Raw genomic sequence first — 72,089 nt, 5'->3', positions numbered from 1 at the left:
TGGGCGTGATATATCATTTGAATCTCACCCATTATGTTGACATTAATAATGTTGACACAGCTGTAATATTGACATGCTCGACATTGACTATGTCGAAATTCATCATGAAATCACTTATGAAATGTCTACATGATTAGAATGTTGACAAAACTTCCCTGGTGGTCAATGTGGTATGTTAGGTCCGGTGGCTCCAGCGCAGTCTTCCAGGTCCAGTGGTCAGGTGATGACTTCTGGCTGATGCAGAGGCACTTCAGGGCCAGAGGGTGAGCATATCCTTAAACCCTAACCCTACACCTAACCATAACTCTATCCCTAGTGCCTAACCCTAACCCTAGTGCCTAACCCTGCCCCTAGTGCCTAACTCTACCCCTAGTGCTTAACCATAACCCTACCCCTAGTGCCTAACCCTAACCCTCCACTACTGTAGCCTAACCCTACCCCTAGTGCCCAACCATAACCCTACACCTAGTGAATAACCTTAACCCCACTCCTAGTGCCTAACCCTACTCCTAGTGCTTAACCCTACCACTAGTGCCTAACCATACCCCTAGTGCCTAACACTAACCCTAGTGCTTAACCATAACCCTGCCTCTAGTGCCTAACCCTAACCTTACCCTTAGTGTCCAACTCTAACCCTCCGCTACTGTAGCCTAACTCAAACCCTACCTGTAGTGAACTTGAAAAATGACAGCTAGAAGCTGATTGGTTTATTTTGGGTAACTTCTCCTCTTGTACCCTTTAGAAGGTGTGATACATGTCCCCCTATGCCCCTTCTTCATTTCAAAGAGTCTGACAGTGATCTCTCCACCGGTTATGTACATCAGTCTGGCTCTCTCCTACCTCTTTCAGATGTTACCTCAGATCAACTGTCACTCTGCTAGCCTTCTGGGTAGCCATGGCAACCTCCCTTCACATCACTCCATAACTGGCACTCCTATACTAACTCTCTCACTGCCAGGTGTGGGTGTCAGTATGCCTGACTGTAGATTGAAAGTACAAGTGAAGATTGGTAATAGCCATTGGAAGAGTGCATTTTGAATTGAACATTTTCATTTTCTTAATATCAACTTTTCAACACTGTTTTACAGTTGAGTATTACATTTAGCATATACCATGTTTCCGTATAAAAGTTGGGTGGAATTAACCAGCTTTGAAATAGTGGCCTTTAATCAATATTTATAATTTTGTGCCTGTTTTGGCATAAACAAATTGGATTTTCCCAACTATGAAGTGACATTTCCTGTCATTTTACTTACCATATGGCAGTGAATGTTAGGTTAGTATATCATAAAACAGGATTAAACATAAGTAAGAATGCTACATGAGTGAGACAGCATTAATATAGCAAGTTGTTAGTGGTCCACATTCCTGACCATTGGTTTTCATTCCAATGGCTTCTGTCAAACAACCAAGTGCAGATTATAGAGCTATTGCTCCTAAGCCATGTGCTCACAGCCAGCTGCAAGGACGTTTGCTGTGGGGTAAATACAAGAACGTAGCCATGGTTTTTCTACTAGTATGCTGCAAACAAAAATTGGGCGTGACAAAAAAATGTAAGACATATTTAGCTTATATAAAAAAAAACTGTTAAAGAGCAATATACAAATACAATATATACTAGCCCCATCTAACAAGTATTCAATGCAGGGACTAATATAAGCACCACTATTATTATTATTACCAGTTATTTATATAGCGCACACATATTCCGCAGCGCTTTACAGAGAATATTTGGCCATTCTCATCAGTCCCTGCCCCAGTGGAGCTTACAATCTATATTCCCTATCACATGTACACGCACACACATTCATGCTAGGGTTAATTTTGTTGGGAGCCAATTAACCTACCAGTATATTTTTGGATTGTGGGAGGAAACCGGAGTACCCGGAGGAAACCCACGCAAGTACGGGGAGAATATACAAACTCCACACAGTTAGGGCCATGGTGGGAATTGAACCCATGACCTCAGTGCTGTGAGGCAGTAATGCTAACCATTACACCATCCGTACTGCCAATGAATTATGGAAAGAACTCTAGGGACTGCTATATGATACAGAAAGCATATTAAGGACCACTAAGAAATACAGGGAGCATCCTTTTGGTTTATATACAATACAGAGGACATCTTTTGACCCCAACCATCCACTTGTTATATGTTATGTACCATATAATTCACTTGTCACACATCAGGCCATTCCTTTATCACACACTGTACCCCCCAGCCCTCCACTTGTCACACATTGTGCCCTCCAACCCTCATATTCTCACACACTGTGCCAACCAGCCCTCACCTTGTTGCACATTGTGCCTCCCAGCCTTCTCCTTGTCACACATTGTGCCCCCAGTCTGCTCCTTGCCACACATTGTGCCGCCACAGCCTTCTCAATGTCGCACATTGTGCCTCCCCAGCCCTTCAACATGTCACATACAGTAACCCCCAACCCTCTCCTTGTCGCACATAGTGGCCCCCAACCAACCCCCTGTTACACATTGTGACCCCTCCCCCAACTCTCCCTTTGTCGCATATGGGTGTGGTACAGATGATAAACTTTAAAAAGATAGACAGTCATTTGGTCTACACCATAAGGTCGACAGGAAAATGTTAGACAAGGTCAAAAGGTTGACAGTCAAAAGTTCAACAGTCAAAAGGTCAACAGTCTAAAGTTATATAGGGTCAAAAGTTTGACAGTCAAAAGGTCAACAGTCAAAAGTTCGACAGGGTCAAAAGGCCGACATGGTCAAAAGGTCAACACAAGAAAATATTTTTTTTGTGGGGTGTTATTTTGTGTTGTAAAACATTTGTTTACCTGAATTTGTTAAAATGCATCCTCTCACGGACTCGCTTCGCTCACCGTGTTTTGGGCTCGGTGGCTCCCTCCGCTTCCCTCGCTGCAAGGTAATAGTTTGTGACATAGATAGTAAAATGGCGCAAAATTTGTAAAAACATAAAAAAACAAAAACAAAAAACACGTGTCACCTATGTGTCGACCTTATTAATGTCGACCTTTTGACCCTGTCAACCCAGTCTAACTTTTGACTGTCGATCTTTTGACCCTGTCTAACGTTTGACTGTCGACCATATGGTGTCGACCTAATGACTGTCTATCTAGACCATATCTATGCATTGGAACCCATCACTTATTGTGCTCTCCCAACCCTTCCCTTGTGCCACACAATTGTCCTCTTGTGTCACATATGATGTCCTCACAGCCATACCTTTGTCACTCATTTTAGTCTCAGTCCTCTCTTTTCCTCCACCATCTCCTTGGTATCCATTGAAGGTGGTGATCAGGTGTCTGCTTTTACCACCCGCAGGGTGCTAAAATGTTTAAAATGACCTTTCTGTCCCACACTATGAATGCATGCCATTATACACTAATTAATGTTTCCTCACAGATTGAGTTTGGATCTTGTTTGTCTATACACTAAAATGTAATGTTATAAACAAGTGTAGGCATGTTCTGTTTTCTCAGGATTCATCATACACACAGAAGTCAAAGAATGCTTTAATAATTCAGTAATAGTGTTTAACATATGTATTTAGTGTTAGTAACAAGTTTAATATTTATTCCTGGCACTACAGTGCCATCTAGTGTATTTTGGAATGCATTTTATTAGACCAAGTGGTTTATTTACATAAGGTCGATTTTCATAGGGTTTGTAATTTTTCTGTATTTCAAGGGGCTGAAACACATTTACTTTAATTTTTAAATGCTAATAAATGTGTGTTTTAGCCCTGGATGTAAAACATTGAGTTAGTTTGATTAGTTATTGATAAAAATTCAATTAAAATTGACCTTAAGTAAATATACTAAATATAGAGTGAGAGGACATCCAAGAGGTCATCTTATGTAGAATTAGCTTACCTGAATTGATCATATGATAACTAATTGCAGCGCCAGGATGCAACTGTATGTAACCACTATGATCCTCTGTGCTCTAGGATGCCCTTCTGTGTCGATATTATAATAATGCTGTTGCTTTGTGAATGTGACATATGACAATGTTTTGCATAATCGTTGCCTGTATAAACGGTTTGTGTAAGGTTAAATCCCAACAGTTCCGTCTCATGAATTGAGACAGGTGGATATCTCATTGTGGCCAAGGCTGTCCCAGGGGACAGGGCTAGCGCACAGTCGCGGCAAAGTACTAGGCTACCCCTCAATCACCTCCTGTCCAAATACCCATATATTGCCACACATACCAGAGCAGTGGTTAATGGGACATACATCTAGGCAACTTTACCAGCGCTGTCAGGTTCCAGCATCTGGCTCAATTTTCCTCGCCAGTGCCATCATTCTCCGGATCCAAGGGGCCCTGGTACACCTTTACACTGATATTGCCATTTTAAGATAGAGAAGTCAGATTTAAAAAAAAAAAAAAAGGATTTATTATCATTCGACGGTCAGTGTAAACAATTTTCTAATTTTGTTTCCACATTTTCATTTATTTTTGATGTGCAATGCCTTCCAGGACATTCAGCATTTTCGATATCCTCATGACCATCACTAAATCTTTTGTGCCACTCAAACACACGTGCACGTGACATACAATTTGCCCTGTAAGCCTCGGTTAGCATACGGAAAGATTTGGTAGACATTTTGTTCAATTAATTAAATATTTTAAGTTAACACGTTGCTCTACTTTTCAACTTAGCATATTTACGATGCACAGGAAAACTCAACTTTTTCTAATGCTGTGTTACAGCAAACTATCCGTGCGAGAGAGGTAATGCTTGCAAATCCGTTTTGGGATAATCCAAGGTCAAAGTTATGGGCCCTACACACTTTGCGATCCGCCGCCGAGATGCCCGACGGCGGATACGGCCGGCGGGCGACTCGGTGGTGGGGGGCAGTGAAGGGGGGAGTGAAGTTTCTTCACTTCCCCCCATCACCCGGCTCCGTTGCAGTGCAGGCAAATATAGACGAGATCGTCCATATTGGCCTGCAAGCACAAGCGACGGGGCACCAGCGATGAACGAGCTCGGGGCCGTGCATCGTTCATCACTGGTGCCTCCGCACTGAAAGATATGAACGGTATCTCGTTCATTAATGAACGAGATCGATCATATCTTTCAGTATTATCGCCCAGTGTGTAGGGCCCATTAGAGCCAGTCGCTTTTAACTCACACAATGTGGTTTATTTTTTACAAGTACATTCAGGGCCGGCTCTACCATAAGGCAGCTTTAGGCAGCTGCCCAGGACGCGAGGATCTGAGAGGGCAGCCCTGAGTCTGCTTATCACAAACTGAAGGATTACTCTGAAAGATGCATTGCTAAACTTAATGCAGACTGTGGCTTATTTATGAACTTCTGAGATGTTACTTCCACACTTCCACCTGACGGGCTGGAAAGTGGGCACTGGTGTGTGGTTTGGGGGGAAAAGGGGAGGGATGGGGGGGGGGCAGCAGGCTGAAGTTTTGCCTAGGGTGTCAAGAAACGTTGTACCTTTCCTGAATACAGTCTCGTTATTTAATAGCCATACCTATATCTGTGGTAATAAACAGGGACGGATTGGGAACAAAAAGCTGCCCTGGAAAAATTTGTACTACTGGCCCCACATGGGCAGCACCAGAGGTGTAAGGTCTAGCCATGGGCCATGGCAGCAGCACCCTCCCCCCAAGACTTTCCAGATAGTGGGCATGTCTAGCATCAAGGGGGAAGTTAAAAGGAAATAAAATTAAATATTATGAGCACATTATATGATACACGTTTAGAATTTAGGAAACTATATAAAATAATTTAGAAAGATATATTTTCTTGCTTATTACACCAACCGTATCCCAATCACTATTCACTCAATCTTATATGTCAGCCAAGCAGGCACACAGAGCATACACTAGATCATCTCTAATCACAGGCTAAGTGGCAAAGTCATTTTCATATATGCAAATTATTTTGCATCTTATTCATTATGTCTATAAATAGGACCCCATGTCCTCAAACAAAACAGGCCCACGGGTACGTCGGCCCACCGGGGATCTTCCCTGTGAGCCCTATGGCCAATCCGCCTCTGATAATAAACCACCTACAACACATACCATAAAACTAGTGATGAGCGGGTTCGGTTTCTCGGAAACCGAACCCCCCCAAACTTCACCCATTTTACACGGGTCCGAGGCAGGTTCGAACCTTCCCGCCTTGCTCGGCTAACCCGAGCGCGCCCGAACGTCATCATCCCGCTGTCGGATTCTCGCGAGATTCGGATTCTGTATAAGCAGCCGCGCGTCGCCGCCATTTTCACTCGTGCATTGGAGATGATAGGGAGAGGACGTGGCTGGCGTCCTCTCCGTTTATTGTTGAACTTGATTGCTTTATTGCTTAATTGTGGGGAGGACTGGGGAGCAGCTGTTAGGAGGAGTACAGTGCAGAGTTTTGCTGATAAGTGACCACCAGTTTTATCCGTTCTCTGCCTGAAAAAAACGCTCCATACCATATCTGTGCTCAGTGTGCTGCATAATATATCTGTGCTCACACTGCTTAATTGTGGGGACTGGGGAGCAGCTGTATTATATAGCAGGAGTACAGTGTAGAGTTTTGCTGACAGTGACCACCAGTATACGTTGTCTGCCTGAAAAACACTCCATATCTGTGCTCAGTGTGCTGCTTTATTGTGGGGACTGGGGACCACCAGTATAATTAATATTATATAGGAGGAGTACAGTGCAGAGTTTTGCTGACCAGTGACCACCAGTATACTATATATAGCAGTACGATACGGAAGGCCACTGCTGTGCCTACCTCTGTGTCGTCATTAAGTATACTATCCATCTACATTCTATACCTGTGGTGCATTTTAGTTTTGCAGTTTGCTGACACAGTGACCACCAGTATACTATATATAGCAGTACGATACGGAAGGCCACTGCTGTGCCTACCTCTGTGTCGTCATTAAGTATACTATCCATCTACATTCTATACCTGTGGTGCATTTTAGTTTTGCAGTTTGCTGACACAGTGACCACCAGTATACTATATATAGCAGTACGATACGGAAGGCCACTGCTGTGCCTACCTCTGTGTCGTCATTAAGTATACTATCCATCTACATTCTATACCTGTGGTGCATTTTAGTTTTGCAGTTTGCTGACACAGTGACCACCAGTATACTATATATAGCAGTACGATACGGAAGGCCACTGCTGTGCCTACCTCTGTGTCGTCATTAAGTATACTATCCATCTACATTCTATACCTGTGGTGCATTTTAGTTTTGCAGTTTGCTGACACAGTGACCACCAGTATACTATATATAGCAGTACGATACGGAAGGCCACTGCTGTGCCTACCTCTGTGTCGTCATTAAGTATACTATCCATCTACATTCTATACCTGTGGTGCATTTTAGTTTTGCAGTTTGCTGACACAGTGACCACCAGTATACTATATATAGCAGTACGATACGGAAGGCCACTGCTGTGCCTACCTCTGTGTCGCCATTAAGTATACTATCCATCTACATTCTATACCTGTGGTGCATTTTAGTTTTGCAGTTTGCTGACACAGTGACCACCAGTATACTATATATAGCAGTACGATATGGAAGGCCACTGCTGTGCCTACCTCTGTGTCGTCATTAAGTATACTATCCATCTACATTCTATACCTGTGGTGCATTTTAGTTTTGCAGTTTGCTGACACAGTGACCACCAGTATACTATATATAGCAGTACTATACGGAAGGCCACTGCTGTGCCTACCTCTGTGTCGTCATTAAGTATACTATCCATCTACATTCTATACCTGTGGTGCATTTTATTTGTGCGCAGTATATATAGTAGTAGGCCATTGCTATTGATACTGGCATATAATTCCACACATTAAAAAATGGAGAACAAAAATGTGGAGGGTAAAATAGGGAAAGATCAAGATCCACTTCCACCTCGTGCTGAAACTGCTGCCACTAGTCATGGTCGAGACGATGAAATGCCATCAACGTCGTCTGCCAAGGCCGATGCCCAATGTCATAGTAGAGAGCATGTAAAATCCAAAAAACAGAAGTTCAGTAAAATGACCCAAAAATCTAAATTGAAAGCATCTGAGGAGAAGCGTAAACTTGCCAATATGCCATTTATGACACGGAGTGGCAAGGAACGGCTGAGGCCCTGGCATATGCTCATGGCTAGTGGTTCAGCTTCATATGAGGATGGAAGCACTCATCCTCTCGCTATAAAAATGAAAAGACTTAAGCTGGCAAAAGCACAGCAAAGAACTGTGCGTTCTTCTAAATCACAAATCCCCAAGGAGAGTCCAATTGTGTCGGTTGCGATGCCTGACCTTCCCAACACTGGACGGGAAGAGCTTGCGCCTTCCACCATTTGCACGCCCCCTGCAAGTGCTGGAAGGAGCACCCGCAGTCCAGTTCCTGATAGTCAAATTGAAGATGTCAGTGTTGAAGTACACCAGGATGAGGATATGGGTGTTGCTGGCGCTGGGGAGGAAATTGACAAGGAGGATTCTGATGGTGAGGTGGTTTGTTTAAGTCAGGCACCCGGGGAGACACCTGTTGTCTGTGGGACGAATATGGCCATTGACATGCCTGGTCAAAATACAAAAAAAATCACCTCTTCGGTGTGGAATTATTTCAACACAAATGCGGACAACAGGTGTCAAGCCGTGTGTTGCCTTTGTCAAGCTGTAATAAGTAGGGGTAAGGACGTTAACCACCTCGGAACATCCTCCCTTATACGTCACCTGCAGCGCATTCATCATAAGTCAGTGACAAGTTAAAAAAACTTTGGATGACAGCGGAAGCAGTCCACTGACCACTAAATCCCTTCCTCTTGTAACCAAGCTCCTGCAAACCACACCACCAACTCCCTCAGTGTCAATTTCCTCCTTACCCAGGAAAGCCAATAGTCCTGCAGGCCATGTCACTGTCAAGTCTGACGAGTCCTCTCCTGCCTGGGATTCCTCCGATGCATCCTTGAGTGTAACGCCTACTGCTGCTGGCGCTGCTGTTGTTGCTGCTGGGAGTCGATCGTCATCCCAGAGGGGAAGTCGGAAGACCACTTGTACTACTTCCAGTAAGCAATTGACTGTTCAACAGTCCTTTGCGAGGAAGATGAAATATAACAGCAGTCATCCTGCTGCAAAGCAGATAACTCAGGCCTTGGCAGCCTGGGCGGTCAGAAACGTGGTTCCGGTATCCATCGTTAATTCAGAGGCAACTATAGACTTGATTGAGGTACTGTGTCCCCGGTACCAAATACCATCTAGGTTCCATTTCTCTAGGCAGGCGATACCGAAAATGTACACAGACCTCAGAAAAAGACTCACCAGTGTCATAAAAAATGCAGTTGTACCCAATGTCCACTTAACCACGGACATGTGGACAAGTGGAGCAGGGCAGACTCAGGACTATATGACTGTGACAGCCCACTGGGTAGATGTATTGCCTCCCGCAGCAAGAACAGCAGCGGCGGCACCAGTAGCAGCATCTCGCAAACGCCAACTCGTTCCTAGGCAGGCTACGCTTTGTATCACCGCTTTCCATAAGAGGCACACAGCTGACAACCTCTTACGGGAACTGAGGAAGATCATCGCAGAATGGCTTACCCCAATTGGACTCTCCTGGGGATTTGTGACATCGGACAATGCCACCAATATTGTGCGTGCATTACATCTGGGCAAATTCCAGCACGTCCCATGTTTTGCACATACATTGAATTTGGTGGTGCAGAATTATTTAAAAAACGACACGGGCGTGCAAGAGATGCTGTCGGTGGCCCGAAGAATTGTGGGCCACTTTCGGCATTCAGGCACCGCGTACAGAAGACTGGAGCACCACCAAACATTCTTGAACCTGCCCTGCCATCATCTGAAGCAAGAGGTGGTAACGAGGTGGAATTCAACCCTCTATATGCTTCAGAGGATGGAGGAGCAGCAAAAGGCCATTCAAGCCTATACATCTGCCCACGATATAGGCAAAGGAGGGGGAATGCACCTGACTCAAGCGCAGTGGAGAATGATTTCAACGTTGTGCAAGGTTCTGCAACCCTTTGAACTTGCCACAGTGAACAAGTCAGTTCAGACACTGCCAGCCTGAGTCAGGTCATTCCCCTCATCAGGCTTTTGCAGAAGAAGCTGGAGACATTGAAGGAGGAGCTAAAACAGAGCAATTCCGCTAGGCATGTGGGACTTGTGGATGGAGCCCTTAATTCGCTTAACCAGGATTCACGGGTGGTCAATCTGTTGAAATCAGAGCACTACATTTTGGCCACCGTGCTCGATCCTAGATTTAAAACCTACGTTGTATCTCTCTTTCTGGCAGACACAAGTCTGCAGAGGTTCAAAGGCCTGCTGGTGAGAAAATTGTCAAGTCAAGCGGAACGTGACCCGTCAACATCTCCTCCTTCACATTCTCCCGCAACTGGGGGTGCAAGGAAAAGGCTAAGAATTCCGAGCCCACCCGCTGGCGGTGATGCAGGGCAGTCTGGAGCGAGTGCTGACATCTGGTCCGGACTGAAGGACCTGCCAACGATTACTGACATGTCGTCTACTGTCACTGCATATGATTCTGTCACCATTGAAAGAATGGTGGAGGATTATATGAGTGACCGCATCCAAGTAGGCACGTCAGACAGTCCGTACGTATACTGGCAGGAAAAAGAGGCAATTTGGAGGCCCTTGCACAAACTGGCTTTATTCTACCTAAGTTGCCCTCCCTCCAGTGTGTACTCCGAAAGAGTGTTTAGTGCAGCCGCTCACCTTGTCAGCAATCAGCGTACGAGGTTACGTCCAGAAAATGTGGAGAAGATGATGTTCATCAAAATGAATTATAATCAATTCCTCCGTGGAGACATTCACCAGCAGCAATTGCCTCCAGAAAGTACACGGGGACCTGAGATGGTGGATTCCAGTGGGGACGAATTAATAATCTGTGAGGAGGGGGATGTACACAGTGAAAGGGGTGAGGAATCGGAGGATGATGATGAGGTGGACATCTTGCCTCTGTAGAGCCAGTTTGTGCAAGGAGAGATTGATTGCTTCTTTTTTGGTGGGGGCCCAAACCAACCAGTCATTTCAGTCACAGTCGTGTGGCAGACCCTGTCACTGAAATTATGGGTTCGTTAAAGTGTGCATGTCCTGTTTATACAACATAAGGGTGGGTGGGAGGGCCCAAGGACAATTCCATCTTGCACCTCTTTTTTCTTTCATTTTTCTTTGCATCATGTGCTGTTTGGGGACAATTTTTTTGAAGTGCCATCCTGCCTGACACTGCAGTGCCACTCCTAGATGGGCCAGGTGTTTGTGTCGGCCACTTGTGTCGCTTAGCTTAGTCACACAGCGACCTTGGTGCGCCTCTTTTTTTCTTTGCATCATGTGCTGTTTGGGGACAATTTTTTTGAAGTGCCATCCTGCCTGACACTGCAGTGCCATTCCTAGATGGGCCAGGTGTTTGTGTCGGCCACTTGTGTCGCTTAGCTTAGTCACACAGCGACCTTAGTGCGCCTCTTTTTTTCTTTGCATCATGTGCTGTTTGGGGACAATTTTTTTGAAGTGCCATCCTGCCTGACACTGCAGTGCCACTCCTAGATGGGCCAGGTGTTTGTGTCGGCCACTTGTGTCGCTTAGCTTAGCCATCCAGCGACCTTGGTGCGCCTCTTTTTTTCTTTGCATCATGTGCTGTTTGGGGACAATTTTTTTGAAGTGCCATCCTGCCTGACACTGCAGTGCCACTCCTAGATGGGCCAGGTGTTTGTGTCGGCCACTTGTGTCGCTTAGCTTAGTCACACAGCGACCTTGGTGCGCCTCTTTTTTTCTTTGCATCATGTGCTGTTTGGGGACAATTTTTTTGAAGTGCCATCCTGCCTGACACTGCAGTGCCACTCCTAGATGGGCCAGGTGTTTGTGTAGGCCACTTGTGTCGCTTAGCTTAGTCACACAGCGACCTTGGTGCGCCTCTTTTTTTCTTTGCATCATGTGCTGTTTGGGGACAATTTTTTTGAAGTGCCATCCTGCCTGATACTGCAGTGCCACTCCTAGATGGGCCAGGTGTTTGTGTCGGCCACTTGTGTCGCTTAGCTTAGCCATCCAGCGACCTCGGTGCAAATTGTAGGACTAAAAATAATATTGTGAGGTGTTCAGAATAGACTGGAAATGAGTGGAAATTATGGTAATTGAGGTTAATAATACTATGGGATCAAAATGACCCCCAAATTCTATGATTTAAGCTGTTTTTTAGGGTTTTTTGAAAAAAAACACCCTAATCCAAAACACACCCGAATCCGACAAAAAATTTTCGGTGAGGTTTTGCCAAAACGCGTCCGAATCCAAAACACGGCCGCGGAACCGAATCCAAAACCAAAACACAAAACCCAAAAAATGTCCGGTGCACATCACTACATAAAACGTGAGCAAAACATATGAAGAAAAGCATGTACATCCTGCTGTACCCTGTGACTGACTTATGATGAGTTTACAACATTTCTGAACGTCAATACACGGTTTAGCATTTTTGCAAACTTGGGGGTAAATTTACTAAGATTCGTGTTTTCCCGTTTGAGGTCAAAGTTCAATCACGAATGACATCGAAAGTGTAAATATGCAACTTTTTGAATTGATTACGACTAATTTACTAAGCTGCCGTATTCTGCATTTTCGGGTTTTCCGATGTCGATGTCATTCGTTTTTTTTGGCAGTGTTTTACGTGAGTGACTTGTAAAACACTGCCGACTTTAATACAATGAATCTCGGCCGGATCTGAGAGATCCGTGCTGGGCTTCATTGTGCACTTTGTTTAACAAAAAAATAAAGTTTAAATGTAAAAAAAAAATTGCGTGGGGTCCCCCCTCCTAAGGCAAACCAGCCTCGGGCTCTTTGAGCCGATCCTGGTTGCAGAAATATGGGAAAAAAATGGACAGGGGTTCCCCCATATTTAAGCAACCAGCATCGGGCTCTGCGCCTGGTCCTGGTTCCAAAAATACGGGGGACAAAAAGAGTAGGGGTCCCCCGTATTTTTGAAACCAGCACCGGGCTCCACTAGCTGGACAGATAATGCCACAGCCGGGGGTCACTTTTATACAGTGCCTTGCGGCCGTGGCATCAAATATCCAACTAGTCACCCCTGGCCGGGGTACCCTGGGGGAGTGGGGACCCCTTCAATCAAGGGGTCCCCCCCCCAGCCACCCAAGGGCCAGGGGTGAAGCCCGAGGCTGTCCCCCCCATCCAATAGGCTGCGGATGGGGGGCTGATAGCCTTTGTGAAAAGTGATTGATATTGTTTTTAGTAGCAGTACTACAAGGCCCAGCAAGCCTCCCCCGCAAGCTGGTACTTGGAGAACCACAAGTACCAGCATGCGGCGGAAAAACGGGCCCGCTGGTACCTGTAGTACTACTACTAAAAAAATACCCCAATAAAGACAACACACACACACCTTGAAAGTATAACTTTAATACATCCATCCACACCTCCATATACACATACTTACCTTATGTTCCCACGCAGGTCGTCCTCTTCTCCAGTAGAATCCATGGTGTACCTGTAGAAAAAATTATACTCACATAATCCAGTGTTTTCGGCTCCTCGGTAAATCCTTTTGTAATCCACGTACTTGAAAAAATAAAAAAACGGATACCCGACCACGAACTGAAAGGGGACCCATGTTTTCACATGGGTCCCCTTTCCCCGAATGCCAGAAACCCACTCTGACTGATGTCTAAGTGGGTTTCTTCAGCCAATCAGGGAGCGCTACGTTGTGGCACCCTCCTGATCGGCTGTGTGCTCCTGTACTGTCTGACAGGCGGCACACGGCAGTGTTACAATGTAGCGCCTATGCGCTCCATTGTAACCAATGGTGGGAACTTTCAGGTCAGCGGTTGACCGAAAGTGACCTCACCGCTGACCTGAAAGTTCCCACCAAAAGTTCTTTATTGGGGTATTTTTTTAGTAGTAGTACTACAGGTACCAGCGGGCCCGTTTTTCCGCCGCATGCTGGTACTTGTGGTTCTCCAAGTACCAGCTTGCGGGGGAGGCTTGCTGGGCCTTGTAGTACTGCTACTAAAAACAATATCAATCACTTTTCACAAAGGCTATCAGCCCCCCATCCGCAGCCTATTGGATGGGGGGGACAGCCTCGGGCTTCACCCCTGGCCCTTGGGTGGCTGGGGGGGGGGACCCCTTGATTGAAGGGGTCCCCACTCCCCCAGGGTACCCCGGCCAGGGGTGACTAGTTGGATATTTGATGCCACGGCCGCAAGGCACTGTATAAAAGTGACCCCCGGCTGTGGCATTATCTGTCCAGCTAGTGGAGCCCGGTGCTGGTTTCAAAAATACGGGGGACCCCTACTCTTTTTGTCCCCCGTATTTTTGGAACCAGGACCAGGCGCAGAGCCCGATGCTGGTTGCTTAAATATGGGGGAACCCCTGTCCATTTTTTTCCCATATTTCTGCAACCAGGATCGGCTCAAAGAGCCTGAGGCTGGTTTGCCTTAGGAGGGGGGACCCCACGCAATTTTTTTCCAGAAAATTTATAACATTTCCCCCCGTTCCCACTGAAAAACATGCACGGATCTCATGGATCCGTGCATGCCTATACAAACACGGGATAAAAAAGCAGGTCTGTTTTTTTTTAGCACTTTTTCACGATTTGTATTTTATCACGGCAGTGTTTGGCTATTGTCGGCAGTGTTTGTGTTTTGCACTTTTTAGTAAATTCCCGATTTCTAGCAAATTGCAGGCGTATTTGACCGATGGTGTATTGATTCGTGATTTTTTCCTAGGACTTCCAAAATATTACGAATGCCCTCATCACTGCCGTGATTTTTGCTTAGTAAATTACCGAGATGACACTTTGATGAAAAAACGGCATCTCGGTCAAAATCGGGACCTTAGTAAATATACCCCATGCTGTTCAGAGTGTCTGCACTCATAATATTAGCAGCAGCAATAAGTTGCTCCATTCAAGACTACACGGTCCAGTAACATCCATAATAGTAATGAAACAGGCACTCAGCAATGTGCATATAATTGGTCAGTGTCTGTTTTATAACTAATATATATATATGTATATATATATATATATATGTAGGTATATATATATATATATATATATATATATATATACATACACACACACACACACACACACACACACACACACACACACACACACACACACAGATTCCATGGAATGGAACTCACACAAGCTGTATGTTGGGGGCCCTGCTAGGGAGCAAATAATACAAAACTGATGACTGGTGTTGTCTCTCCTAGGGGCCCATGTGCCCGTCCTACACCCATTATACATACACCACTCAGCATTCTGACAGAGAAAATAATATGTACTATCAGGCTTGGACTGGCCCACAGGGGTACAGGGGAAACCATCGGTAGGCCCAGAGGCGGATTGGCCATAGGGTTCACAGGGAAGATCCCCGGTGGGCCGAAGTACCCATGGGGCCTGTTTTGTTTGAGGACATGTGGTCCTTTTTATAGACATAATGAATAAGATGCACTATAATTTGCATATATGAAAATTACTTTGCCACTTAGCCTGTGATTGCAGATGATCTAGTGTATGCTCTGTCTGCCTGCTTGGCTGACATATAAGATTGAGTGAATAGTGATTGGGATACGGTTGGTGTAATAAGCAAGAAAATATATCTTTCTAGAGAATTATATAGTTTCCTAAATTCTGAAGGTGTATCATATAATGTGCTCATAATATTTAATTTAAATTTTTTTTAACTTCCCCCTTGATGCTGGACATGCACACTATCTGGAAAGTCTTGGGGGGAGGGTGCTGCTGCCATGGCCCATGGCTAGACCTTACACCTCTGGTGCTGCCCATGTGGGGCCAGTAGTACAAATTTTTCCAGGGCCGCTTTTTGTTCCCAATCCGCCCCTGGGTAGGCCCCACTGCCTGGGGGCCCACCTCCTGCTCTAAGGATCAGGTTCTAGACTGTGCAGTTGAATTATACATTATACATATGTTACCTTATACTGGGCTATGGTGTATTTTCTACAGTGCATTCTTGTTATTAATCTGTTATTAATCTGGTACATTATCATGCATGCAGCAGCTGAATTTACTGTATATATTTATGAAGGGGCCCAGACGTTGCACTCTCTAATGGTCAGTCAGACCAATGAGGTGGCAGGCCACACCCCCTCTGCTGACTGGCCACACCCCTAAACATGGGCCCCTACCACTGCATCCCCCCGGTGGGCCCTACATGCCCCGGTCCGACACTGTGTACTATAGTGCAAATGCACAAGTTAGCTATTTGATAAAAAACAATATTGAGCATGGTACAAAATATGTCTCCCAGTACTGTGTACTATAGCAACTGTTTCAGACAGTATCAGGATATTGGGCCTAATTCAGAGGTGTATGCAATGTAGATTGCAGACGCAGAATAGCGATGTTATGCTACTGCGCATGTGCCAAAGCCATTCTGTTCACGTGTGGAGTATCGATAGTGAGTGCATGGAGCATTTTATCTCATAGTGAGTGACAGCCAGCATTTGGAGGAGGTAATGGGGGGCCCTAGAAAAAAGACATGCATGTCGGGCTGTTTTCTGGGCATGCTCTGGTGCTGCACTACAAATTCAAACCCACTTGGAGGGGGCCTGGCATCTTATCTGAGAGGCACATTCTGAGGCAGCAGAGACTGTCTCAGATGTTTGATGGTGTGCCAATGTGTGAGTGAAGTTCTGTCTTTTGTACGTTTTCTGCGGTTGTGAGACACCAGAGCTGGGCATCTCAGAGCACAAGACATCAGCCAAGTCATTAGTATATATTCGCTAGTCCCTTGCATCCACAATTGCAGCTGGGAATGCAACTGTGTGCACCTCTGATCAGGCCCATTGTGCTAAAGATGTGGGGGGAGCTTACAGTGGGGAATTTTCCATTCGGCACGTGAGGCAGGTGCCTATGGGCGGCACTTGTTTGGGCACTTGGATGCATGTATTGGTACTGTCAGCCCAAAAGTACCAGTAACTGCAAAATATATCCACTGTACTGTACCATGTGCCATCTTGAATGGAGTGTAAATTAATAGGTCATGCACATACTGCCGCTGTAAGCTGTCTTACTTAGTAAATATGTATGCGTAATTAAAAATAAAAGAAATGTCAGTGTTTTTATGTATCATTCTATTAAAGTGGCTATCATCAAATGAGGGCTTATAGCCAAGAAATTAAAATAATCAAATTTGGCAGGCGGGGGACGACTATTGTGCCTAGGGGCACCCTCACCCCTAAACCCTCCCCTGGGAGCTTCCACAGTCTATAGTGGAGTTGGGGGTGTTACCTTACTTTTTAAAAGAGCTGTCAGTGTAACAATGCTTCACAATGATGGTTTATTTCTCAACAAATATTTAGTTGTCCTTTATTACTTAATATTCATTATATATATATATATATATATATATATATAAGAACAGAAAAAAGGAAGGCGCAATTGTGAGTAAAATAGGAAATCTTTACGCTCACACCAATTGCTAAACGAACAGCTGCATGCACTGTGATTTGGTGTTTGGATGTAAGCGCAGCTGAACGAGAGCCGCTGTGGTTTCCCTGTCTGAAGCACTGCTGGGTGCGATCCGGAGGCATTCTTGCGGGGTCTTGGAGATGGGAGCCGGTATTATTTTACCTTGATATACGTGAGCCTATACTTTTTAATCAGTAAAGATTTCCTATTTTACTCACAATTGCGCCTTCCTTTTTTCTGTTCTTTCACATGTATCCAGCCGGTGGATCGGCTTTTCAGGAATTGGCAGCAATCACATCAATTTAAAAGGACTGATTATGCTACATTTGAATTGAACTGAGAGAAATATCCCATGCGCAGTTAAAAAATTCTGGTGAATATATATATATATATAATTTTTATTTATTATCCATTTATTCATACTATTGCATACTTCAGGTCATTTTAACATACACATCAATAATTTTTTTATCGCTTTACTCAACTTCCCTTTAGTAAATATGTTGATGGCATATATTTCTGATTGCAGAATACTATGGAGACAACATAGTCATTGTCACATTTCTCTAACGTCCTAAGTGGATGCTGGGGACTCCGTAAGGACCATGGGGAATAGCGGCTCCGCAGGAGACTGGGCACATCTAAAGAAAGCTTTAGGACTAACTGGTGTGCACTGGCTCCTCCCCCTATGACCCTCCTCCAAGCCTCAGTTAGATTTCTGTGCCCGACGAGAAGGGTGCACACTAGGGGCTCTCCTGAGCTTCTTAGTGAAAGTTTTAGTTTAGGTTTGTTATTTTCAGTGAGACCTGCTGGCAACAGGCTCACTGCATCGAGGGACTAAGGGGAGAAGAAGCGAACTCACCTGCGTGCAGAGTGGATTGGGCTTCTTGGCTACTGGACATTAGCTCCAGAGGGACGATCACAGGTCCAGCCTGGATGGGTCCCGGAGCCGCGCCGCCGGCCCCCTTACAGAGCCAGAAGAGCGAAGAGGTCCGGAAAAATCGGCGGCAGAAGACGTTCCTGTCTTCAATAAGGTAGCGCACAGCACTGCAGCTGTGCGCCATTGCTCTCAGCACACTTCATACTCCGGTCACTGAGGGTGGGGGGGGCGCCCTGAGACGCAATAAAACATGACAGAAATACCTTACATGGCAAAAAATACATCACATATAGCTCCTGGGCTATATGGATGCATTTAACCCCTGCCAGAATATACAAAAAACCGGGAGATAAGGCCGCCGTAAAGGGGGCGGAGCCTATCTCCTCAGCACACTGGCGCCATTTTCCCTCACAGCTCAGTTGGAGGGAAGCTCCCTGCTCTTCCCTGCAGTCACTACACTACAGAAAAAAGAGAGGGGGGCACTAATTAGGCGCAGTATTAAAACATACAGCAGCTATAAGGGGAACAACACTTATATAAGGTTATCCCTGTATATATATAGCGCTCTGGTGTGTGCTGGCATACTCTCCCTCTGTCTCCCCAAAGGGCTAGTGGGGTCCTGTCCTCTATCAGAGCATTCCCTGTGTGTGTGCTGTGTGTCGGTACGTTTGTGTCGACATGTATGAGGAGAAAAATGATGTGGAGACGGAGCAGAGTGTCTGTAACAGTGATGTCACCCCCTAGGGGGTCGACACCTGAGTGGATGTACTGTTGAAAATTACGTGACAGTGTCAGCTCTATATAAAAAAACAGTGGTTGACATAAGACAGCCGGCTACTCAGCTTGTGCCTGTCCAGACGTCTCATAGGCCGTCAGGGGCTCTAAAGCGGCCGTTACCTCAGATGGCAGATACAGACGCCGACACGGATACTGACTCCTGTGTCGACGGTGAAGAGACAACCGTGATTTCCAGTAGGGCCACACGTTACATGATTGAGACAATGGAAAATGTTTTTATACATTTCCGATAATACGAGTACCACCAAAAAGGGGTATTATGTTCGGTGAGGGAAAAACTACCTGTAGTTTTCCTGAATCTGAGAAATAAAATGAGGTGTGTGATGATGCGTGGGTTTCCCCCCGATAACAAATTTCTTAAAAAGTATTGGCTGCATACCCTTTCCCGCCAGAGGTTAGGGTGCGTTGGGAAACACCCCCTAGGGGGGATAAGGCGCTCACACGCTTGTAAGAACAAGGGCTCTACCCTCTCATGAGATGGCCGCCCTTAAGGATCCTGCTGATAGAAAGCAGGAGGGTATCCAAAAAGGTATTTACACACATACTGGTGTTATACTGCGACCAGCTATCGCCTCAGCCTGGAGGTGCAGTGCTGGGTTGGCATGGTCGGATTCCCTGACTGGAAATATTGATATCCTAGATAAGGATAGTATATTATTGCCTATATAGCATTTAAAAGATGCATTTCTATATATGCATGATGCACAGCGGAATAATTGCCGACTGGCATCAAGTATAAGTGCGTTGTCCAAGTCTACCAGTAAAATGGTCAGGTGATGCGGATTCCAAACGGCATTTGGAAGTATTGCCTTTGAAAGGGGACATTTGGGGTCGGTCTTTTAGACCTGGTGGCCACGGCAACAGCTGGGAAATCCACGTTTGTACCCCAGGTCGCCTCTCAAAATAAGACGCCGTATTATCAGGCGCAGTCCTTTTTTGGCAAGCGGACAAAAGGTTCCTCTTTTCTGCTCGTGACAGAGGGAGAGGAAAAAGGCTGTAGAGATCAGCCAGTTCCCAGGAACAGAAACCCTTTCCCGCCTCTGCCAAGCCCTCAGTATGACGCTAGGGCTTTACAAGCTCAGGCACGGTGGGGGCCCGTTCTCAATGAATTTCAGTGCGCAGTGGGCTCACTCGCAAGTAGACCCCTGGATCCTTCAGGTAATATCTCAGGGGTACATATTGGAATTCGAGACGTCTCCCCCTCGCCGTTTCCAAAAGTCGGCTTTACCGACGTCTCCCTCTGACAGGGAGGCAGTTTTGGAAGCCATTCACAAGCTGTATTCCCAGCAGGTGATAATCGAGGTACCCCTCCTGCAACAGGGAACGGGGTATTATTCCACACTATTGTGGTACCGAAGCCAGACGGCTCGGTGAGACCGATTCTAAATCTAAAATCTAAAATCTTTGAACACTTACATACAGAGGTTCAAATTCAAGATTGAGTCACTCAGAGCAGTGATTGCGAACCTGGAAGAGGGGGACTACATGATGTCTCGGGACATCAAGGATGCTTACCTTCATGTCAAAATTTACCCTTCTCACCAAGGGTACCTCAGGTTATGGTACAGAACTGTCACTATCAGTTCAGACGCTGCCGTAGGGATGGTCCACGGCACCCCGGGTCTTTACCAAGGTAATGGACGAAATGATATCCCTTCGAAGGAAGGGAATTTTAGTTATCCCTTACTTGGACGATTCCCTGATACGGGTAAGATCCAGGGAACAGTTGGAGGTCGGTGTAGCACTATCTCAGGTAGTGTTGCGGCAGCACGATTGGATTCTCAATATTCCAAAATCGCAGCTGGTTCCGACGACTTGTCTTCTGTTTCCTAGGGATGATCCTGGACACAGTCCAGAAAAAAGGTGTTTCTCCCGGAAGAGAAAGCCAGGGAGTTATCCGAGCTAATCAGGAACCTCCTAAAAACCGAACCAAGTCTCAGTGCATCAATGCACAAGGGTTCTGGGTAAAAATGGTGGCTTCCTACGAAGCAATCCCATTCGTTAGATTCCACGCAAGAACTTTCCAGTGGAACCTACTGGACAAATGGTCCGGCTCGCATTTTCAGATGCATCAGCGGATAACCCTGTCACCAAGGACAAGGGTATCCATCCTGTAGTGGTTGCAGAGTGCTCATCTTCTAGAGGGCCGCAGATTCGGCATTCAGGACTGGGTCCTGGTGACCACGGATGGCAGCCTGCGAGGCTGGGGAGCAGTCACACAGGGAAGGAATATCCAGGGCTTAGGGTCAAGCCTGGATACATCACTTCACATAAATATCCTGAAGCTAAGGGCCATTTACAATGCTCTAAGCTTAGCGAGACCTCTGCTTCAAGGTCAGCCGGTGTTGATCCAGTCGGACAACATCATGGCAGTCACCCACGTAAACAGACAGGGTGGCACAAGAAGCAGGAGGGCAATGGCAGAAGCTGCAAGGATTCTTCGCTGGGCGGAAAATCATGTGATAGCACTGTCAACAGTATTCATTCCGGGAGTGGACAACTGGGAAGCAGACTTCCTCAGCACGACCTCCACCCGGGAGAGTGGGGACTTCACCCAGAAGTCGTCCACATGATTAAAAAACTCGACAGGTATTGCGCCAGGTCAAGAGATCCTCAGGCAATAGTTGTAGACGCTCTGGTAACACAGTGGGTGTACCAGTCAGTGTATGTGTTCCCTCCTCTGCCTCTCATACCCAAGGTACTGAGATTGATAAGATGGAGAGGAGAAAGCACTATATTCGTGGCTCCGGATTGGCCAAGAAGGACTTGGTAACCGGAACTTCAAGAGAGGCTCACGGAGGATCCGTGGCCTCTACCTCTAAGAAGGGACCTGCTCCAGCAAGGACCCTGTCTGTTCCAAGACTTACCGCGGCTGCGTTTGACGGCATGACGGTTGAACACCGGATCCTGAAGGAAAAAAGGCATTCCGGATGAAGTCATCCCTATCCTGATCAAAAGCCAGGAAGGATGTAACCGCAAAAACATTATCACCGCAATTGGCGAAAATATGTTGCGTAGTGCGAGGCCAGTGAGGCCCGACGGAGGAAATTCAACTGGGTCGATTCCTACATTTCCTGCAAACAGGAGAGTCTATGGGCCTGAAATTGGGGTCCATTAAGGTTCAGATTTCGGCCCTGTCAATTTTCTTCCAAAAAAGAACTAGCTTCAGTCCCTGAAGTTTAGACGTTTGTAAAAGGGGTACTGCATATACAGCCTCCTTTTGTGCCTCCAGTGGCAATTTGGGATCTCAATGTAGTTTGGGTTCCAAAAGTCACATTAGTTTGAACCACTTAAATCTGTGGAGTTAAAATATCTCACATGGAAAGTGGTCATGCTGTTGGCCCTGGCCTGGGCCAGGCGCGTGTCAGAATTGGCGGCTTTATCCTGTAAAAGCCCTTATCTGATTTTCCATTCGGACAGGGGGAATTGAGTACTCGTCCTCAGTTTCTCCCTAAGGTGGTTCCAGCGTTTTCACCTGAACCAACCTATTGTGGTGCCTGCGGCTACTAGGGACTTGGAGGAATCCAAGTTGCTGGATGTTGTCAGGGCCCTGAAAATATGTTTCCAGGACGGCTGGAGTCAGGAAATCTGACTCGCTGTTTATCCTGTATGCACCCAACATGCTGGGTGCTCCTGCTTCTAAGCAGACTATTGCTCGTTGGATTTGTAGTACAATTCAGCTTGCACATTCTGTGGCAGGCCTGCCACAGCTAAAATCTGTAAAAGCCCGTTCCACAAGGAAAGTGGGCTCATCTTGGGCGGCTGCCCGAGGGGTCTCGGCTTTACAACTTTGCCGAGCAGCTACTTGGTCAGGGGCAAACATGTTTGCTAAATTCTACAAATTTGATACCCTGGCTGAGGAGGACCTGGAGTTCTCTCATTCGGTGCTGCAGAGTCATCCGCACTCTCCCGCCCGTTTGGGAGCTTTGGTATAATCCCCATGGTCCTTACGGAGTCCCCAGCATCCACTTAGGACGTTAGAGAAAATAAGAATTTACTTACCGATAATTCTATTTCTCATAGTCCGTAGTGGATGCTGGGCGCCCATCCCAAGTGCGGATTGTCTGCAATACTTGTACATAGTTATTGTTACAAAAATCGGGTTATTATTGTTGGGAGCCATCTTTTCAGAGGCTCCTCTGTTATCATACTGTTAACTGGGTTCAGATCACAAGTTATACGGTGTGATTGGTGTGGCTGGTATGAGTCTTACCCGGGATTCAAAATCCTTCCTTATTGTGTACGCTCGTCCGGGCACAGTATCCTAACTGAGGCTTGGAGGAGGGTCATAGGGGGAGGAGCCAGTGCACACCAGTTAGTCCTAAAGCTTTCTTTAGATGTGCCCAGTCTCCTGCGGAGCCGCTATTCCCCATGGTCCTTACGGAGTCCCCAGCATCCACTACGGACTATGAGAAATAGAATTATCGGTAAGTAAATTCTTATTTTTACATAGTCCTTTATTTCAAGCTAGTTTTACCTGCAGTTAACATGCTGGCTGTCTTTCGGTGTCCTGTATATTTCATTTACTACATAATGATAATACTGATTATTTAGACAAAGGTTAGGGTGTGACTGTGTGACTTGTTTATGATAGATGTGTACAGTATGTAGTGGGTGTGTATACCTGCCACACAGCTGCTGCTGAAGCCTCATATCAGCTGTGCTCACACAGCCTCCTGCCTGCTGCTGCTGCAGCCTCATAACACCTGTGCTCACACAGCCTCCTGCCTGCTGCTGCAGCCTCATACCACCTGTGCTCACACAGCCTCCTGCCTGCTGCTGCTGCAGCCTCATAACACCTGTGCTCACACAGCCTCCTGCCTGCTGCTGCAGCCTCATACCACCTGTGCTCACACAGCCTCCTGCCTGCTGCTGCTGCAGCCTCATAACACCTGCGCTCACACAGCCTCCTGCAGCAGCCGTATACCACCTGTGGTCACACATCCAGGGACAATGAGAACTATTCGCTGTGCCTATACTCCACTGGTATGTATAATACAGACTGCCAGCAAGCAAATTGCTATTCATTGTTGCACATGCTACCCAGTGCTGTAATAGTGCATTTACCCATGTATCTGCATATGTATATTATTATGGCTTACTGTGGCAGACAGCAATGCATTTCTTACTCTTTCACGCTGATTGTATTGATATGCAGTTACCACGGCATAACAAGGGGTCTTTAACGTAGTTCTTCAGAGTCAGACCATACATTATCATGTTAAATGTAATATTGAACCTGTCAGTAAAGATAAACATTAGGGCTGTCATCTATTTCCATTTTTACTTCTAAATATTTAATGAAGAGGGGATTTTAAACTATAAAAAGGCATCTTATAGGCAAATCCAGTAAAAATGACATTATGTCATTGTAATGCTCCAAGATCACATATATTCATCCACTCATGATGAATCAGCCCAGCACCAAGTATCCCGAGAGACATGTGTAACTGTGGGCAGCTATGCAAAGTGGGGGAAAATAAAAATACACCTTAAATGCGTTTCAATTACACACGAGATTGAAATGCTGCGAAAACATTCTGTATATTTCAAACTATTTTTGCAATTTTTACTAAATAGGTCCCTTATTATTAATTACATGTACATTTGGGGAATGGGTCACAATGTACTGATGTGTTTGGGTCCACAGCTGTGTTTTGTACTGTTACAGGCCAGTGTGGCTATATCATTGTGCAGCATACATCCATCCATCATGTGTCTAACACCTGGGTTAGTGAGCAGTCACAGGGAAACCAGTCAGACTGTACTCAGGAGAGGACACTATAAGACCACTGTCTAGCCAGTGTACAGGAGAACCAACCTAAGACATAAGTATGACAACACTGACTGTAAGAAGTACACTTTGACCCTGGAAATGTCTGAAACATTTACAATATAATATTTCAGTCAGTGAACTTTGTTCCCTATAATCCGTAATCAGAGCAATAAACGTGAAGTTAGCAGTAAAGTATTTTTGGTTTAAGTGTCTTAGTTTTCCTTGCAACTATAAATTCTGAGATTTTACCACATATGATTTTTTAATATAAAGACAAGTGCAGGTAGAAAACATATTGTTACTAGAACCCTTGAACCTGGTTCAGAGACAAAGGAGTATTATTTACTGATGTTTGATTTTGAATTACATTCTAAAGTCGATTTAAATTGACTGAAATCGAATTAAATCAACATTCTTTTCACTTTCCAAATTGTTAATTTACTAACATTTGATTTTGAAATCGATTTCAAAAATGAATTCGATGTGTGTAGATTTTCACTAGTGGTTCCTGGTTCAGTTATGTATGTCCTTATCAGAATCTAATATAAAATCATCTATAAAATCGAATGAAATAGAACAAACACTTCCATATGTGTTTCTATTGGCCAGAACATATCACATGCCAGAAGCTGCTGTTGTTCCTCCAACTCTGGTTTGTGTGCATCTCCGCTGGTAGGGTGCCTGCCACCGTTTGGGGGTGGTGAATCCACAGATGGAGGAGAGATGAGCACTGCATCCATCTCTGAATGAGGCCCATAATTCCTACAGGCACAGTTAACCATGTTTGGGTCCCTTGTTATTAGAGATGTGCGCAAATCCTTAAGTGTTTCTTGATTTCTTGTAAAATTGATAAAAACATCTACAATTGTGTCATTTGGACCTGTCACACAGAGCCTATACAGTATTATTAACATCTGTCCTGATTAATTGACGGACGCTGTGGCGATTGCAGCTGTGATTGTGCACATTGAGGATGTGCGAAACTATAAAAAAAATCCAGCAGCCCTGAAAATTAGACAGACACCGAGCAGAGCAATCGCAGAGGCACAGCAACTGTGTACACATTCCCAGTGCACATGCAGATCCATCGATAATCGTCAGCTTGAGTAAATCAACGTGCAGCATGGCAGCCTGAAGAGAGACACTGTAGGCACACTGCTTGCGAATGGATTCGCAGGCGCACCCTGGAACACGCCCTAAAAATAGCCAGGACACGTCTATATTTTTGCCACCACTCCTCCACCCATGCCCACAAACGGTGCCTGACTGTTAATCACTCTGTGTAAAGGTAAGTACCGCGAGCAGAATCACAATTTACCAATAATCGCTCAATAGCAAAAACAAAGGCAAAGTGTCCATCATCTCTATTTTTATAGGCATCATAATGAAGGTATAGGGGACAAAATGTTGTTTTGAAGCTAAAGGGGTCTATTTATTAAGCTTTGGATGGAGATAAAGTTGCTGGATATAAAGTACCAGCCAATCGGCTCCTAACTGTTATGTCACAGGCTGTGTTTGAAAATGACAGGAGCCGATTGGCTGGTACTTTATCTCCATCAACTTTATCTCCATCCAAGGCTTAGTAAATAGACCCAAAAGTCTCCTGTCTGCTCTGCTATTAGTCTATTATTTGGGGGATTTGCATGTCGATTGTGTGTTAGATTTTTGATCGATTTTCAAAACGAATGTTAGTAAATCATCCATCTATGTAAAAATACAGATATTTTGCTAATTTTCAATTTTGAACGGGATTTGGTTTTATATTCGATTTTACATTCAGTTTTGCCTTTAGTAAATGTCCAAATTGCAAAATTGGATGAAAGTTTAATACAAAACCACCAAAAATGCAAAATCAAACATTAGTAAATAAACCCTGCCCAGAGAGACAACATGTGGGTGTAAACATTAGGGTACAGTAAAACTGTGACTGAGGTGGGTAAAGAGGGACAGCAATGGGGGTGGAAGACGGTTTATCGCTCAATATAGATCACACCAATTTAAGGATTGCTATTGGTGTATTTCCCGGAGATGGTTGCCATCAATGGGAAACACAAACAAGAACCATCGATGGTATGAAATCATGCAATGTTACACCATTGATGGCCATCAGTGTTTTGCACATGCACACTGCAGGCAGGGCTGGTTTAAGCCTTGGAGGGCCAGGGGCACTTAAGACCCAGGGGAAGGGATGGTGTATATTAGATTGTGCATACCTCCCAACATGACCCATTCCAGGAGGGCAAATGCTCTCTACCTGGACTTACCTCTAAATATATGATTGAAGTCACCTGTGTTGAACTATTTCATTGATAAGAAAGGTATTTCAACACATGTGATTGCAATCATAAATTGCAATCCATAAAGAGAGAAGTCCAGGGAGAGAGCATTTTTCCCTCCTGGAATGGGGTCATGTTAGGAGGTATGAATTGTGTATATTCAATTTAAACCAATAGTATATATTAGATTTAAACTAATAGTTTAATAATGCCTGGGTACTGTTTATAGCTCCACCTAATTGAGAGACAACTATTTTATAGAGTTTTCTTGTAGTGGAACAAAGACAACTTAACCTTAAAATACACATAGAAAAATAACATCTATAATTTATCTTGTCACATGCAAGAACAGCAGCATACCTCCCAACATGACCCTCTCCAGGAGGGACAGAATGCTCCGCTCCTGGACTTCCCTCTAAATGTATGATTGCCATCACCTGTGCTGAAATGCCTTTCTAATCCATTTACCTGTTCAAAACAGGTGCCAGCAATCTTAAATTAAGAGAAAAGTCCAGAAGCAGAGAATTCTGTCCCTCCTGGAGAGGGCTATGTTGGGAGGTATGTAGCAGCAGCCTCTGTATTAAGTCTTTGTGGTCTCCAAATTCACTGGGACAGTACTTAGGAGGACTCTCTCTAGACCCGAATGCTCTTATTAGATAATTGGTTACACAGGAACTAGACACCTAGGTGGGGAAGAGGAGATGCTAGGATCGCTTGTTCACTTACAGCTCTCTCTCCCCTCCTATTTCTACTCTGGTCGGGAAGCTCCATCGGTAGCTCATGAAACCTGATACTCCTGTGTCTCTGCCTGCACTGCATACTGTCCTGCTCGGATTCTGACTGCCTGGTTCTGCTGCTGCACAAGATGGAGAGCTAGTGATGTCAGTGTGCTGCAGCTGAGTGGGGCCCCTGACAGAGGGTGGGGGAGGGGGGTGTTACAGTACCCCTGCGCCCACCACCCCTTAATCTGGCTATGACTGCAGGAAGACAGAGACCACACCCATGGAGGTGGGAGGCAAGATGTTTGTAACTGTCTTGCCCACCTATGAATGAGAGAGTGGGCAAGGCTGCAGTGCTGACAAACAGCTAAGCTAAGTCAGCGCACACATCAAAATGAGAGATGTGATGTACTCGGAGCCTGCGCCGCAGTGCAGGGCTAACAGACTCAGAGCCGGCGCCGCAACGCAGGGTTACTACTGACCTCCTATGTAACCATCGTTAGGAAGGCCATTAATGGTGTAAAACTAATTGGTTAGCTATTAGCGTCCAAAATCACATTGCAGGATGCAATTATACCGCCCTGATGTATTAAATAGCACATGCAGGACATGGGCTCCAAAAGGAACCCGTTCCTGCGATGTGTTCACTCTAGTGCTGTGGCGCATATATGCTTCATATCCCAGAGCTTGGTATATCTAACAGCATTGCATCCCCCATAGAAACAAACGGGAGATGCAGCTGCTTTCTAAAATGGAGTAATCGCATCAGGTATCTCCCTAAAACTAGTGTTTTTGGGTAATTGGCCACAAATATTTAATGATAAATGGGCCCTAAGCCAGAATTGGCATGTACCTGGGGTGGGATATCAAAACAGTGACATCGGCAGGTGTTTCAATCAATTGTTTCAGCCAGCAATTGGTGCCCCTAGACACGTGCCTAGTGGGAAATTCACCACGGATTGGCAGTGAGTCTCTGTGTCACTGTGATCGATGGCGCTGCTAGTAGACTCAAGTGCTGCGCTAAAGTCTACTATTCATGCACAGTGCTCTGGAAAAATAGTGCAGCAGACATTTTCCCAGTGATTCTCCCTACTGCGATGCCCAAAATGCTAGGAAAATGGCAACCGCACCATTTTCCCAGTGCTTTTGCAGTGCTGCCACAGTGGACACTGTACTCCAGATAGGTGAGTATTTAAAAATGGCGACCGCGGGCGTGATGTGAGTCCCCCTGGACCCAATGGGTTCATATGCACTGCAACAATTATAGATACGCCGGTGGTCCTGTTGTATTTGTACACTTATTTGAGGGTTCAGCAAAATTATATCATGAAAGCGCCTCAGAATGGGAATATTGTGTTTTATGAAAATAATCTGTACACACCAGCAAAACTAAATAACTCATCAATGCAGACATATAGTGTATGCTGCGAACATCCCTAATTTGTGCTGAATTCCTGCTGCACTTTGATCTGCTGAAATAGCATGGATATAGGCGCTCTTCTACTAACAGCAGAAAATCAGACAATACATATATTGTGTGCTTTTATTTCTTTTAACTGGCTAATAGACCTATTGATTGTAATTTTCCTGTTTAAATTTCCAGCTGCTAGTAATTTTCCTGTTTAACACTAATGACACAATTGTCATTGAAATTATGACTTTGCCCAGTGAAACATTGTAATTGGAACCTAGTTTAATGTTTTATGTATCTATTTCTTATTAGGTCATGCAGGTTTTCTATTTACATTACAAGGTTTTACATGTTTAGCCAACACTGTACCATTTCAAAATGTGTATACAGCAACAAAGTGACAGGTCAGAGTGCCAATAAAATGTGATACACAATACGCTGTCAGGAATTTCCAGCCCTGTGGTGCAGCGTACAGGAGAGGTACTGTACAATCCTGTTCAACTTACACATGGCCGGTCAGCATTCAAGATATTCGACCCAAATTAAAGATGATATACAGTACAAGCTGTACTCTTGTCAAATGTTAGACGTAAAATTCACATTCAAAAAGGATGCATAGTTTCATAGACATCAATGGGAATCCAGTCTTTCATATGTATAAAAAGAGAAAGTAATGATTAGTGTTAGCAAGACATTTTCTTGTGTTTTATTTTCATACCAGTATAAAAAACAAAACAAAACACTTTGATAGTCTTAAGGTGGGTACACACTATTAGATATATCTGCAGATCAATTGATCTGCAGATATATCTATGTACGGATCGGGCAGTGTGCTGTGCATACACACAGCCCGATCCGTCGGGGGACTGACGTCATGAACTGGGCGGGCGGGCGCTTGCGCCCGCCCAGTTCACCTGTCAATCACCGCCGGCCGCCGCAGCATGTGTACGGGCGGTCGGACGACCGCCCCGTACACACACAGCGACGGGCCAATATATCGTTAGATATATTGGCTGTCGGCTGTGCTGCGCGGCCGACGCAATACGTCTGTGAACGACGGAGTTCACAGACGTATCGCCCGTACACACTGGCCGACGGTCCCGCGATGTATCGGCCGTTCAAGAGAACGGCCGATACATCGACCAGTGTGTACGGGCCTTTACAAAATCAAATTAATCAGCAACCTAGGTTCCCAAGCTTTCAAGTTTATTTAACAGTCTGCTATGTGGGACAGTGTTAAAAGCCTTACTAAAGTGTAGATAAGCTACATCTATGCCGCCCTTTGCATAGATGTATAAATCCTGCGTTTGACCCTGCCTTGATCTATTACTTTAGTCATCCAATCAAAAAAGTCAATAAGATTTGCTTGACATGATCTCCCCCTAGTAAATCCATTCTGTGTGGGATCCTGTAAATTGCTAGATTTTATATATTCTACTAGAGATGAGCAGGCGATAAAAGACAGGGCTCAGATCTGCACATCTGACTTGGATCCCAAAATGAACCAAAGCATCATACTCCCACTGTCAGATCTAGTGGGTTTTGGATTCGGAGCCAATTTCAAAGTCCCATTAAAGTCATGGGGCTGTCCGCTGATGGCTCTCAGCCAAAAAGCGCTTCCTCATAGATTTCAGTGGGCACAGCAGGGCAGAGCACATGGAAGATCGCAGCCACCCCATGCACCGCCAACTCCGCTGACAACCGCACTGTATCCGACCTGCACTGTATCTGACCTCCAATGTAACTCGCACTGTATCCACTGTTTCCAACCCACAATGTATCCAACGCGCACTGTATCCTACACTGCCACCACTTTATCCAATGAGCACTGTATCTGGCGCACTGTAACCCACACTGTATTCGACCCACACTGTATTGGACCCGACCTGTATGCGACCTGCACTGTATATGCCCTGCACTGCATCAGAGGCTCAATGTAAACCACCCACACTGTATCTCACCCGCATTGTAACCCACACTGTATCGACCTGCACTGTAAACCTCACTGTATCCGACCCGCAATGTATACGTCCTGCACTGTATCCAGCAGTTACAGAACTCTTTTTTTTTATGGTTGGGAAAATTTTGGGGAGCTGCTCAAAAAAAGGCTGATTGAACGGGGCATTACATGGGCACAGAGTGCCAGTCATCAGTGGCCCAGGGCCCCCAGGAGAGAGGTACAGATTGGGCACTGAGAATATGTATGTGCACATGTGTAGAGGGCATCCACGTCTGCTGTTGCTATTTTACATATGGTTTAGGTTGTTTTTTTCATTGCTGTTTGTTAATGACTACCACTTTAGAGCAGTGATATTCTACATATGATTCTTAGTAAATTTCTGTGTTTGATTGTTTTCTATTTAAAGTACTTGCAAGTTGGTTTCATAGGTTATTGCTAATACATTACTAATTTGCAAAACATTTTAAATATAAATAACTGCCGTGTGTTTGTGCCGCTGCTCTGTTGCTTAGTTTAGCCAGCCGTTGGTCTATGTTGGAGAACAATATTGTGAGCTGTGAAGTAGTAAAATTGATTGGAAATGACTTGAAATTAATGTTATAGAGGTTAATATACTGTAGGAACAAAAAATGCCCAAATTATGTGATTTTAGCTGTTTTATCCATGGAAAAAATAAATAAATACAGATCCAAAACTAAAATAGTGAGACGGTTTTGGCAAAACTGAATCCAAAACCAGATAACGCACTGTATTAGAACCAAGACCAGCAAAAATGGGCTGGCACACATCTCTATATTCTACAACTCTTTACTTTAAGAGTGTTTCCATTGATTACTGATGTAAGGCTCACTGGTAGGTAGTAATTTGCTTCTTCCTTGCTTCCACATTTGTGCAGTGGAACTACATTCGCTCTTTTCCAGTCCCCTGGAATTACTCCTGTAGCTAGCAACTGGTTGAATAATTCTATTAATAGTGTTACCAGCACCCCTTTAAGCCTTTAATGTATACCATCTGGCCCCATTGATTTATGCACTTTTAGTTTTGAGAGTTCTGTTAGGACTTTCTCCTCTGTAATGTACTTGTATCTCCCTTATTTTTATGAATATAATTGCAATTTAATTGTGGCCCCTTCCCCTCTCTTTCAGTAGTGAATACTGAGCAAAAACAGTTAAGATGATCTGCTACATGTATTACATTGTCTCCCTCAACAAAACTTACCCTCTCCGTCTTTAGTCTTATTATTCCTCCTTTTGTTTTTCTCCTTTCACTTATATAATTATAAAAAGTTTTGCCCCCTTTACCTACTGTGTCAGCGTCCGGAGTCTTACCGGTACGCTGGGGCTGGCTTCCTTGGCGTTGTGCGGGCAGTGGCGGAGGTGGGCTGCTGCGCCGGATCCGTGGGCAGTAGTAGCGGCGGTGAGGGGGTCCGCTCGTGGCGGCGGGACGCCGCTACAGCGGGTCGCTCTTGCTGAACCGTTGCTTGGAGACCAGGGGCAGTGAGCAATGTGGCTTTACAAAAAGGTCTGCATTACTGGGCGCCGCCATGTTGGAGACCAAGTTTTAAGCATAGTTCCTGTTTCCTGTTTCTTCCAGCCAATCCAGGGGAAGCTCTCCCTATAAAAGGGGGCTGGTTTAGGACAGGGATGCCAGTGCTTCAAGTTACAACCCTGTTGTAGGTGCTTTAGCCTGTGCTCCCAGGATTCCTGCTGTATCTTGGTTCCTCCTGATCCTGCTTGGTCGGTTCTCTGTTGCTGCTGCAGCCCTGCAGTTTCTTGCCTGCTACTGCCTGTGGAAGCGCTCCTGGAAAACCCGGTCCAGTAAGACAATTTGGGCACAGTCGGCCCTGGGTCTTCTGCCTCGTCTTTCAAGCCACACTCCACAGATCTCCTTCACCAGCCACGCCTTTGTACCACCGACCACAGCCTGCAGATTATTATCTTCAAGCCTCGTTTTCCAAACCACAGTCCACAGTCCTTGTCTCCAGCCACGTTTTCAACTACCATCCACAGTTCCACAGTTCATCATCTACAGTCTCGTCTTTCGAATCACAGTCCGCAGTTCTTCACCTCCAGCCACTTCTTTAACCATTGTGCTTCAGCCTCGGTTCTCTACCTCAGCCCTGTACATAATAAATACTTTCCATTGACTCTCAATCCTCGCCTACGTTCTTCATTGCTCCGTGTCCCATGCGAAGGAACTATATCCAGCCCCCTCATCTGGTTCATTCACAGCCTGCTACCTCCTCGGGCAAATCTCAGCTGCCGGATCCTCAAACCCTGCCAGACGTGACAGTAAGCACTGGCCCAATGGATTCGACGGGTGATCAGGCCTCAGGAGGGGATTCAACTGCAGATATCTGGTCTCGCTTAAGTAAGCAGGAGGACACACAATCTCAAATCGTGCAGTTCATGCAGAGTATGTCCGAACGTCTCGATTCTCTCTGTTTTGCCATGACGGCCCCTCAAGTATCTACAGCTGCTCCCACATTGGCACTTCCGGTCCCGCTTCCTCCTGTACCAGTACCACTTCCACGTTTGCATTTGCCACCTCCCAGTAAATTTGATGGGAATCCAAAACAATGCCGCGGGTTTCTTAACCAGTGCGAAATCCAGTTCGAGCTACAGTCAGCCAACTTCCCATCAGCATGAACCAAAGTAGCCTATATAATTTCTTTACTTACCGGGCAAGCGTTGGAATGGGCTTCATATTTGTGGGAGAGGATGGATCCCATCTTATCTAACTATCCAGAATTCTTGGCCACCTTTCGAAGAATCTTCGACGAACCGGGCAGGACTTCTGCCGCCTCATTGGAGATCCTGCGCCTGCGTCAGGGCACGCGTACGGTCAGTCAGTACGTGATCCAGTTTCGCACCCTTTCCTCAGAACTGAACTGGAACGAGGAGGCTCTCATTGCAGCTTTCTGGAGCGGTCTCTCCGAAAAGATCAAAGATGACCTCGCAACTCAGGACGTACCTGATAAGTTGGATAAACTAATTTCTTTATGCAATAAGTTAGATCTGAGGTACAGAGAACGCTGTATGGAGAGGTTGCGGTCAGATCGCCCTAAGCCTAGAGTTGTTCTTCCACCAATACCATCATCACCAACTGTGGAAGAACCCATGCAGATTAATCGCTCCCACCTCTCCAATGAAGAATGTCAGAGACGGCGACAAGGGAACCTCTGCCTGTATTATGGTGCATCTGATCACTTTGTTAAAACTTGCAGTCTACGTCCGGGAAACGCCCGCTCCTAGTTTGTGCTGGAGAGGTCAAGCTAGGAGAATTCTCAGAATTACATACCAAGAAAGAGTCTGTCCTGTTAACCCAATTGAGCTCCCTTCTTCTTCTCTTCTCATCCCTGCACTACTCGACTCCGGAGCCGCCGAAAGCTTCATTATGTCAGCTCTGGTCAAACGATCTGGAATACAAACGGTTCCTTTGGATCGTACCATTTCTGTTACCGCAGTGGATGGAAGTTATATCCCAGAGGGTATTATATCCTTTCGTACTATTCCTCTCAAGATGAAGGTCGGAGTTCTCCATTCAGAAGAAATCTCTTTCCTTGTAATTCCTAAAGCCTCTCATGAACTAATCCTAGGGTTTCCATGGTTAATCAGACACAATCCCCACATTGATTGGCAAACTATGGATGTTCTCTCTTGGGGACAAGACTGCTTTCAGAACTGTTTACCTTCAGTTAGACCTCTCTGTTCTTCCAACCCTTCCAGCCTTCCTGTGGAGTACCAATCTTTTCAAGATGTTTTCAGTAAGCCTGGGGCGGACACCTTGCCTCTGCATCGTACTTGGGATTGTCCCATTGAGCTAGTACCCGGTAAGACTTCTCCCCGAGGTCGAATTTACCCTCTCTCACTTCCCGAGACACAGGCCATGTCGGAGTATATACGGGAGAACTTGGAGAAAGGGTTCATTAGGTCTTCTACATCTCCGGCTGGAGCAGGGTTTTTCTTCGTCAAAAAGAAGGATGGGGGGTTGCGGCCCTGTATTGACTATAGAGGTCTCAATGACATAACAATTAAGAACAGATATCCGTTACCTCTGATTCCAGAACTGTTCGACCGTGTTAAAGGAGCTACTGTATTTACTAAGTTGGACTTACGGGGGGCCTACAATCTTATACGTATTCGCCCAGGGGACGAATGGAAGACGGCATTTAATACCCGCGACGGCCATTATGAATACCTGGTAATGCCTTTTGGCCTATGTAACGCCCCAGCCGTCTTTCAAGAGTTCATTAACGAAATCTTCAGAGATCTCCTCTATGACTGCTTGGTAGTGTATCTGGATGACATCCTCATTTTTTCTAGGGATCTGAAGACCCACCGGGAACAAGTCAAAGAAGTGTTAACTCGTTTACGAAGGAATCAGTTATTCTGTAAATTAGAGAAGTGCACCTTTGAAGTACCCACGATTCCATTCCTCGGTTACATTCTTTCAGGGCAGAGGTTACAGATGGACCCCGCTAAAGTCCAGGCGATTCAGGATTGGGCACTTCCAGCTACCCTTAAAGGAATTCAACGTTTCCTGGGGTTTGCTAACTTCTACCGAAGATTCATTCAAAATTATTCCTCTGTCATAGCTCCTATAACCGCATTAACTAGGAAGGGAGCTGATCCTGCCAAGTGGTCTCCGGAGGCTTTGGAGGCTTTTTCATCTTTAAAGGAGGCCTTCACGACTGCTCCAGTTCTTCGACAACCCGATCTCAGCCGTCCGTTCTTGGTGGAGGTTGATGCCTCTACTGTAGGAGCAGGAGCAGTATTATCCCAGCTTTTCGAGGACAAGAAGGTCCATCCTTGTGCGTTCTTCTCGCGAAGATTCTCCCCCGCTGAACAGAATTACGCTATTGGGGAACAGGAATTACTGGCAATTAAGTTGGCCTTTGAGGAGTGGAGGTATTTGTTGGAGGGAGCTCAGCATCCAATTTCAGTGACCACGGATCACAAGAACCTCCTGTATCTACAGTCAGCCCGATGTCTGAACCCACGCCAAGCAAGATGGGCACTCTTCTTTACCCGTTTTAATTTTAAACTCAGTTATCGACCAGGTTCCCTCAACAAAAAGGCAGATGCATTATCTCGCTCCCTAAGTTCAGAAGAACCCTCTGACCGTTCAAAAGAGCAATTTATCCTGGAATCCACCTCTTTTTCTGCAACTAATACCTCTCCACTTCCTCCTCCTGGGAAGATCTTCGTTGCACCAAATCTTCGCAAAAAACTTCTTACATGGGCTCACTCCTCCTCCTTTATGGGCCATGCGGGCGGTCATAAGACACTTAAATTCATTCAGCGCTCCTACTGGTGGCCTCATCTCAGGACTGACGTTCAGGAATTCGTAGCTGCCTGTCCAAAATGTGCCCAGCATAAAAGTCCCAAGGGTCCACCAGCCGGGTTACTCCATCCTTTGCCGGTACCACTAAGACCATGGACGCATATTTCTATGGACTTTATTACAGATTTACCTATGTCTGGTGGGCGGAACACCGTATGGGTCATAGTTGACCGATTCTCTAAAATGGCACACTTTGTTCCTCTGGCTAATCTTCCATCTGCATCCCAGTTGGCAAAATTGTTTATAGCAGAGATCTTTCGACTCCATGGTCTACCCCAGGAAATCGTGTCTGATAGAGGTCCTCAATTTGTGGCCAGGTTTTGGAGATCCCTATGTTCTGCTCTTGGCGTGAAATTAAACTTCTCAGGATATCATCCTCAAACGGATGGTCAAACAGAGAGAGTGAACCAGGATCTGGAGACTTTTCTGCGTTTATTCATGTCCTCCTCACAGGATGACTGGCTGGACTTCCTCCCGTTCGCAGAATTTGCCCATAACAATCTTTATCACTCTGCCACAAAATCTTCTCCATTCTTCGTTAATTATGGTTACCATCCAAGAGTTCCTGACTTCTAACTTCTGCCTACGCTCGAGGTTCCGGCCGCAGAGTCAACACTTCGTCAATTTACTGAAGCCTGGAAACAAGTTCACAAGACTTTGCTCAAGACATCCAAGAGATATAAGACCTATGCAGATCTGAAACGAAAAGCTGTACCAAGCCTTAAGGTAGGAGATCGGGTTTGGGTTTCCACACGTAACCTAAGATTAAAGGTTCCTACAAAAAAGTTTGCTCTCAGATTTATTGGGCCTTACCCAATCGAAAGAGTGTTGAATCCTGTGGCTTACAAAGTGAAATTACCTCCGCAGTTAAGAATTCCTAATGCATTTCATATTTCTCTCTTAAAACCACTGGTACTTAATCGGTTCAGAGCCGCTCTGCCTAAATCACCCAAGATCCAATCAGCACATGGAGATGAATTTGAGATTCACAAGATCCTCGATTCTCGCAGACGTTATGGTCGCATCCAGTACCTTATTGATTGGAAGGGGTATGGGCCAGAGGAGAGATCTTGGGTAGATGCAGAGGATGCCCATGCTCCAAGACTTCTTCGGACATTTCATGCCAAGTTTCCAACTAAACCACATAGGTGTCCGGAGTCCACCCGCAAAGGGGGGGGGGGGGTACTGTCAGCATCCGGAGTCTTACCGGTACGCTGGGGCCGCGGGGCTGGCTTCCTTGGCGTTGTGCGGGCAGCGGCGGAGGTGGGCTGCTGCGCCGGATCCGTGGGCAGCAGTAGCTGCGGTGAGGGGGTCCGCTCGTGGCGGCGGGACGCCGCTACAGCGGGTCGCTCTTGCTGAACCGTTGCTTGGAGACCAGGGGCAGTGAGCAATGTGGCTTTGCAAAAAGGTCTGCATTACTGGGCGCCGCCATGTTGGAGACCAAGTTTTAAGCATAGTTCCTGTTTCCTGTTTCTTCCAGCCAATCCAGGGGAAGCTCTCCCTATAAAAGGGGGCTGGTTTAGGACAGGGATGCCAGTGCTTCAAGTTACAACCCTGTTGTAGGTGCTTTAGCCTGTGCTCCCAGGATTCCTGCTGTATCTTTGTTCCTCCTGATCCTGCTTGGTCGGTTCTCTGTTGCTGCTGCAGCCCTGCCGTTTCTTGCCTGCTACTGCCTGTGGAAGCGCTCCTGGAAAACCCGGTCCAGTAAGACTCTTTGGGCACAGTCGGCCCCGGGTCTTCTGCCTCGTCTTTCAAGCCACACTCCACAGATCTCCTTCACCAGCCACGCCTTTGTACCACTGACCACAGCCTGCAGATTATTATCTTCAAGCCTCGTTTTCCAAACCACAGTCCACAGTCCTTGTCTCCAGCCACGTTTTAAACTACCATCCACAGTTCCACAGTTCATCATCTACAGTCTCGTCTTTTGAATCACAGTCCGCAGTTCTTCACCTCCAGCCACGTCTTTAACCATTGTGCTTCAGCCTCGGTTCTCTACCTCAGCCCTGTACATAATAAATACTTTCCATTGACTCTCAAGCCTCACCTACGTTCTTCATTGCTCCGTGTCCCATGCGAAGGAACTATATCCAGCCCCCTCATCTGGTTCATTCACAGCCTGCTACCTCCTCGGGCAAATCTCAGCTGCCGGATCCTCAAACCCTGCCAGACGTGACATACTGACAGGGCCATTTTCTCTTCAGCCTGTGCCGTTCCTCATTTGATTACCTTCTTAGCCTCCTTCTGTCTAACAAGATACATACCTCTTTGTCTTCATTTTCTGTGTTTTCTCATCTTTCCATAAGGCCATGTTTTTTGCTTTCACAATACTTGCTACTTCTTTCACAAACCACACTAACTTCCTTTTCCTTGTACTTTTCTTATCCCTTTTGATAGAAAGGTCTGTTGCCATTAGTATTGTACTTTTTTATTTTTCCCACTATATAGCGCTATATTGATGACCTTTTAATTTTTTGGACAGGAACTTCGAGTACATTAGATTTATTATTTCACACTCATAACGTTTTGGAGCATCCCATAAAATTTACTTGGGAGAGTGGCACTTCTAGCATTCATTATGTCAACATTACAATCACGAGACACTTACAAGCTTTTAATACAGATATTTACGTAAAACCTACGGACAGAAACAACCTCTTAAATCATAGAAGTTTCCTTCCCTCTGCACTTAAACAAGGTCTTCCTTATTCTCAGTTTCTGAGCACATGCAGAATAGCCAGTGATGTGAACCGATTACACCGATATGGATATGGATTAATAGTACCAACACACAATTCTTTGTAACCACATCCGGTCCTTTGTTGCTGGGGGTGGAGCTTACTGATGTTATCTATTTAAACTCACTAATGTCATTTCACTTGTATCCTGATGAAAGAGTTGAAGTAAAGACTCTAAAATGCTGATCCACTATTTGGGACCCCTCGTTTTATTTATTCAGTTGTCTCAGTGCCGCCTCACGGAATTGATGTGTGTTCCGGTCTCCTGTGTGAGCATGGCAACTGGAGGGCACCGACGCAATTAATTATCACAGACAGGGAGTGCCGGCCTTCCCAGACCTTTATATATATACTTCGTTCACAGACATATCTCGTCGGCTGCGCAGCACACACTGCCTGATCTGTCTACAGATATATCTGTAGCTCAACTGATCTGCAGATATAGCTATAGGTGTGTACCTGGCTTACGGGAGTGGGCCCACCAGGCATTTACCCAGTGCCCTGGCAAGCATAGAGGTTGAATAGAATTTCTTTAACTGCACTTGTTAAATCACTTTTAAATAAACAACGTAGTATTTCCCAGAGGCGTAAAGACTAAAAGTAGGAAAGTATGGTGTATACCCTCCTAAGACAGGTAGACCACACAACTGAATCCACCCACCACCAATCAATTTCTCTTAAGTGATTTAATAAAAAGTTTGATATTGTTATGCACACCAGTGCCTGCAGGAAAGTACTAGTGTCAGAACTGTTATGCACTCCAGTGTCTGCAGGAATGTACTGGTGTTTGAACTGTTATGCAAAACAAATGGACTCACAGACAAACTGGGGAATATGACATAACGTACACAGAAGGTGATAGGGTAACAAAATACACACACAGTGAACAGAGAAGCCCAGAGGCTAAGGAACTGGGTATCTCCCTTGTATTAGAACTGCTCAGATGTAAAAAGCAAGATGTTGTGTTTTAATACGTAGAGAACCCGAAATGCTGTTGCTAAGGGCAACAGCAAAACCCTAAAGGGTTACCAACGGGTGTGGCAGTAAACTCCTTGGTCAGAGATGGAATGATAGACACAAGGAGAGCCTCCACAATCCTGATTCTCACTTGCAGTGCACAGGTTTAAGCTTACTGCCACTAAACTGACCCCTGACACCTAGCACAGTGAGACAGGATTAGACAGGCAAGTGTTAGAATACAGCCGCAAACTTGCTAAGTTCACAGAGTAATAACAGAACCCCAGCAAGCTAAACGACTGACTCCAGTCTTACTGCTAGGTCTGGATTGGCAGAGTGTAATACCAAATCCCCAGGCCTATTTGCAGTAAGCAACAAACAAATACAAAGCTACACAGTACTGGCTAACTTTCATGAACTGACTAACCAACAGAGATTCAGCAGCATCTGCTTACCCTGAAAAGAGGCCTTATAAAGCAGGTGCTGTCCACGCCCCACTCAGACCTCACAGACTGTGAGCACAAAAACCCCTGCCGTGCACAGAGCCTATAACCACTGCACAGCAAAAGACCCGAACCGGAGTATCAGCTGCGCTCAGGTTACTCCACCAGCACTTGTCTTCCGGTTGCCATGACGACGTGGCAGCACAGGGCAGGAGACCCTAACAGATATGTGCTTTGTGCAGGAAAAGAGCCCCCTCCCTACTTCTGCCACTAGTAAGCATGCAGATTCTGTTGTTCATTTGTTGTGAACCTGGAATTCCTGGGTTTTAAATTTGATATGATATGTTAATTCATTTGTAAAACAGGGCAATTTCTCTCTCATAGAAAAATAACCTGCATGAAGCACTTTCCAGTGATGAATCAGATTATGAAATCATAGAAGACTCAAAAGAGAAGACCCAGGCAAAGGTTTGCAAGAAATCCAAAGAAGAAGTAGAAGAGCCAGTTTTGATTGGCAGTAGTCAGATTTTAGAAAGTGACCATGTCAGACAGGTGAGTGCCATTCTTTTGTGATATAGGGCCTAATTCAGCATGATCACTAATCAGAGAAATTGCAGTTGTCTGCGAGTAGAAAGGCTTTGCCCCAACAGGAAGAAAAAATTCCCTGTGCAAAATTGTGAAAGCATCGCAGATCAATATCCACTTGCAGATGCATATGCAATTTCCAGAACATCAAAGAAACTTTGCCGTCTGAGCAAATGTGAGTAGGTATGAGGCAGCCATTACTCTGCAACTGAGATGGCCCCGAAGAGGTCTGCGTTAACATCAGAGACCCTCCCCCAAAAACACCTGTGCACATCTGTGTCTTTTCTGACACACCCAGAAAACGTCAGGTTTACGCCCAGTCACGCTGGCTTCCTGTCAGTCGCACAGCAGCTACATTGTGATTATGATCTGTACGCATTTTCTGTTGCTATTACCTCTCGCGCATGCGCAATGTGAATGCTACGCATGCTCAGTTGTTTGATAATCACTCGATTTGCGATTTCTCTGAATAGCGATCCATGCTGAATTAGGCCCTTAGGGCGGGATGTACTAAATGCAAAATGTGGCCAAATACTCAGAAAAATGACATTTTTAGAGTTTTAGATGTGTTTCCCAAATGTGCTAAGCTTCAGAATGCGATAACTTGGACCCTTTGGAGGCATTGTGCACAAAGAGGGGTCCAATAGCATCCCTGACAGGTGTCCCTGGTGACTTCTGCATGCGCTGGCCAGTCATAAACTCGGTAGTCTTATAATCGTAAATCATACCTCTCAACTTTGCATGGTTCTGAGGAGGGATATATGTGTGTGCTGAAGGCGATCTCCTGAAATTAGGGCCATGAACTTGTGAATAGGGGGCATGACCTTGCAGGAAGTAACGTGACTGTGAACCACCCCGTTTTTATCACTGTGGGGGTATGGCCAGTGCTCTCTGAGCTGCTGGCCATGTCCCCTGTCCCTCTTTCTTCTATGGAATAGACACTTTGCTAAGCAGGGCAGCAAGTGAGAGAGGGTTTCCCAACTGCCCCCACCGCCGGACACTGCAGGCCGCAGGTAGGGCAGCAGAACAGTCCCTGAAAACGGTATTGTCCCACCAAATCAGGACAGTTAGGCGGTATGCGCAAAGGACAGCTCTTCAGAAGAAAATTCTGCATACACACTGGCGTTATTAATGCCACTATGTATACTATAAATGGTGGGATGTATCGCAACCAAAATGTGATGCTTGATACATCCCTCATCTATTATTTTCATTTATAGCCACATTCAAAATCTCATACCTGCACAATGGAAGAAACGAACAACAAATATATAGCCTACCAAAATGGCAATTGTTTAGCCACACTTATTTAATATTTACATAGCACCCACACATTCTACAGCCCTTTACAGAGAATATTTGTCCATTTACATCAGTTCCTGCCCCAGTGGTGCTGAAAGACATGTAGATGCACACACACATATCCAGATTAAAGGGGGGGATGCAGGGCATACTGTACCCTAGGCCCACTTCTGTCAAGGAGCTCCCCAGCCAGAGCACACTGACATCACTAGCTCTCCCTCTTGTGCAGCAGCAAAGCCAGGCTGCCAGTATGTGAACAGGACAGTATGCATTGCAGGCAGAGACACAGGAGTATCAGGTTTCGTGAGCTACCAACAGAGCTTCCTAACCAGCGGAGAGATATAGAGCTTTAAGTGACCCAGGGATCCCAGCTTCTCCTCCGCCTGCCTGGGCGTCAGGGTCCTGTGTAACCTGTTATCTAATGAGAGCATTCACGTCTAGAGAGAAACACACACAGAGCATCCTCCTGAGTCCTGTCCCAGTGTGTTAGTAGTACAGAGGCTGCTGCTATTGCATAATATTATAGATTTTATTTTTCTATGTGTATTTTTAGGTTGTTTAGTTGTCTTTGTTCGACTACAAGAAAACATTATCAAATAGTTGTCTCTCTATTAGGTGGAGCTATAAACAGTACCCAGGCCTTATTAAACTATTAGTTTAAATCTAATATGCACCATTGGTTTATATTTAATATACACAATCCATACCTCACACCATGACCCATACGAGGAGGGACAAAATGCTCTCTACCTGGGCTTCCCTCTTAATTTATGATTGTAATAATTTTTGTTGAAATAGCTTTTTTATCAATTAAATAGTTCAACACGTCATGCCAATCATATATTAAAAAGGAAGTTCAGGTAGAGAGCATTTTGTTACTCCCAGAATGGGTCATGTTGAGAGCTATGCACAATCTAATATACACCCTCCCCCTCCAACAGGGCCACCCTGTCCTAAGTGCCTCAGGCCCCCACCCAAGGCTTAATCCGGCCCTGCACACACATACACACTAGGGTTAATTCTTGTCAGGAGCCAATTAACCTACCAGTATATTTTTGGATAATGGGAGGAAACTGGAGTACCCGGAGGAAACCCATGCAAGCACGGGGAGAATATAAAAACTACACACAGTTAAGGTCTTCATGTGTCTTCAAATATAACACTTTAAACTTTATGTACATTTTTGGGAGGGTGTAAAATCTGTTTTGGTGGTGAGCTGGATGTACTGTAAATGGGATGGGAGCTATCTGTAAGTTCCACTATTAATATATACTATATAAAAATGTTTTCACATTTGCCTGGCTCATAAATTTGAACACAGGCTCCTATATTCTAAAATATTTGAGTTGTTCTATTAATTGGATGCATGTGTTGAATTTGCTCATAAAACTAATAAATAATTTTAATATTTCAGATTGCTCAACATTTGCCAGCAAAAGTCATTGGATATAATTGGAGACTACTATATAGTACAGACAAACATGGCTTTAGCCTGAGGTCTATGTACCGTACCATGAGTGAGATCATTTCACCAACATTGCTGATTGTGAAGGATGATGAGGGAAAGGTAATTTTCATTACCAGAGAGTTTTGAACAAATAATTACCATGTGACCTTTAGTAAGTAGCAATTAAATATCCACTATTATGTCATAAACTTATTATGACCTCACCAGCATGTCTAAAAGAGGAGTCAAAAGTATACTGGAGTTAAATTATGGGTGGGAAATCCTGTTAGCCGCAATGAAACATTGATTTTTCGCTATTTTTCAGGCTATCCTATTAGATCGCCCATAAAAAATGCCCTTTCTCCCAAAAACACACAGGTTCTGTGAATCCTGTGTGTTTTCGTGAGAAACAGCACCGTTTTCACGGCCTGAGGCAGGTGAAGCAAAATCCCTGATAAACCGTGGCTTGCGCCAGCTTTTCAGGGCTAATAGGATACACTACACTACAGTGTAGTACATCTAGTACACAGTACATTTCCTTGATTCCAACATATACAACAGTAACATAATCAATTCCCACAAATAATTTTTTCCCCCAGTTAGCTAATTTTATAACTTGTTAAGATCATAATGGCATAATTAAGTTTAAATGCAGAAGGTCTGCCCCAATCTACTGCAGCAAAAGATCTCTTGCAATCTGAAAGTGAACACAAGGGTTGATTCAGAGGTGGACGGTCGTTTTAGACACACCAGTTCATTTTGATGGTGAGCTGCTCCACTGTCACATGTCGGTCGGCCCTCACGCACCTTCATAGCCGACGTTCACCCCTCACATGAATGGCATGTGGTGCCCCACAGTTACCACATTGGTTATTTGTAATGGTGCCATTTGTCCAGTCACGATATACCTTCACCACAGCAGCATGTGAACAGTTCACATACTGTGCTATTTCAGAAATACTGCCACCCTTGTCCCGAAAACCATTCCTTTTGCAACTCTGATAAATTGCCCCTATTACCCATGACAGCAACGAGTGATATGTGTGCAGATGGCTTATCACACACATTATATACCCACCAAGCCAGCGCATGACATGTGATGTACTTCATGGGCTACACACTGCCAACGTCAACTGTAGGAGGTGGTCAAAATAATGTGACTCAACTGTGTATAATATGAATGCATAATGCTGTAATATATAATATAAGTGCATAACGCTACACTATATAATATGAATGCCTAACTCTGTGAAAATAAAAAAGCGAGCATCTGCACCTGCTTTAGCAACTTCAGTTACACTTGTTCTTGATCTCTATATATTTGTTACTCGGAGACTGCTACGGTGACTGTTCAGGGCTGTAGAGTTTGTCGTGTTTTACGTGTAAATGGTGATTTATGGTTTCTAAAGAAAATAATTGTTGTCAGATGAATTAATGTATCAATTTCGGCAAATTAATTTCCAAAATGTACCTTCAAAATATTTCAGTTGCAGGTTCAGGAAGGTCCTTAATGGCCATCGCCATAGGTGTATTAAATTAGGGTAACTCTACAAATAGCTTTATCTATAAACGTAAATATCTTCTCCTATAGTTCACTATAACGTTTGTATAGCTAGTTTTTTGTGGCTATGAGTAACTTCTCACGTTGCTGATTTATGCGTCTGCTACAATTACTCTAATCTACAGTATTTCACTTTGTCTATAAATACTGAATGAACTCTGCATGTTTGTTTGTATTGATTACGTGGGAGATGCCATTATTACTAATTTTTTATGCTAAATTGGATATGTTTAATACAGTATGCCCATATTATACAAGCCCAAATTAGCAAGAAAAAAAGTAACGAAATATTGCCGTCTTTACTCTTATCACATGGGGGGTCATTCTGACCCGATCGCATGCTGCAGTTGTTCGCAGCACAGCTATCGGGTCGGAACTGCGCATTCACCGCCACCGCAGTGCGCTGGTACATGCCAGACGGCCGAAGGCCGTCGTTACCTATCGATCGCCTCTGCCTGATTGACAGGCAGAGGTGGTCACTGGGCAGGAGGGGGCGGCACAGTGGCGTTTGACCACTGTCTGCGCAGGCGTGGTCGGACCGTGCGGGGCGCAGCTGCTGCGTGATGTCACACGCAGCCACTCCGACCCTGGGGCAACGACGAGTAACTCCCGGCCAGCTGCAAGAGCTGCGCTGGCTGGCAGTTACTCTTCAAGTACAAAATCATCGCCGCTGTGCGTTGCTTTTGTACTTGTGCGGAGGGGGGGGGGACTGTCATGCGGGGCGGACTAGCCCTGTGCTGGGCGTCCCCCCGCATGTCTGGGAAGATGATCGTAGCTGTGCTAAAATTAGCACAGCTACGATGAACTCGGAATGACCCCCATGATCACTGAGTGATGTAATATTGAGTACATATGCGCACAGACAGATGTGACATAGGAGTAAAAGCTGCTTCTATCTATGAATGTAAATGTATAAACTTACTGTATTTCTTGCAGGTGTTTGGAGGCTTCTCTTCCAATGAGCTCAGGATTAGCTCTAATTTCTATGGGACTGGAGAGACCTTCCTTTTCAGTTTCTCACCACATCTAAAGGTACAAAAAAAAACTTTTCGGGACAACTGTTTGTCTTTACGGCTGTAGATTGATTTTGTTATCAATGAAGATTACTTATCCATCAGTATGAGTGCTGTCACACCATTAGGTTGTTCTTTTTGGGGGAAATGCAGGCATACCATTCAAATACAAAACCGCTTTTTGTCTTTTGGAAAATATACCTGTAATGAACCTCTTGTTATCGTCTGCTCTTTGGAAGGCCCTGGTCCTAGTAATATGTGTATATATATATATATATATGTGCAAATGTTTCTTATTAAAGCAATTCCACTACCAAATATGAGCCTGGTCGAGCATGCCATAAATATAAATGCTTCCATCTAAATCATATTTCTTCACAGGTTTTTCGGTGGACAGGGAACAATACTTTTTTTATTAAAGGGGACAGTCAGTCATTGACATTTGGTGGTGGTAAATGGTATGTATTCTGCAAATGCTTGGATATGTGTTGAGCAAGCATTTTATCAGAGACACCTGATTACTGAACTCTGTTTTGTTTTTTGTTTACAGCGGTAACTTTGGTCTTTGGTTGGATGGAGATTTATACAATGGAAGAAGTCAACAATGTGATACTTTTAACAATACAATATTGTCCAGTAAGGAGCAGTTCCACATTCACAGCCTGGAAGTGTGGGCATTCAACTGATCTTCTTTGGATGTTTCCCTCATCCATCTTCTGGAAAGACTATCAGTCATGATGAGAATGGTTTGTGAGTTCGCAGACAACAATTCTACAATCAGACAATAAACAGCCTGAGTTGTGTTCCTGTTCTGCAGGTGGCTCTGCTGGTTGGAGGCAAAAATAGACTTTATCAGCAACTTTATAATTGTGTCTTTTAAAAAGACTGCTGAGCTATAATCACAACCTATGAGGGTTTTTATATCCCTTCAATGTTACACCGGACTGGTCGGCTTATCTTTATCTTTACCACCCCACCCTCCTTTTCTCGCTCTTCATTATACTCCAACCTTCCTTCTCTCTCAATCTTCTATTCCCTCTTTGTTCACCCTTTTTCAACTTGTTTTTCTAAAAATGTTTTAAATAATACTTAGGAGATGATAATGTATAGTTTGCTTTATTAAATGTACTTTTCAAACAACCATTTAAGTATATGTTACCACACTGTTCTTGTCATGTTCATCTGTATCATTATGTTACTTTATTGGTTGTCATCTTGAGACCGCTGCTAAGGTCACTTCCTTGTTTCTATGTATCGTCTCACCAATAAAATCTCCTTAGAAAAAAAAAAAGACTGCTGAGCAAGACAAGTCCAATAAATGTATTTGTTTGACGTTGGTAGCATTGCTTGTCTGTGAATACTGTAGGTCAAGTATATTAAGTTGTCTACAGAAAGGAGATGGATTTTCAGCACAATCAGATCCCTATTATAAGTAGATTCTTGTATGATCGTGATTAGTGTCCACAGTTGAGGTATTCAGATGTGGAGTCCCAAAAATAAAACACAATAATGTGCATTGCATGTGGTATGTGTTGTTTTATACGAGCAATAATCACAGTGCCCTCAATAACAAAAAATGGCTTGGACATAATCACACCATTATCCACAGGTGGTTGATATTCCAGCAATGTAGTTCAATATACTGTAAACTCTACTTCATAGTTGAAAAGTAATGTGGACCACGAATACCCTAGGTGGGAAGAAATTATGTATTGTGTACACCATTTATTTTAAGCAGTATATTTTCATGTATTGATACCCAAATGCACTCATCTAAATTCACAAGTGACAGTAAACCTCTTGTTCACCTCTCACCACACGGAGGCATAAGGGCTGTCGGAATCCCAGCGCTCAGCATACCGGAGTCGGAATCCCGACAGTCGACATACCGACAACTGTTTTCCCTCTTGGGGTATCCACAACACCACCGGAGGGAGAATAAATAGTGTGGTGCGCGATGCATCGCAATTCTGCGATTGCATAAGTAATTTTGTAATTGCATCGGTGGGCATTTTCTACCTTTACCGGCGGCTCTTCACATTCATTTTTAGCAGAAGCAGTATTGAGAAAATCGCATATTCTGTCTCAATAGCGATCCAAGCTGAATTAGGCCCATAGATCGTAATTCTGACAAAAGTCGATGATGAAGATACCAGTCTGTAGATTTAAACAATTAAAAAATATGTTTTTGGACAGAGATCTATTTTGTCAATACAAACAGTATATCTGGAAAATATTCACAGTGCTTCACTTTTTCCACATTTTGTTATGTTACAGCCTTATTCCAAAATTGAATAAATTCATTTTTTTTCTGCAAAATTCAGCAGGACAATGACCCTAAGCACACAGCCAAGATATCAAAGGAGTGGATTAGGACAACTCTGTGAATGTCCTTGAGTGTCCCAGTCAGAGCCCAGTTTTTTATTTTTAATAAATTTGCAAAAAAAAAACCCAAAAAAACAACCTTTTTCACGTTGTCATTATGGGTTATTGTGTGTAGAATTTTGAGGGAAAAATGAATTTATTCTATTTTGGAATAAGGCTGTAACATAACAAAATGTGGAAAAAGTGAAGTGCTGTGAATACTTTACGGATGCACTATAAGCCCCACTTGTTGAAAAAGTTAATGACACCTTTGTTGATATCTCGGAAGGTTGCAGTACTTTCTGTTTCACCTCATTCAGGGATGGGGAAGACCACGATGTCCAATGCAGTAGAATAACTTTTTTTTTTTTTTGCAACACTGAGGATGATCCATAAAAGAGGAATGATGGTTACCTTACTGGGTCCCAAGGACTAGTTTTATAAATTGGTGTAGAGACATGCCATTTGATCTAAATGTAGTTGTAAAGAGAAAATAGAGTATAAGTACAATATAACCTTATTTTAGAATTTTTTGTTTTTACGTCATTCCCAGAAACAGTGTATAAATCGGGCATTAGATTGCACGTATTTTTAAAGCGGCAATCATTTACAAGGACTTGGTTTTGCCTTGTAAATGATTACTGCTTTAAAAATATAGGCAACATCGGCTGAAAACCTGGACCTCTGCAAGCTCGGACCCTATTACATTTCCCGAAATATGTACAGTATACGGTTGCCATGTTTACTTGAATTATTTGTTATGGCCCCCATACATCTATGCAGCTATTCCCTGACTGAAATGCCAATCGGCGATCCATTGGGGGATCAGGGAAATTTACCATGTGAAAAATGCCTGATTCCCCAATCTTCACTGATAATGGTCGGGATCGGGATTTTTAAACATGTTTATTATCCCCGATCCCCAGACCCAGTCATCACAGGATATGGGTATTGCCCCAATATATTGCAGATGTATTGGGTCCATTAGTCTTACTTTTTTGTTCTTGGATTTGACTGATGTAGTTCATCCAGTTCATCCATTTTTTCCTCCCCCACCTTCCTTATTGTTTACATCCCCTTGTTTCCCTTAATACTTATTTATATAAATTTTCGTTGTTTGTTATATTAGTATTTACTATGATTATTGTAATTCCAGTTGTTTTGATCTGTAGTGCAAAATGTGTTTGAAAAAAAAAAAGAAGCTTTGCCGTACAAAAGAAAATTAGTTCAGTTAGCAGCTTTGTTCATTGGGAGGCTTGCCACCTAGTAACAGCAGATGGATACAGGCAGCAAGCCTCCCTAATCTCAGTTGAAAGGTAGCAGAGTGACATTTTTTCCTTCACTCACAAGTCAACACTAACAGTGAAGCCACACATGCCCAGTCGGTTAGTGTGCAGGTCACGTGCACACTAATAGCTGAGAGCATGGCTACTGCTTCACTGAGGCAGACTTTATTACAACCAGGAAGCCTGTTTGTGGAGAGCAGACTATTAGCGTTGCCAATTAGTGATGGCCAATCACCTGTCCCATATCAATATACTAATTCCTTATGAGATTGGGTTTGTGCTAATCAATTCAATATAGCAATATTTATATTTTTCGATATTACGATATAGCACATGCACAATAGAACTCCACTTCCAGTTCATCCCAAAGGTGCTCGATGGGGTTGAGGTCAGGGCTCTGTGCAGGCCACTGAAGCTCTTCCACACCAAACTTATCAAACCATGTCTTTATAGTCTTTGCTTTGTGCACTGGGGCAGTCATGTTGGAATAGAAAAGGGCTTTCTCCAAACTGTTGCCACAAAATTGGAAGCATAGCATTGTCCAAAATATCTTGGTATGCTAAAGCATTGATTGCCCTCCACTGGAGATAAGGGGCCTAGCCCAAACCCTGAAAGCAGCCCCATACCATTATCCCTCCTCCACCAAACTTCACAGTTGGGATAATGCAGTCAGGCGGGTGATGTTCTCTTAGCATCTACCAAACCCAGACTTACCCATCTGACTGCCAAACAGAGAAGCGTTATTGGTCACTCCACAGAACATGTTTCCACTGCTCCCCAGTCCATTTTCTGTATGCTTTACACCACTCTATCCTACACTTGGTATTGGGCTTGGTGATGTGAGGCTTGCATGAAGTTGCTCGGCCATGGAAACCCATTCCATTAAGCGCCCACTTCACAGTTTTTGTGCTTAAATTAATGCCAGTGGAAGTTCGGATCTCTTCAGCTATGGAATCAGAGCGTTTGCAACTTTTATGCACCATGCGCCTTAGCAGTCGTTGACCCCGCTCTATAATTTGAAGTGGTCTTCCGCTTTGTGACTGAGCTACTGTTATTCCTAAACACTTCCACTTTCTAATAATATCACTTACAGTTGACTATGGAATATCCAGCAGGGGTGAAATTTTACAAACTGTTTTATTGTAAAGGCGGCATCCTATCAGTACCATGCTTGAAGTCACTGGGCTCTTCAGAATGACCCAGTTTGTACCATATATGTTTGCAAATGGAGACAGCATGGCTAGGTGCTTGATTATATACACCTGTGGTGATGGGTCTGATTGAAACACCTGAATTCAATAATTAACAGGTGTGGCCACATACTTTTGTCCATATAATATATAACTGCAAAATTGCTAATGCAGCTGAATGAGATCTTGAAAAAAAAAAAAAAAAAATATATATATATATATATATATATATATTTATATCTATAGTTTGATACAGGCAGGTGCGGCACTCAAGGCTTGGTTTGTGGAGAAAAATAATCACACCAGACCACAGTGGTCTTATCAATGTTTCAGTCTTATTAAAAGATTTCCTTGAGGATAATCTTTTAATAAGACTGTGATAAGGGGTACTGATAAGGGGTATACTTTTTTCCTTTTCTATTCCCCTCCTTTTCTCTGTCTGATTCTATTGCTTGTATTATATAACTATATTTCATATCTTTGAAGCAAATGTATAATTTAACCCTTTAGTGATTTATAATAATTCATCACTAATTGTGTACCTTTTATTAACAAACCCACAGAGGTTGCATCTAGACATATATATCTTTAAATCATTAGGAATATTCTGCTCATGGAAGAATGCACGCCAGTCATATAGAATGTAAATCATAAGAATGTATTTCAACAAACAATTGCTACTCATAGAATTCACTTTTATCATTAAAGAGTATTGGTCAAATACAATGCAAGTCACTATATAATAGTTTCACAGATTTAAACTATATAAGAAATAGGATGAAATAAGTGAGAATGTATGTATGTATGTATGTATGTATGTATGTATGTATGTGTGTATATATATTTTTTTATTACTGGGGAGATATCTCTCAAAGCACTCGGCTAAATCCTAGATTTATTGATATATATTGGAAAAGATATATATCTTAGAGAAATACCTTAGGGGATTGGATTTGGTTTATGTATGTGTGTGTTTGTGGGGGGGGGGGGGGGGAGAGGGGCAGCATGTGACTTCATGGTCCACAGACCGCATGGGACAGAAGCTAGACTCCATTTTGAGAAAACTCCCATGATTCCAAAGTCTGTAACATATGGTTCAAAAGGGAATACCAGCAGCCATTTTAAGTTTGCAAGTTCAAACACATGGCATTCTTTGCTAGACCATAATCACATAGCAGAAGCCATAAGACTCCACTATATTCCAAAATGTATAAGCTTCAATATAATGCATATGTGCTAATTTTACAATTCTAAGCCATCTAATTACAATTCACAATTCCAAGCCAACACAGTATCTCAATAACCAGAGCATATTGTATGCTGTCCATATTATATGAACCATCACAAGACCAGATCACCAAGTAACCACAAATATCAGCATGCCATTGCTACAAGCACATGACTACAGTAACAAAAGGAAGTTGTGTTGACTTCTATACTTCAGCAAGATGCACCATACAAAACCACTACAATCTTTTATAAATCACCATCCACAAATGTATACCAGAGATGCTATTCTACAGATTGTCTAATGTTCCAACTACCACCACAGACCTCACAGAGTATTATCACAAACACACAACTATCACATGATTGCACAAGTACCATTAACCTTAAAGTCAAATGTATTTACACATTAATTATTCTATGCCAATCGTTTCACAACTACTTTACCACAAACACATAATTAACTATTCTATGCCATTTATCTATCTATCTATCTATCTATCTATCTATCAGATATAGAGAGTATGATACTTAGCCATCCAGGGGAATAACTTCCAAGCATCCCTGGCGTTTGGAGGCCCATGCTTCTGGAGGCTTTCTAGCTGCGTATATCAGTGTGGGAGTCAGGAGAAAGAGAGCTCTGATTTCAAGTGGGTACAGTATATTCATACCTGTGGTTGTGTCTTTCACAGCATGTGGGCTAGCTGTATCAGTGAGCTGAGCTGGCCATGTGAGCTTGGTTATTCAAATGCTAATTAGCTAAGGCTACAGTGTAGGGATGTTAATTCGCCTCAGGTCACAGAAGCCAATATTATCAATTCATTCTTTGTATAATAATATATGTCCCTAAAATGGATATAATGGATTTACTCTGTAACAGACTGAAATGTTGATAAGACCACTGTGGTCTGCTGTCATTATTTTTTCCCACAAACCAGTCCAAAGGTTCTGCACTCACATCTCCCATATGCACACCAAGCTTAGCAAGTAGTGGGCTCAGAATAGTATAATCCAAATTAGTGAGCACTCACCCACTCATTTGGATTTATATATATATATATATATATATATATATATCAAAACAATACTCTCCCACTGCGCTGATAAATGTAGTGTATTTGATGTAATTATTGCTCTAAATATAGGGGTGGCAGCCTAAATCCTCTAAATTCCATGTTAGAAGGAATTAATAATAGGACTATGTAGCACAATAGAAGAATTGGCGCCCACAGTATAAATGCTTTATATTATGAACAGACCCTTTAATGGGTTTCACTCATAAAACATAGTAGTATGTTTTTATGATAATAAAAAGTTTTTAGATGGAACATGTCACTACTATGTTTTATGAGTGAAACCCGTTAAAGGGTCTGTTCATAATATTAAGCATTGATACTGTGGGCGCCAATTCTTCTATTGTGCTACATATATATATATATATATATATATATATATATATATATATATATATATATATCATACTTGCCTATCTGACCCTCTCCATGAGGGAGAAAATGCTCTGTTCTTGGACTTTCCTGGTAATGTATGATTGCCATCACCTGTGGTGAAACACCTTTATTATCAATTAACTAGCTCACCACAGGTGATGGCAATCATACATTACCAGGAAAGTCCAGGAACAGAGCATTTTCTCCCTCATGGAGAGGGTCAGGTAGGCAAGTATGATATATATATATATATATATATATATATATATACATACATATATATATACATACAGTGCTTAAAGTGGTCCTAGAGAGGTGGTGGAACTCACCCCCCCCCCTCCCCACTGGCGCCCATGTAATAAAGGTATTGTGTGCGCCAAAAGGGGCGTGGTCTTAAAAAGGGGCATGGTCACACAACAGTAATGTTGCCCACAGTAGTAGCACCCCTAATACACATTGGGCGTCATTCCGAGTTGATCGCTAGCTGCCGTTGTTCGCAGTACAGCGATCAGGCTACAAATCGGCATTTCTGCCTGTAGTTTAGCCCCTACACTTATGCATCGTGGGTTTGCACGGAGTGTAACGAACATTCCAGTCACACGGCCGAACGCAGGAAGATTGACATGAAGTGGGCGTTTCTGGGTGTCAACTGTGATAATGTCAATTATTATCTTTAAACATAAAGCTATACACTATTACCGTGGAGCCGCTATGGCCGCTAGACCACGTGCACGTGCTACGCACTTTGGGGGTCATTCCGAGTTGTTCGCTCGGTAAATTTCTTCGCATCGCAGCGATTTTCCGCTTAGTGCGCATGCGCAATGTTCGCACTGCGATTGCGCGAAGTAAATTTGCTATGAAGTTAGGAATTTTACTCACGGCTTTTTCATCGTACAGGCGATCGTAATGTGATTGACAGGAAGTGGGTGTTTCTCGGCGGAAACTGGCCGTTTTATGGGAAAAACGTGTGCGGAAAAACGCTACCGTTTCTGGGAAAAACGCGGGAGTGGCTGGAGAAACGGAGGAGTGTCTGGGCGAACGCTGGGTGTGTTTGTGACGTCAAACCAGGAACGACAAGCACAGAACTGATCGCAGATGCCGAGTAAGTCTGGAGCTACTCAGAAACTGCTAAGAGAGGTGTAATCGCAATATTGCGAATACGTCGTTCGCAATTTTAAGGTGCTAAGATTCACTCCCAGTAGGCGGCGGCTTAGCGTGAGTAAATCTGCTAAAAACAGCTTGCGAGCGAACAACTCGGAATGACCCCCTTTGTACGCTATTTGCGTACAGAGTCCCGCACGTGGTACGCACTTGGCGTACACACGCTGCGCTGGGTGTACGGAATACACACAGCGGGCGTACACACAGTAGATAACCTTTAAACCTTGTTAATAAAACACAGTAAGAATATACTTATACTGTAAACCTTAGTAGTCAAATACTGTAATGATGTAGCGCTTAAAACCCTTAACAATGCGTATGCTGTTTGAGCGATTGAGACGCTAAGAGAGCCCTTTGCAGGAAAATGAAAACACAACACGGGGTTTGGTTATAACCGCAGCAGCTCTAACACTGCCGAGGATTATTCAGAGTAAAAGGGGAAAAAAACAGTACAAATCATACACTACAAACTAACATAGAAATCTAACATAATAACAGAGAATAACATGAACAATGGCGAACAATTGCAAACAAGAGCGAACAAATGAGAACATAAATGGCGAACAAAATGGCAAACAAAATGGCTACAGAGAATAATACATACGTGGGGATGATTCGCATGCGTGACCTGGATCCAGTCCTCAGCATTCAGGGAGAAAGCCTTCAGAGAGAGTGAGTCTGGCCAGGCAATGGTGGTCTTTATATAGCACAACATACATTCACAATACAATGGTACCTTGTAATCTCATTGTTCATTGGACACAGGAATGTGTCTCCACATTATAGCAAAGGTCATAGGTGGATTTGAACAGGTGGGCTGTATCTTTCCCCAACTGCTCTGGTGGGAGGTATCCTCAGGATTCCCGCCGCATGTGTAATTTACAGCAAATACAGTTAATGTTTATAAACTACATTTGTACATAACTATACGCAGGAGCGAGCGATCCTTTCCTAACTAGCATCGGAATGTTACCCTTAAAATACCCTACAGCTGGATACTAGACACCACCTTTCAACTTTTGTCTGACCCTTCCTATTATGTAAAGAGGAATCTCTCTGTCCAGGAACAGTTTAAACCAAACATACTCGCTGACATTGTCTAGGGCAGGCCTGGCCAACCCGTGGCTCTCCAGCTGTTGTAAAACTACAAGTCCCATCATGCTTTGCTACAGTTTTGCTATTAGGGAAGGCTAAAACTGTGGCAGGGCATGCTGGGATGTGTAGTTTCACAACATCTGGAGAGCCACAGGTTGGCCAGGCCTGGTCTAGGGGAATATTAAATACAAAACACACTATTTGGGTTAAATATGCTACGATCGAGTCGCACGCTAGACGCTTACAAACTCTACCGTAAATGCGCATACCACGCGCGTGATCGCCGGAGCGATCTTTATGCAAATTGCGGATATGTGCACGCACGGCAGAGCGTGTGCACGCGCAGCGGGCATGTGCATGAGGGGTTAGTACAAGGCATATGCATCATGATATTTTTCGTCTTTGACAACTGACCGTTTTAAGGGAGTGCTTAGAAAAACGCAGGCGTGGCAGAAAGAACGCAGGCGTGGCTGGGCGTTCTCTGGGCGGATGTGTGACGTCAAAAGCCGTCCCTCCGTCATTAGAATCAACGCACACGAAGAGTAACTACAGGGCTGGTCTTGTTTTGTACAAAAAGATTTTGCAGGCGCTCTGCTGCACAAGCGTTCGCACTTCTGCAAAGCAAAAATACACTCTCCAGTGGGCGGCAACAATGCGTTTGCACGGCTGCTAAAAACTGCTAGCGAGCGATCAACTCGGAATGACCCCCATAATGCCCACAATAGTAGCATCGCATAATACACATATGCCCACAGCAGTAGCGCCCCTTATACAATGCCCACACTAGTAGTGCTCCTTATGCAATGTCCACTGTACTGGTAGTGCCCACAGTGGTAGTGTTCCTTATATAGAGCCTATAGTAGTGGTGCCCCTTATGCAATGCCCCCAGTAGTAGTGCCCCTTATGTCCCAAGGAGTGATGCCCATTATGAAATGCCCCCTTTACAATGCCCTCATTGGTAGTGCCCCCATTAGTAATGCCCTTAATAGTAATGCCCCAGTGTAGTATTGCCCCCAGTAGTAATGTTGCCTATAGTAATGCCCCCAGTCATTTAGCCCCAGTAGTTATGCCCCTGTAGTTATGCCCCCAGTAGTTTAGCCCCCAGTGGTAATGCCCCTGCAGTTATGACCCCAGTAGTTTACCCCCCTTTAGTTTAGCCTTTCAGTTGTAATGCCCCCAGTAGTTTAGCCCTCATGTAATTTGCCCCATGTAGGTTAGTCCCCAGTGGTAATGCCCCCTGTAGTTTAGCCCCTGCACTTATGCCCCCAGTAGTTTAGCCCCCCAGTAGTAATGCCCCTGTAGGTTAGCCCCATGTAGTTTGCCCCCAGTAGTTAGCCCCGTTTGTAATGCCCCCAGTAGTTTATCCCCTGTAGTTATGCCCCCAGTACTTTAGTCCCTGTAGTTATGTCCCTAGTAGTTAACCCCCTTGTAGTTTGCCCCCAGTAGTAATGCCCCCCTGTAGTTTGCCCCCTTGTAGTTTAGCCCGCAAGTAGTAATGCCCCCAGTAATTTAGCCCCTGTAGTTATACCCCCTGTACTTTTCCCCCTTGTAGTTTAGCCCCCAAGTAGTAATGCCCCCAGTAGTTTAGCCCCTGTAGTTATGCCCCAGTAGTTTAGCCCCCTGTAGTTTGCCCCCAGTAGTAATGCCCCCCCAGTAGTAATGCCTCCAGTAGTTAGCTCCCTTGTAGTTTGACCCCTTATAGTTTGCCCCCTTGTAGTTTGCCCCCAGTAGTTTGCCCCCAGGAGCTTGCCCCCTTGTAGGTTGCCCCCAGTAGCTTGCCCCCTTGTAGTTTGCCCCCAGTAGAAGCACTCACACATATTAAAAAAACAAAAAACACACCATACTCACCAAGCCTTGCTCCCGCGTCCGACCGCTGCAGTCTTCCTGGCGTCCGCTCCTCGGCACTGTATATATACAATGGTGCTTGAAACTTTGTGAACCCTCCAGAATTTTCTATACTTTTGCTTAATTCTACAGTTATTGCTGCATAAGGGGGTCATTCCAGATACAGAAAGCGATGGTTCACAAACTTTTGGCACTCACAGATATGTGATATTGGGTCATTTTCCTCAATAAAATAAATGAGTACATCTATTTTTTTTTTGTCTCATTTGGTTGAAAATGTGAAAATGTGAGGTAGTTTTAGGACAAATGTCTGCATAAATATAGAAAATCCTTAATGGTTCACAAACTTTCAAGCACCACTGTATTTGTATATATAAATATAAAGTTTTGGTAAAAATACAACCGATATCATCATCCAGAACATATCAGGTGTGATATCGTATTGGAGTAAAAATATTGAATGTTCCAGAATGTTGAGAGTCCGTTACTATTATTACCAGTTATTTATATAGCGCACACATATTCAGCGCTTTACAGAGAATATATGGCCATTCACATCAGTCCCTGCCCTAGTGGAGCTTACAATCGATATTCCATATCACATGTACACGCACACACATTCACCCAAAGGTTAATTACGTTTTTATTTTTTGGGGGAGTCAATACACCTACCAGCATCATTTTAGATTTGGGAGGAATCTGGAGTACCCCGAAGAAACCCATGCAAGCACAGGGAGAATATACAAACTCTACACAGTTGGGGTCATGGCAGGAATCAGCCTCATGACCTCAGTGCTGTAAGTCAGTAATGATAACCACTACACCATCTGTACTGCCCATAAATCAATGCCCAATCACTACTAATAATATGATCACTCCATTGCTATATGTATTAGACAAAACAAAGCAGGTACAAAAATATACTTTGGGCCCACCTCTTCTGTCCCACCCAAAGTTCATATTATGCCACACACCAGTGGGTGACACGGAGTGGCAGAGGATGACAGAGAAAGAGAGGCACAGAGTGAGAGGGAAAGTTAACAGGAAGAGGCAGTGTGTGACAGGAGTACAATCACACAGTTCTGTGCTGTTTGGAGACAAGGGGAGATGTACCTTAGCGATGGTGGATGATGAAAGAGTGTGCTACTGCACAGATGCCATACCCTCCAACATGACCAGCTCCATTAGGTACAAAATGCTCTGTTCCTGGACTTCCTTGCCAGTGGCAGTTACAGAGGTGGGGCTGCAGCGAAGTCCAAAATTCAAACAGGGGAACCACACCAACTGCAACTGAGTCCTGGCTGGTGATGTTTGGCAGTGTTTGGGGTGGCAGTTGGTGTGGCTTCCCTAGTTGAATTTTGGACTGCACTGCAGCCCCACCTCTGTAACTGCCACTGACATAGAAAACCAGGAACAGAGCATTTTGTACCTAATGGAATGGGTCATGTTGGAGGGTATGATACTCTAGTCTTCTTGTCCTCCAGGGAGGCCTCCTGCCCTATGTCAAGATGGCCGCCAAGATCACTACTGAGAATCTTATTTCTTTACTGTATAAGCCTGTGTGGTGACATTATGGGACACAGAAGTCACCTACATGGCTCCTAATTTAAGAGAGACCTGGTTAACACCTGCCATAAAGCTGCTCCAGTATTCCTGCACAGCTACCTGTTTGCAGTATACACTTACCGTTTGGTGAGCTGCATGGAACCCTGATCCTCTCTAGTTCCACTCCAGCTCTGCTCTATCACCAGTGTACATGTAACAGTGGCTATATCTGACAGCTTATGAAGTTAATGTGTAGGAGACCGGTCAATATTAAAGCATGAGTAATAAAATGAGCATAGGCATATCATAGGAATCGACTTTGCCTTAATACTTATTTTACTTTAAATACTCCATGTATTTGTAGGATTGGGCTGTGGGTAAGGAGAGTTAGGGATTAGTGGGTAGCATACTGTCAAAGTCGAAAAATATCGTTATTCTCATCGCCATGTACTAACCCCAATGCACATGCCCGCTGCTCGTGCACCCACTCCCCCATGCGTACGCATCCCCTCAGGTTGCGTAAGGGACGCTCCCACGTGACCTGCGCGTGGGGATGTGCATTTACGGTAGAGTTTGTGTGCGACTAGCGAGCGACTCGATCGCTACATATTTAACCAATATAATGTGTTTTGTAGGTATTAATCCCCTTAATAATGTCTGCAAGTATGTTTAGTGTAAATGGTTCAGGGACCTGGGAATTCCTCTTTTCACGATACAAAGGGTCTGACAAAGGTTGAACAGTGGTGTCTGATACCTAACTGAAGAGTATTTTATTAGAAACAACCCGGTGCTGGTTAGGTAGAGATTAATCGCTCCTGCGTATAGTTATGTCTATGAGTAGGTTATGGACATTTACTGTATTTGCGGTTCATTATCCATGCGGCGGGAATCTTGAGGATACCTCCCATCTGAGCAGTTTGAAATAGTCACAGCCCACCTGTTCAAATCCACCTATGACCTTTTGTCATAGTGCAGAGAGACATTCCTGTGTCCAATGAACAATGAGATTGTAGGGCCCATTGTATTGTACAGTATGTTGTGTATATAAAGACACCCATAGCCAGACCAGACTCACTTCTCTCCAAAAGGTTTTCCCCGTGATGACTGAGAGCTGGTTTCCAGATAGCGCATGCGATTCATTCCCAAGTGTGTAAGTTTTTCTCTGTGGCCATTTCGTTACTCTGTATGTATGTAATTGTTCTTTTGTAGCTAACCTATAAGTGTTTGCCATTTATCCTCTTTCTGTTTATTTGTATTTACAATCGTTTGCTAGTGTTTGTATTTTCTGCTTAGTTATTGTGTTTAGGTATTAATGTCAGGTCTGTAGTGTATGAACTGTATCTGTTTTCCCCTTTTTACGTACTAAATATCGTCAGTAAAGGTGTTGGAACCTTAGCAAGGAGTGTGTGTTTCACTAGTTAGGATAAAGGGTTTTTGAGCGTCTCAGTCGCTCAAACAGCTTTCATATCATAAAGGTTAATCAGCGTTACATTGTGATAATATTACAGTACTAAGGTTTACAGTATAAGCATACCCTTATAGTGTGTTGTTACAAGGTTGTCAGTGTGTAAATCAGTGAGCGTCAGCGCCGCTCGTATCCCGCTCTCGCGGTACAGCGTCTGCTACGCTGTTAGCGTAGCTTTACGGTACTCGGGCCGCCTATAGCGTGCTCGATACCAAGCGTAAGCCGTGAGCGAACGTGCCGCTCGTGCGTCTCGACCACGGCCTAGCGTCTGCTACGCTAAGTGCGTACCATTACGGCACCTCGTGCGCCTATTGCGTATGTTGTCTTTGATAAGTATATAGCTTAGGTTCAAGATAAATAATTAGCTTTATCAATTGGGGGCTAGTCCGGTCCACCTCATGTCCGCAGTCAGGCGAAAACACGCAGACTTTATCGATCAGCAAAGGGCGGATAGGTAGTATTTTGTAGTGCTGATCGGATGTGCGTCTGTGTCTGCTTCTCTTGGTTTGTAGGGATGCTGGTGGAATCCGAGGAAGGTAAGAACATACAGCTATTGTTTTAAATCTGTTTTTTTGTCCTCTCTCTCTCTCTCGCTCTCTCTGTTTGGCGCCAATTGTGCACACAATACACGCACACACACCTGTATTTTTATTTGTGTATTTTCGCATAGTCACTCTCTTGTTGCCATAAGAATTGATTGGTAGACACGTGCTGAGGAAATTTGGTGCTATTTAGTTGATATTATAAAGAGTAATATTTAAAGGGAGTAATTATAAAAAGCACGCACACAGCATAACAAGATACTGTGTGGTGCTCGGTAAGCGATTACAGTTGAACATCGTTTACATTTATAGAAGCGTGTTATTTGCGTTCCTGTGAGCGTATCTGGACTTTGTGCATACGTATCTCGAGCAACGTGCGAGATTACGTACGTGACACAAAGGCGTACACACGTGGAGTATATTACGCAGCGGGCGTATGGATACGCCCACTAAATTCAAATCACACGATAGCATTGTTTAGTGTGGGCAGGTATAGTAGCCACGTGATAATAGCACAAGTTTGTTCAGTTTCCAAAAGTTGTAGTTTAAAGAGAACCTTTTTCTATTGCAAAACCCGGGGATTGAACTACTGCCTGAATGAAAGTAATTTCTGTACAGAAAAATCAGTGTGCATATGAGTGAATAGGAGTGTATGTGCAAATAAAGGTATTCATTTGTGAACCCAGAAATCGGGATCCCGTCGGAGACCACATCAGGTGAGTGGACACTTGGTGGCGTGGGACTGGCTTGCCCGCGTTAACATTATATAAGGTAAAAAGGAGCAAGTAGTATTCGCAGACAAAAAGAACAGCAAAAGTTAAAGCGCAGCCCAGGGGGTTGGCGTAGTACCCATATAGGAAAAAGCTCCGGCTGAAGGTTTCGCAGCCTAAACAACCGATTCCGTTGGTCGCAAGGCGAATAAGTAAAATATACTTATACGCAGGGCGACTGTACCGCACGTAATTGTGTGCATTAGTTTGTTACCTTGATACCCATTAAAAATTTACTGTGGGATCATAAACGCTATTTGTACATTCTAACGTGATTTGTGTAGGTTTTTGTTATTTTAAGGGAGTTTCGCTGTTCACTCAGGAAATCTCCAACAACCAATATTTACTGGGGAGGGTAGCATACTCCCACACGCCCCAGTAAATAGAGGTTACAAAAAGATCCCGAGATTGGGTACGACCAGTGGTGGGCACATTGCTGGAATTTGTATTGGCCAATAGGGGCGTGAGTGAGTGAAGGCACTCGTTGAACTTTCACCGTCGCCTTACCTCGGGGAACTTGGTTTGTTTTGTAAGAATTCGCTGAAACAGCAATATCTGCAAACAATGGGGGCCAGTTGCTCAAGAAAGGGACGTCCAACAAGGGCTCACGTTGATGTTTGTTGGCCCAAAGGGTCAGCACGGTCAGGTATTATGCAAAGAATGGGAACGAATGACTGAGGATGATGGGGAACAGTTTCCCAGGGTGGGCAGTTTGCAAAATCTAAGAAAAAGGATATGTCTAAAAACATCTGCAAAACAGAGGATTAGGCATTATGATTGTTTACAGTTATGGCAACGGGAAGGTGAGATACAAGGAGGATTAGCTTACACAGCTGACTCTCACGTTGGTAAGAAAAACATGGCAAATAGAGAACAAATGGCTGCAGAGAATGACACAATGGTATATGATAATTGTGCACTTAGCAACTGTATTATTAATGATAAGAATAATTGTAACAAATGTAACAATGATAGAAGGAAAACTGATAAATGTACAAATTCTAACCCGTGCAAGTTGCACTCCATGTTAAACTTCCCTCAGGATTACAAGCAAGAAAGTGAGCCCAGCACGATATCGGCACCTTTTCCAGCAGCCATCATACAAGACATCCAGGTGGACGCGACCCAATCGGTAAAGGCAGTAGTCAAACCCCCTAACGGAGGGTCAGGTGAGGTCGTGTCCACAGGTAAGTACGGTGTTATATATCATACACAGACAAATGCACCTCATAAAGTAGTAGTTTATGTATTAATGGATGGTTTAAAGGTAGTATTGAAAACAAGGGTACAGACCACCAACCCAAACTGGAGAAATATCTCGGTGGCTGCATTAAGAAAGTCCGCTGTTGGGCATGACCAAAACATCAGCAAGCACAGGGAGGCACAGGGAGGTAAGAAGCCTCAGATCCCTGTGGGTAAGTCAAAGGTGATAAGATGTTATAATTGCCAGAGAGAAGGTCATTTTGCACGAAATTGTAGGTTTTGAAGATACACACAAGGTAGATAAACCCCCTAGACAAAAACACGAGCAAAGTCATGACACACGAAATTGTAATCAGGAATCACCTAGGAAGAAGTTTGGGCCGCACCTGTAATGTGCAGTCAGTAAAGTTGATCATTAGTCGTGACAGTAAGCCTGAGGTTACAGTTAATGAAATTGGAAGGTCAGTTCCTTGTAGACACAGGAACAGCCGGGTAAACTTTGTAATTTATCTTTGAATGTTTTCTTCTCATCTGTAACTTTCATCAGCAGAACTCAAACATCACATAGCTACTTGGTCTTTTCAGAAGTCTACCTAATCCCAGTATGTCTTACCAGCATTGTTGTGTTTGGCCAGACACAAAGGGTGGAGAGGGGAAATACTGGTGGGGGGGGGGGGGGGGGGAGATTATGCAGAGATACTGGTGGACATGTTGATGTGACAGCCTGTTGATGAAAATCTGATAACGTTTTTTTCCCTTTCCAAATTGTTCTCTCTCTTTTTGTTCTTTCATGTTTTACGGATGGTATGTCACACAAAAGTTAGACAAACGGTAATGCAAGATTTATTCTCCTTACAGAAAGATCGCTGAGTCGGAAAGAATATTGCATCACCGGAATGTTCGTTTGGAAGACTGAGAGACAGCACCTTTGAGATGACATCTGAGCAAGAAGAACAACAAGACCAGAGGACAAATCATAACAAGTTTTTTTTCCCCCTTCAATTATTTTTCTGTACCCCCATTACAACTTTCTCTTTCTCCTCCTGTAAGATGGACTCGCCCCAAGAGACTGCAGTCCGTGTTTTCCTGTTGACCCTGTTGTTGACCAGAGCAGTCTGTTTCGGTGAGAGTACCAGTGAGGTCGAGAGAGGATCTGGAATGGGATCTGATGATCAGGATGGATTCGTAGAATTCCAAGAGCAACACAATCACAGAGAAAAGGCGAGTGTCAGAAAACGATCTAGTAGCCATGTTATTGATAGACATTGTGAAGGATTGTTAGCTGAAGAGAACTGCATCTGTCGGCATTGTGACAGTATAGTCGAGGATGAGTGCATCAAGAAATGTCAGTCCAGTTTTAATATCCACATGGACCGGCAACCATTGAGTGACTATCACTCCTTTGTGGGTAAAGTGTTAAACCAGACAGACTGCTGGGTGTGCTCTCAAGTACCTCAAGGTCATAGCAAATCGGGACTAGTACCATTCCCTTTAACGACAGGAGAGGTACTTGAGTTAAGTGGTGGGAGGCCGGTGGACAAGAGGTTTAATGTCTCTAGTCCTTCTAGTTTGAGGCTCCATCAATACCATGTAGATAGGTCCTTAGTATGCTTTAACATTTCCAATCCCCGAAAGCCGGGAAATTGGGAAGTGTCATGGAGTAATCAAACCATGACATTTTCACATAGAGCAGATGGAATGCCCATAGATTCAGAGCTTATACGCCAGATAGCCGACAGTGGAAAATATTTCCGGTATAGATACACTCTAGGAAGTAGGATCATGCGAGTTGGAGAAGTATCACCAGGATACTGTGCACATATCGTACAACCGGATACGTGTACTAAACAGATGGGAGAATTAGGGTTAGGAGATTTCACATGGAAAGTTTGTAACATGGTTATGTCATACTCCGTCCCATATGTTCTCCCCGATGATGCATATTTCATATGCGGGAGGAAGGCGTATAAGTGGCTCGCCCCAAACTCAGAGGGATTGTGTTACATTGGAAAGGTACTGCCTGAAGTAATGACTGTATCCCATAACAAAATGAAAGACATTCACCGCGGTGCCCAAGCTCCTTATACTCACACTCATTACGAGCATGTCGTTAAAAGGCACCTGATAGAGAGGACAGAGCATCCGGCCTCTGATCTGATCCATGAATCCACCGGGATTCAATTCCTACTGGCGTTAGATATCACTCGTACCGCCAGAGGAGTGATAAACTTTAGGTATATAAACGCACTTGCGAACCTGATAGACAATATCACCGAAATGTATGACGACACGTTCAGGTATACTGGGAGAGAGCTACAAGCCTACAAAACAGAGCTGGTTCAGCATAGGATGATTCTCAATTACCTCACAGCAATGACAGGCGGGTATTGTGTTACCCTAGCAACTCAGTATGGTGTAAAGTGCTGCACGTATATTACAAACAGCACTGAGGACCCGGCCGAGGTCATAGACCAAAAGATGGATGACATTTTGCAATTAAAGTGGGAGTTTCGAAGGAGGCATAATCTTACTCTCGCTGCTGTGGGTAATGAACTGACCAGCTGGGTGTCATAGTTGAACCCACGAAATTGGTTCTCTGGTTTAGGAGAATGGGCCCAAGGCATTATCATGGATGTAGGGAAATTTCTCTTGTGTATTCTGGGAGTCGTCATATTGATTGGTCTGATATTTAGATGCGTTCGGTTTTTAACGAAGTGTAAACGTAGTACCAGAGTGATGAGTCTGAGGAGCGAAGACACTGTAATAACAATAACTAATTTAATTTACGACCCAACGATAGAGACAATGTTGTGATGAAAATGTGATTCCACGGTCCGTTTCTTTCACCCGTTTCTCCTTTGTTTTCCTCCAAGGTACAAGGACATCCACTTGGAAGAAGAATATGACAACCTCTTTTATACAGACCATTGATGAACTATGTCACAGACAACCAATACTTTTATTGACTTTAACTATCTACTGGAAACCCAATACTTTAGAGACTGTAATTTTATGGACACTGGAAAAGCTTTTGTTCACCACTTACAGCAAAAGCACCGCGAGACATCAGACAACACGTACATCAGACAAGACATCAACAAGACCTCAATCGGCGACTGTATACTAAAACTCACATAGTTATATGACTGCATTTATAACGCTTGTTTCTTATCTTCATCTCTACAACCTCCAGGTAGTATCCCACATAGTCGACAGGTGATTCTCACATATTAGCATCCACATACTCTCCCCCCCTCATGTATCATCAACTAATGTGCACCCCATTTGTTGCAACCAAAAGCCAAAAAGAGCGCGGTAGAGTTTGACAGCCCATCCACAGACCCTTAATACGGGATAAGAAGGATTCAAATGTATACTTCGCAATACCTCGAAGCTTGCTTTAAAACACGTACGGCACGATGATACATGACCCCTCAGACATGGATTCATACACACATGCTTTACTATCTCACTAGGTCATATCTTTCCCACCTTCTCCTCTCCTCCCTTTACCCAATCATAAAAAGGTATTTACATGATGACATATATTTTTCTGTTTGAATTGTTTAGGAAGTGGCAGTTATTGGTGACTGCCAAAGGGTGGACTGTCAAAGTCGAAAAATATCGTTATTCTCATCGCCATGTACTAACCCCAATGCACATGCCCGCTGCTCGTGCACCCACTCCCCTGTGCGTACGCATCCCCTCAGGTTGCGTAAGGGACGCTCCCACGTCGCCTGCGCGTGGGGATGTGCATTTATGGTAGAGTTTGTGTGCGACTAGCGAGCGACTCGATCACTACATATTTAACCAATATAATGTGTTTTGTAGGTATTAATCCCCTTAATAATGTCTGCAAGTATGTTTAGTGTAAATGGTTCAGGGACCTGGGAATTCCTCTTTTCACGATACAAAGGGTCTGACAAAGGTTGAACAGTGGTGTCTGATACCTAACTGAAGAGTATTTTATTAGAAACAACCCGGTGCTGGTTAGGTAGAGATTAATCGCTCCTGCGTATAGTTATGTCTATGAGTAGGTTATGGACATTTACTGTATTTGCGGTTCATTATCCATGCGGCGGGAATCTTGAGGATACCTCCCATCTGAGCAGTTTGAAATAGTCACAGCCCACCTGTTCAAATCCACCTATGACCTTTTGTCATAGTGCAGAGAGACATTCCTGTGTCCAATGAACAATGAGATTGTATGGGCCCATTGTATTGTACAGTATGTTGTGTATATAAAGACCCCCATAGCCAGACCAGACTCACTTCTCTCCAAAAGGTTTTCCCCGTGATGACTGAGAGCTGGTTTCCAGATAGCGCATGCGATTTATTCCCAAGTGTGTAAGTTTTTCTCTGTGGCCATTTCGTTACTCTGTATGTATGCAATTGTTCTTTTGTAGCTAACCTATAAGTGTTTGCCATTTATCCTCTTTCTGTTTATTTGTATTTACAATCGTTTGCTAGTGTTTGTATTTTCTGCTTAGTTATTGCATTAGGTATTAATGTCAGGTCTGTAGTGTATGAACTGTATCTGTTTTCCCCTTTTTACGTACTAAATATCGTCAGTAAAGGTGTTGGAACCTTAGCAAGGAGTGTGTGTTTCACTAGTTAGGATAAAGGGTTTTTGAGCGTCTCAGTCGCTCAAACAGCTTTCATATCATAAAGGTTAATCAGCGTTACATTGTGATAATATTACAGTACTAAGGTTTACAGTATAAGCATACCCTTATAGTGTGTTGTTACAAGGTTGTCAGTGTGTAAATCAGTGAGCGTCAGCGCCGCTCGTATCCCGCTCTCACGGTACAGCGTCTGCTACGCTATTAGCGTAGCTTTACGGTACTCGGGCCGCCTATAGCGTGCTCGATACCAAGCGTAAGCCGTGAGCGAACGGCCTAGCGTCTGCTACGCTAAGTGCGTACCATTACGGCACCTCGTGCGCCTATTGCGTATGTTGTCTTTGATAAGTATATAGCTTAGGTTCAAGATAAATAATTAGCTTTATCAATACTTACCTAGTAAGTGTTGGAAACCTGAGCGTCGGGATGCTGCTGTTGCTATTCTGACTGCCAGCAACCCAAGCAACGGGATCCGCATACCATCCCGTCTGCAATATCAACCCCTGCATACAAACAATTTCCAACAGTGGGAACACAGCAGCCACTGCCCTCTCTGAGAGAGGGGTCCCTACCTCCCATGCTTTCCTCAGTTCGGCACTTGGTCAAGCAGGCTCTGACAGCGCCAATTATACCGACCATTAGCGTCCTTTAATTCACAGACAGCTGTGATTCAGAAACAATTCACAGCTCTGTGAATTGGAGGCAGAACGCGTCTGCGATCATCAGCGCTGACAGGCAGCAGTACTCCCCTATCAGTCCGGCTCAGGTGGCAAACTGATGCGGCTGCACACACACAGGGTCAACCTAGCCTTGAGGTAATGGTGCATACACACTGGTCATTTTTGGCCTGAGTGTATGCACAGCGATGATGGCTGACATCGCTGGGATAAAAATCGCTCAGTGCATACACACTGAGCGCTTTTCCCCCCTGCCCAGCGATGTCAGCGGGGGTGAGCGGCTTTCCATATACAGGACTCTATGGAAAACCGTTCACTCCGCCGTTTACTTGCTGGTAATACCAGCAGATGAACGGCGGCCACCAGCGATGAAGCGGGAGCGCGCATCAGCGCTCATTGCCGGGGCATACACACTGGGCGGTTTTGAGCTGAAAGCAGCTCAAAACACCAAAAGTGACCTGCTTTCAGCTCAAAATCGCCCAGGGTGTATGGGCCTTAAGGGGCAGGTTCTCAGGAAGTGGTGCCCACCCTGCTCCCTTCACTGAGCCAGTCATCTGACTTTGCTCAGAATGGTTGGGCCAGGGGAGAACTCATTGCTGGTATGGACCACAGTGGGCGCCTTAGTCCCCAGGGGCTAGGCTTACCATACTATCCCTTTAAACAGGGACACTCATGAATTACACAGGTCCTGTGGCTGGCTAAATTCAAGCCAGCATTTCACCTGGTTTTAATCAGCCATAGAACCTGTGTAATTCATAAGTGCCCTAGTTTAAAGGGATAGTATGGCAAGCCTACCAGGAACCCTGGTGCAATGCACCTGTTGCACCAATATAGAGCCAGGCAGGCCCGGCGCTACCCGCTCAGCAAAGGAATGCAGAGCAGACAGTCGCCGTGCTAGAGAGGCGCTCTCCCTGCTCTGCATCCCTGCTGCAGTACATGACTGTGTTACTGCTTCTACCGCTGCGCATGTCATGCAGCGGTGCCGACAGCTTTGTGGATCTGGTGCGTTTAGTTACAGCACAGCGGTCCAGGCTTCAGCACATCCCCCCAGCGAGAATGCAGTAAGCTCCGCCCCCTTACGATCCGCAGCGCTTCATATTGCTGCTGCGGCCGGCCAAGCCTCGCCCCTCCGTGTCCGCTATGAAGCCCCCAGAGTCCCACAGGTGCCGTGGTCACCGCGCATAACAGGAAGCGCGCTTTCCTGGCCCCCAGTCAACCGGTTTTACAAGGCAGAAGCCCCGGAGGCACAAACTCGGCATCCCGAGTGGGCATACACGGCTTTGAGCTGTGCAGCACTTCAGGTCATTAGGCTGGGGAAAGGCACAGGGGTGTGCAAGCAGCCAGGTAATCATACCCAGACTCTGGGATCAGTGATACAGTATGTCTCTGTTTCACCGCCCCCCCTCCCCTCCCTCACTCTGTGTTCTGTCTCTATTTCTCCCCCCACCCCTCTGTGTCCTATCACTGTTTCACCACCCCCACCGTGTTCTGTCACTATTACACCTTCCCCCCCCCCCCGTGTTCTGTCACTAATTCATCCCCCTCTGTGTTCTGTCACTACTACACCTCCCCCCAGTGTTCTGTTACTATTTAACCCCCCCCCCCCCCCCCCGCATTCTGTCACTATTTCACCCCCGTCTGTGTTCTGTCACTGTTTCACCCCCCCCCCCGCATTCTGTCACTATTTCACCACCCCCTGTGTACTGTCACTACTTCACCCCCCCCCCCGCATTCTGTCACTATTTCACCACCTCCTGTGTACTGTCACTATTTCACCCCCCCCCTGCGTTCTGTCACTATTTCACCCCCCTTGTTCTGTCACTATTTCACGCCCACTCTGTGTTCTGTCACTATTTCACCCCCCCCCGTGTTCTGTCACTATTTCACCCCCCCCTCTGTGTTCTGTCACTATCTCACCCCCCCTCTGTGTTCTGTCATTATTCCCCCCCCCCGTGTTCTGTCACTATTTCACCCCCCCCCCTCTGTGTTCTGTCACTATTTCACCCACCCCCTCTGTGTTATGTCACTATTTCATCCCCCCTTCTGTGTTCTGTCACTATTTCACCGTCCCTCTGTGTTCTGACACTATTTCACACACTCCCCCCCCCCTGCGTTCTGTCAATGATTCACACACCCCTCTGTGTTCTGACACTATTTCACACCCCACCTGTTTTCTGTCACTATTTCACCCCCGCTCTGCGTTCTGTCACTATTTCACACACCCCTCTGCGTTCTGTCACTATTTAACCCCCCCCTGCGTTCTTTCACAGTTTCACACCCCCGCGCGCGTTCTGTCACTGATTCACACCCCCCCCCTCTGCGTTCTGTCACTATTTCACCCCCCCATGTTCTGTCACTATTACACACACACACGCACACACACACACACACACACACACACACACACACACACACACACACACACACACACACACCATCTGTGTTCTGTCACTAATTCACCCCTTCCCCTCTGTGTTCTGTCACTATTTCACACGGGTGTGGATCATTAGATCGACAGTGTCTAGGTCGACAATTTTTAGGTCGACCACTATAGGTCGACAGTCACTAGGTCGACAGGGTTGGAAGGTCGACAGGGTTTCTAGGTCGACAGGTCAAAAGGTCGACATGAGGGGGTTTTGTGTCATTTTCTGCGTAGTGACCGGGAAGCCGAATTAATGCACCGCGTCCCCTCGCATGGCTCGCCATGCTTCGGGCACGGTGCCTTGCTCCGCTGCCGCTTCGCTCGACACAGATTACCGTTCCAATCGTAGTCCACGTGGATCGTTAAGTATGAAAAAGTTCAAAAAAAGAAAATGTGAAACTCATGTCGAGCTTCCAACCCTGTCAACCTAGTGACTGTCGACCTATAGCGGTCAACCTAAACATTGTCGACCTAGACAGTGTCGATCTTCAGACCGGATCCCATCACACACACACACCACCGCCCCTCCCCCCCGTATGTTCTGTCACTATTCCCCCCCCTCCCCCCTTGCGTTCTGTC

The 72,089-nt window shown here is 44.6% G+C and overlaps 1 protein-coding gene across 1 annotated transcript; it reads left to right on the top strand.

Moving 5' to 3' along the window:
* Nucleotides 1–26,918: 26,918 nt before the first annotated feature.
* Nucleotides 26,919–47,954, top strand: LOC135057297 (TLD domain-containing protein 2-like). The gene is made up of 6 exons (XM_063963186.1): nucleotides 26,919–26,960; nucleotides 41,125–41,292; nucleotides 44,042–44,194; nucleotides 46,572–46,667; nucleotides 47,030–47,106; nucleotides 47,199–47,954. The coding sequence occupies exons 1-6, from the start codon at nucleotides 26,919–26,921 to the stop codon at nucleotides 47,332–47,334; spliced, it is 672 nt and encodes a 223-aa protein (XP_063819256.1). The 3' UTR covers nucleotides 47,335–47,954.
* The last annotated feature ends 24,135 nt before the right edge of the window (nucleotides 47,955–72,089 follow it).

The sequence above is a fragment of the Pseudophryne corroboree genome, chromosome 3 (assembly GCF_028390025.1).
Source record: "Pseudophryne corroboree isolate aPseCor3 chromosome 3, aPseCor3.hap2, whole genome shotgun sequence".
NCBI classification, from domain to species: domain Eukaryota; kingdom Metazoa; phylum Chordata; class Amphibia; order Anura; family Myobatrachidae; genus Pseudophryne; species Pseudophryne corroboree.
The sequence above is the reverse complement of the archived record's forward strand: the minus strand, read 5'-3'. Positions and strand labels throughout refer to the sequence as shown.

Excerpts from the sequence above, each read along its gene's own strand:
- LOC135057297 (XM_063963186.1), top strand. The coding sequence starts at position 26,919 with ATGGTTGCCATCAATGGGAAACACAAACAAGAACCATCGATG. Across the intron at positions 44,195-46,571 it reads TGAAGGATGATGAGGGAAAG|GTGTTTGGAGGCTTCTCTTC; the intron begins GTAATTTTCATT and ends TATTTCTTGCAG. Across the intron at positions 47,107-47,198 it reads ACATTTGGTGGTGGTAAATG|CGGTAACTTTGGTCTTTGGT; the intron begins GTATGTATTCTG and ends TTTTGTTTACAG.